Consider the following 72,089-nt stretch of genomic DNA (forward strand, 5'->3'; position numbering starts at 1 on the left):
GCAGGGACTTCCCTGGTGGTCCAGTGGGTAAGACTCTGCTCTCCCAATGCAGGGGGCCCAGGTTCAATCCCTGGTCGGGGAACTAGATCCCACATGCATGCTGCAACTAAAAGATCCCGTGTGCCCCAGTGACGATCCCACATGCTGCATCTAAGACCTGGCACAGCCAAAATAAACATATAAACAAATAAAAATCTTTTTAAAAAATAAATAAATAAAAATTTTTTTTAAAAAATGAATTTAGAACCGTTGCTCAGAGTGACAAGCTGTAGACTGAGTGGAGTGGGGAAGGAGAGGTCCGTGGGATTGTTGGGAGAACATGGTATTGGACTGCTCCAGATGGCACCTTCAGCATTAGAAGTGGGATGGTAGCTATAAAGATTAAAACGTTAATATCTTGGGACTATAAACCATCATGTAGGGTAAGCAATGAGGAGTTATCTCAGTGATTAAGCAAGTGATTCTGTGAAATAAGGTCAGGGACAACCTCTCCAAGCCTCAGTCTCCATACCTGTAAAACAGGCTGATAATGCTAATGAATGGAATAAAATAATCAAAAGGTGTTGGGAGATTAAAATGAGACATGAGGGCTTCCCTGGTGGCGCAGTGGTTGAGAGTCCGCCTGCCGATGCAGGGGACACGGGTTCGTGCCCCTGTCCGGGAAGATCCCACGTGCCGCTCCGGGAAGATCCCACGTGCCGCGGAGCGGCTAGGCCCGTGAGCCATGGCCGCTGAGCCTGCGCGTCCGGAGCCTGTGCTCCGCAATGGGAGAGGCCACAACAGTGAGAGGCCCGAAGCCCCTCAAAGGCAGAGCACTGTGTTATTCTTGGCCCCATTTTACAGATGAAAAAGCTGATAGGCAAACTCTGGGGCCCCAAAATTCAGGAGAACTAGTTCTCTAACCCAGAACTGTCAACTCCCAGCAAGCAACTCAACTCCCAGCATCACAGACCAGCAAAGCTAGAGAAGACCTTACGTGAGGCGGCGTGGTGCAGTGGGCGTCACCTCGGGCTCTTGTCTGCTTGCAGACAGCATGAGTGGACATCCCTCCGCTGGAAGGTAGAAGCTGTGTGGCCTTGGGCAAGCTACTGCGGCTCTTTACGCCTCTGTTTCCTCATCTGTAGAAGGGAAATAATAGTAGTACCTTCCCAGAGGGAAGTCTGATGAAATTAAACACGTAAAGTTCCTGGGTGATAGGAAGAACTCAAAAAATGTATATTGCTGTTGTTAGTATTAGTAATAGTATTAGTATTAGTATAAAACTGAGGCCCAAGTTCACACAAATTAGTTGATAGCAGATCCAGACTTAGCATCCAGATCTCCCAGCTCTCACACCAGTGTATTTTCACCAAGAGAGTCTCCTGCTACCTTCTCCCCACCAGAAATCTCAGAAACATTTCTTGAGCACTTTCTATATGCCAGACACGATCACAACACTTTCCACACATTTACTCATTTAATCCTTAAAACAACCCAGAGACGGAGGTTCCATTATCATCCCCATTTTATAGATGAAGAAACTGAGGCCAAGAGAGCATAAGAAACTTATTCGAGGTCACTCAGCTAGTAGACGGCAGGGCTGAGGTGCAAATGCAGGTAGCTGGCACCAAAGGCCACTTGGTAACCCCCACACACTCACCGTGTTTTCTGTTCAAACTCTTGCGGATTTACCTCAAATCATGGTTACTTTTCTTTGCCTTTCTCTATCTCTCTCTCTGTATCTCTTCCTCTATTGACTTTTGCTTACATAAGTAACACACGAACACATTCTTGGTGGAAAAAATTAGGAGTATTATTGATAAAACTAAAGTCTGCTTTGATGTTACCCCTCATTTCCACTGTTGACAATTTGGTGAAAAGTCTTCTGGACTTTTTCCTACACATTTACATACGTACTTGACTACTACCTTTCAGACCCTTCCCACTGGGCCTCTAGAAAACAGTAGTTGAGGCAGCAAACCTGAGATTGAAGGAGGACAGTGGGGGCTGGAGATGGTCTTACTTTCCATTCTCTGAAGATCAGTTACCTATAAATACTCTGAAAGCTTCCGGCAGATAGACTTGGCCAAGGTCCCAGAGATTTGGATGCATAATAACATTTCTTTGGCTCTACACATAGACAAAACCAGAGAAGGATGGCTTATCGCTTATGGCATTCACATGGCAGCCATTCCTAACATGTGGTTCTGAGACTTCGATATTGCTGGTCCAAACTGAGATGTGCTGTCAGTGTAAAATACACACTGGATTTTGTAGCCTTAATGCACTAAAAAAGAGTACAAAATATTTCATGAATACTTTATTTGATTACATATTGAAATGATAATATTTTAGATATATTGAGTTAAATCAAATATATAATTAAAATTAATTTCACTTGCTCTTTTTATTTTTTTAATGTGGCTACCGGAAAAATTTTAAACTCATATATGGCTAATATTTTACTTCCAATGGATAGTACCCTTGTAAACAGTATATCAAGGAGACACTCTATTTCTTTTCATTTTTATTTTAAATTAATTTATTTTATTTATTTATTTTGGCTGCATTGCGTCTTTGTTGCTGCACGTGGGCTTTCTCTAGTTGTGGCGAGCGGGGGCTACTCTTCATTTTGGCGCGCGGGCTTCTCATTGCAGTGGCTTCTCTTCTTGTGGAGTGTGGGCTCTAGGTGCACGGGCTTCAGTAGTTGTGGCACACAGGCTCAGTAGTTGCGGCTCACGGGCTCTAGAGCGCAGGCTCAGCAGTTGTGGCGCACGGGCTTCATTGCTCCGCGGCATGTGGGATCTTCCCAGACCAGGGCTTGAACCCATGTCCCCTGCATTGGCAGGCGGATTCTTAACCACTGTGCCACCAGGGTAGTCCCGAGACACTCTATTTTTAAAATTTCACTGAGAATGGTAATAATAGTGCAATTATATCAGGTGCTCTTGGGCCAGACTGAGCCCTTCCCATCTGTGATCTCATCCCTCCTCTCACAGTAGCTGTTCAAGGAAAGCACTGTTCTTAACTCCATTTCACAGAGGAGGAAATTGAAGTTCAGAGAGGTGAAGTCATTTGCCCAAGGTCACACAGCCAGGAAGCAGCAGAGCAGCGGTCTGAACACATCACTCATGGGGCTAACCCTGCGCAGTGACAGAACAAGAAAGCCATTCATGGGGACTCGCCTCAGAGATGAGTGTAATCAGAAGGAAGCCTTTGAAAAGTTTGGTGGCATTGGGTAAAGGGCAGAAGCCCCAAGAGATATGCAAGCCCATGTCATGCTAGTGTTCTAAGGAGGAGCTTTATTTTGTTAATCTGGGGGCCAGAGGAGAAACCAACCAGACCACTCCCACACTTCTTTCTCTGCCCTTCCCCTTGCAAAGACCAGCCCCTGCTATAAACTGCTCTAATATGTAGCACACATTTGAAGAGTAGTGGTTTTATTTATTTACTAGTCTGGGGTGCCAGTAGGCTTGGTGAGGCCCTCCCTAGAGACTTGTTCCACAATATCTGCTCCTTTTTTTGTTCAGTAATAAAACCAGATATGGCCATCCAGAATAGAGACTACACTTCACTGTAGTTCCATTGTAGCAAGATATGACCATATGATTACCTTCCAGCCTATGGGATGTAAACAGAAGTGGTATGTGTAAGTTCTAAGAAGTGTCCTTAAAAGGAGGAGACATGCCCTTCACTTCCGCTTAACAAGCTCTCCATGGTTCAAATGCAGACATGATGGCAGGCAGCCATCTTGTATCATGAGCTGGGAGGCACATGTTGAGGATAGAAGAAAAACAAGATGGAAGGAATCTGGACATCTAATGATTCTAGGGATGCCATATAGCCCCAGGCTCTGTATTTGTATCTTCATATGAAAGAGAATTGTTTCTATCTAATTTCAGTAACAACTAGTTGGTGTCTCTTTGTTAAAACAACTATACCTTTATTAAAATGAATGCAGGGACTTCCCTGGTGGTCCAGTGGGTAAGACTCTGCTCTCCCAATGCAGGGGGCCCAGGTTCAATCCCTGGTCGGGGAACTAGATCCCACATGCATGCTGCAACTAAAAGATCCCGTGTGCCCCAGTGACGATCCCACATGCTGCATCTAAGACCTGGCACAGCCAAAATAAACATATAAACAAATAAAAATCTTTTTAAAAAATAAATAAATAAAAATTTTTTTTAAAAAATGAATTTAGAACCGTTGCTCAGAGTGACAAGCTGTAGACTGAGTGGAGTGGGGAAGGAGAGGTCCGTGGGATTGTTGGGAGAACATGGTATTGGACTGCTCCAGATGGCACCTTCAGCATTAGAAGTGGGATGGTAGCTATAAAGATTAAAACGTTAATATCTTGGGACTATAAACCATCATGTAGGGTAAGCAATGAGGAGTTATCTCAGTGATTAAGCAAGTGATTCTGTGAAATAAGGTCAGGGACAACCTCTCCAAGCCTCAGTCTCCATACCTGTAAAACAGGCTGATAATGCTAATGAATGGAATAAAATAATCAAAAGGTGTTGGGAGATTAAAATGAGACATGAGGGCTTCCCTGGTGGCGCAGTGGTTGAGAGTCCGCCTGCCGATGCAGGGGACACGGGTTCGTGCCCCTGTCCGGGAAGATCCCACGTGCCGCTCCGGGAAGATCCCACGTGCCGCGGAGCGGCTAGGCCCGTGAGCCATGGCCGCTGAGCCTGCGCGTCCGGAGCCTGTGCTCCGCAATGGGAGAGGCCACAACAGTGAGAGGCCCGCGTATCGTAAAAAAAATATCAAAAAAAAAATCAAGGGGCTTCCCTGGTGGCGCAGCGGTTAAGAATCCGCCTGCCGATGCAGGGGACACGGGTTCGAGCCCTGGTCTGGGAAGATCCCACATGCCGCGGAGCAGCTAAGCCTGCGCGCCATAAATAAATAAATAAATAAATAAATAAATAAATAAATAAATAAATAAAATGAGACATGGTTCTCAACATGATACCTGGCCCATCAGAAGTACATAGTGCAGGGCTTCCCTGGTGGCGCAGTGGTTGAGAATCTGCCTGCCAATGCAGGGGACACGGGTTCGAGCCCTGGTCTGGGAAGATCCCACATGCCACGGAGCAACTAGGCCCGTGAGCCACAACTACTGAGCCTGGGCGTCTGGAGCCTGTGCTCCACAACAAGAGAGGCCGCAATAGTGACAGGCCCGTGCACCACGATGAAGAGTGGCCCCCGCTTGCTGCAACTAGAGAAAGCCCTCGCACAGAAACGAAGACCCAGCACAGCCAAAAATAAATAAATAAATAAACAAACAAATAAATAAAGCGTTTAAAAGAAAAAAAGAAGTACATAGTGTATATTAGCTGCTATTATTATTATTATTACTACTATCTCTTGCTATGACTGGCCTAGCTGGTCTTCTCACTCTCCTACAGGTTGCGGCCATGGGAGGCTGAATGAGCGACAACCTATTCTGTTCCTCCCAGATGGTACAAGGTGCTGCAGAAGAGGCTTTCAAAGGCAAAAATATCTTAGCAAATAAAGCAGAGACCGTCCCAAGACCTAGATTCCAAGCCTTCTGTCATGACTAGATGTGACTTTTTGAGGTGTCTTCCTGGGATTGGGAGGGTGTATTTTAAGTGCAGATGGGAGAGAAGTAAATATTTGTGACCAAGAGGGCAAACATGGTAGATTGTATTCTTGTTCTCAATTTTTCACTCCTTTCTCCTTTGCCTATAAAAGGATTATACAGGGCTTCCCTGGTGGCACAGTGGTTGAGAGTCCACCTGCCGATGCAGGGGACACGGGTTCGTGCCCTTGTCTGGGAGGATCCCACATGCCGCGGAACGGCTGGGCCCATGGGCCATGGCCGCTGGGCCTGTGCGTCTGGAGCCTGTGCTCCACAACGGGAGAGGCCACGGCAGTGAGAGGCCCGCGTACCCCAAAAAAAAAAAAAAAAAAAAGGATTATACATCTCTGTCCCCACAGAGTTGGCCAGTTGACACGCTTTGGGTAATTGGATGTGAGTAGGAGTAATGGACTTCACATCCAAGCAAGGGTTTCAGAGGCATTGCTAGAGTTTTCTCCTGCTTTCTTTCACTTCCCTTCCACCGCAAGAATGGGTATGTCCCATGGGGCTCAAAATGAGAAGACACATGGAGCAGAGCCCAACAGACCCACAGCTGTTGACAGTGACATTAACAAGAGCAAAAAATGCATGTGTTTTGTAAACCACTGAAATTTTAGGGTTGCTTGTTATGCAGCAAAGCTGACTTACACATCCACCCCCAGCTTCTGGGAAGGGCTGAGAGCTTTGGAGGAAAACAGACTTTGGCTCAAATCCCAGCTCTGCCAAACGTCTAATGCTGAGTGACCTTGAGCAAGTCACTTCACTCCTTGGGGGCCCATTTTCCTCATCTGTTAAATGGGATAACAACATTGCTTATGGGACTTCCCTGGCGGTCCAGTGTTTAAGACTCCATGCTTCCATTGCAGGGGGCATGGGTTCGATCCCTGGTTGGGGAACTAAGATCCCGCATGCTGCAAGGTGCAGCCAAAAAATTAAAAAATAAAATAAAATAAAAATAACAGTGCTTACATTTCATGGGGTTATGGTAAGGATTAGACGAGACAACATACATAAAGGGCTTGGTGTTGGGAAAGGGCTCGATTAAAAGGAGAGAGCAAAGTCTAAGGCACAGTCTTCTCTCTGAAGTGGAAGGACCATTTCAGCTGACATTTCAGATCCCAGGCCTGACCAAGGCCTGATCCTGGGCCTCAAACTGGGATTGTAACCTGGGTCAGGCTCTGACAAAGTACTGCTAAATAACCTGGTAAAAATATATGTAAAATGTAGGTTGACAAGAACACCACAGCAGCCTCCAATTTAAGCTGCATCAGTTTCCTTCCTCCAAGCTTCTCTTCCCAGCCTGGGCCTCTGAAAGAAGCCCTCCCCCACCAAAAACCCCAGAAGAACAGAATACCCACAGGTGGAGGTCCTCTGGCTTGAACTCTGAAAATTCACAGCAAATGGCAAATTCGTTTGTGCTGATCTTATCTATAACAGATGCCCTTCCTGTCAAACTGTTTGGAAAGAGAAATTGGTTCACCCTTCAAAGTTTGCCTCCTCTTGGCTGGACTGGATGACCTTGCGCTTTAAGGTAAGAAGCCCATCTGAGAGGTCTGTGCACACGCAACTTCACACCCACGCACACATACACACATGCATATACAGCAAGATATACACATGCACACAAAGATTGATTTAGCCAGTTCCCTGTTTAGGTGACCTCCAGGTATTTTCTAAGTTGCTAGTTTCGTTTGCACTTACAAATCACCTTGATATATGTAGGCAATCTGTGTAGTGGTTGGAACTTTAAGCTCTACTTAGTTTGAGTTCCCCCCAAAGACACTCAGAGGCAAGGATTCTACTGCAAATTGTTTATTGGAGAGATGACTCCAGGAAATATCAGGAAGGGAGTAAGGAAGGGAGACAGGGAAGGAAATGAAGTTAATAAAATGGTACAAATACCACTGTGGGCAGCTGGGGCTCTGGAGGAACACTGGGAACTGTGTAGAACATGATCCCACCCGAGGGGAGGGAGCTGGGGTATTTATCCTTCAACTCCGGTCAGTCATTGGTTGAGCAGTGCTCCCCAGGGGATGTTAATTCCCTGGCACTTCTGATCTGCCCCTATACTTGCCCAGCCAGCCCTGGAGGACAGAGCCCAAGTCCAGGTTCTGGCAGTTAGCAGGCCCAGGACTAGAGGGAGGTGAGTGAGGTGCCCAGGTTACAAAATTTAAGGCAGCACTCACGATTAGGGTTGTTCAAGTGCAGGGTGGGAAGTATGAACCATCAGATCGGCTTGCACAAGAAGGTGATTGCTGAAAGGATATGCGGGAGGCACGGACAGTATCTGCTACAGGCTTTGCAGTCAGGCTGCCTGTGTTTGAATCCTATCTCCGCCACTCAAGGACTACTTATTTAACTTCTCTGTGACTCAGCTTCCACATCTGTAAACTGGGATAATTATAGTACTTAGGATTGTGCATGAGGATTACGTGGGATGATTCACATAAAATGCTTAGAACACAGTTGGGCAAACAATAAGCCTCCCATAAGCGTGAGCTCTGAGGACTTTGCGGTGAATATTACAGTACTGACCTTTTTGGAGAACCAAGGAAGCAAGTGCACCTAATAGTTAAGAAAAGATCTTTTGGAGTCAGGCACATGAAGGTTCAAGCCTCCGATCCCTGTGTGACCTTGGGCCAGTCACTTAAGCTCTCTGGGCCTCAGATCCCTGATGTTTAAAATCATTATTAAATAATAAGATACTTCACAGCTAGAAAAAAAGATGCACGCGAGATGCTTCTCTAAGCAGTGTGCCTGACTTGCAAATGTGCGATAAATCTTAGCTGAGATTGCTGCGTGTTCAATTTCCATGCCAGCAGGAAGTTACTGCTGTGTTGGAGCAGCCCGGAAGATATAATTCACTTGGCAATATTTACTGCACACCCGCAAGTTGCAAGACACTTAGACGGGAAGGGAGGGCTCTTAAAAAGAAGTGTTAACACTCTGTCTTGGCCCTTTTGGGGGACTGGAGTTCTTTCATTCCTCCCGTAATGGAATCACACATTCATTGCCCTTGCTCTGCTCCTCCCTTGAGCGGGCAGAGTAAACTTTCCAGCGGCCTTGAGATCATAAGCCAATTCAAAAGAAAGCAGAGGGCAAAGTTAGAAAAACGGTCTTTGATGACTGTGGCAACACAACAAGCCCTGAGCTGCCCACCCATGAACTTGTTTTAAGTGAGAGAAAAACAAACTAATATGTACTGAGTTTCTGTTATAGGCAGCCAAAGTTAATTCTATGGTGTACATCCTTCTTTGTATTTTAGTATTTTTTATGCTCTGGGCATGGCAGAGGAGGAGAACTGCGTCATCTGGTGGTTGCCCAGGAAAGTTCTCGCGTCCTGCAAAGAGGAAACAATTTCCAGGTTGACTCCTGCAGACTTTTGCTGCCCTGTTCCCACTCTGGACTCCAGCCCTCCTCTTATCTCTGTCACATTGTTACCTGTCAAAGGGATACAACCAGGTGTCTCGTACTTTCTCTAAAGACTCGAAGGGGAAACAGCAGCAGCAGCAGCAGATCATGCCTGAGGGGGTGGAGCTGCCCTGAAACCGCATCAGCCTCCTTCCCCTCCCCCTTTGCCCCGACCTCACTGGGTGTTCATTCTACTCACAGTACACCTGTCCTCCTTCCTGCCAGGCCCATTAATTACGCAGCTAGGCCTTTATATCCTGACTGATACTTCTTTTTTGGCAGAACACACCAGAACTGCTGAAAAATTTTCAGAGATAATTTTCTGACTCAGCCAAGGATAGACAGGTTAGAACTTTGGAAAAAGGAAGCCAACTACTTCCTTCAAGTTTGGCTGCCATTTACTGATCACCTACTCTGTTTCTCTACCCACCCACCCCCATCTCTTCACCCTCTTCAAGGAACAACACCTCCATTTTCCTCAGGACATCCCCTCCCCCAACCAGTGGTTCTTTTGGTCTAAGTGATAGCAACTCCACTTCCGATGACCAGGAAGGTCATGTGACCCAGACCTGGCCAATCAGAGCCTCACATGCCTCTGGTTGCTGTGATTGCCAACTCAGTTTGGACCACTGAGACTCAGGCCAGGACTCTTGTTCTGTCTGTTAGGGAAAAGCTGGCTCTCTGCTCTGCTGGTCTTGGTGTTATGAGAGTGGGGGCTGCTGGCAGCCATCTTTCCACCCACAGGGCGGCATCTAATCGAGAGAGTGGAGTTAGCACAGAGGGAAACTGAATGGAGTGATGGGAGGAGAGAGACCAGCCCCGATATCATCATTTGAGCTCCTGGATCAAGCCACACCTGAATGTTTTTTAACTTATTCATGCATTTTTCATGCACATAAGCAATTAAATTTTCTGGTTAAGCCACTTGGAGTTTGGTTTTCTGATTCTTGCAAATAAAAGTCCCTATTTTCTATCCCTTTTCCCTCATTATATAATCATATAACATTCTCTGTAGTTTACTTGTTTATCTTGTCTATTGTATTCCCCCACCTCTTCCCAGTGCTTCTTTTTTGGGGGGAGCGGTGGTCTGTTTTGCTTACTGCCATAGCACTAGACCCTAGAATAGTTCTTGGCACATAGTAGATGCTCAATAAATTTTTTTAATAGAAAAATAAAGAGGCCTGAATAGTCCTGAATAGAGGCCATCACATATATATATAAAACCCATTTGGACCTTGCCCCCATTTTACAGATAAGGGAAACTGAAGCTGAGAAGTTTTATGTGTCCAGAGTGACTGGCCTAATTAATGGACAATCTAACATTTATACTGAATCATCCTGGCTCAAAGCCCACTGCTCTTACATTATATTGCACTGAAGTTCCCTTATCATTCTGAGGACAGTATAGTCACCATGACAACTACCATTTACTGAATTCTTGCTGCTGCCAGGGAAACTCTCAGCCCTTTACATGAATTGCCTGACTGAATCTAACTCCCCAGTCTCCCCCAAGTAGGTGCCATCATTATCCCAATTTACAGAGAAAAAACTGAGGTTCGTAAATGGGATTAGTGCTCTTATAAAAGAGACCCTACAGAGCTCCCTCGCCCCTTCTACCATGTGAGGACACAGTAAGAAGACAGCTGTCTATGGCTCAGGAAGTAGGCTCTCACCAGACACCCAATCTGAGGCACCTTAATCTTGGCCTTTCCAGCCTCCAGAACTGTGAGAAATACATGTTTGTTGTTTATAAGCCACCCAGTCTATGGTATGTTTGTCATAGCATCCCAAACAGACTGAGACATATGTATTATTACCTCATCAGAATATTAAATTAAAGGACAGAATTTAAAAGTGAAAAATAAAATTAAAAGTGCCAGGTATTCCAAAGGTCAGTGTTTTTCAAACTTCTTCACAATGTTTGCCATATCTTTATATCCTTTGTACCATTACGTATTTAACATGTTTAATCAACATGCAATTTTTGTATTTAAAATCTTTTTTTTTTTTTTTTCGGCCACACCGCACCGCTTGTGGGATCCTATTTTCCCTACCAGGGATAGAACCCCAGCCCCCTACAGTGGAAACACGGAGTCCTAACCACTGGACTGCCAGGGAATTCCCGTAAAATCAATTTTTTAATATATTTATTTATTTATTTGGCTGCACCGGGTCTTAGTTGCAGCATGTGGGATATTTAGTTGCGGCATGCAGGATCTAGTTCCCTGACCGGGGATCGAACCCAGGCCCCCTGCATTGGGAGCTCAGAGTCTTAACCACTGGACCACCATGGAAGTCCCGAAAATCTATTTTAAAAAGAAAATGTTCGTAAATGGAAAACAAGTGTCACTTGCCATAAATAGAAGATAACTGTAAATATATATAGTATTTAAAATCTAACAGGATCTTTTCACACCTAAAGGCTGGACCTGATGTCTAATCTCTCTTTATTAAAAAGAGATTATCGGGACTTCCCTGGTGGCGCAGTGGTTAAGAATCCGCCTGCCAATGCAGAGGGGACATGGGTTCAATTCCTGGTCCAGGAAGATCCCACATGCTGCCGAGCAACTAAGCCCGTGTGCCACAACTACTGAAGCCCACGCACCTAGAACCTGTGCTCCGCAACGAGAAGCCACTGCAATGAGAAGCCTGTGCACTGCAACAAAGAGTAGCCCCCGCTCACCGCAACTAGAGAAAGCCCACACGCAGCAACAAAGACCCAACGCGGCCATAAATAAATAAATACATTTATTTAAAAATATAAATAAATAAATATATAAATATATAAAAAGAGATTATCAAGGTTAGGACTTATTAGCAATAACTGAGACTTTCTCCTTAAGGTAATCATTGCTTCTAATTAAAATATTAAATTATATTCAAAAGTAAATAACTGCTCTAAACCAAGGGTTGTCAGACCAAACCATGGCCCTGTCACGTTTGTTTTTTTTTAATTTAGTTTTTAATTTATACTATTTATTTTTGGCTGTGTTGGGTCTTCGTTGCTGCACGTGGGCTTTCTCTAGTTGTGGTGAGTAGGGGCTACTCTTCATTGTGGTGCGTGGGCTTCTCATTGCGGTAGCTTCTCCTGTTGCAGAGCACCGGCCCTAGGCGTGCGGGCTTCAGTAGTTGTGGCACGCAGGCTCTGTAGTTGTGGTTCGCGGGCTCTAGAGCGCAGGCTCGGTAGTTGTGGCGGACAGGCTTAGTTGCTCTGTGGCATGTGGGATCTTCCCGGACCAGGGCTCGAACCCGTGTCCCCTACATTGGCAGGCGGATTCTTAATCACTGCGCCACCAGGGAAGTCCCCTGTCACATGTTTTTGTAAATAAAGTTTTATTGGCACATGGCCACACCCATTCATTTACATATTGTCTGGGATGCTTTCATATTACAGTGACAGAATTGAGTAACTGGGGCAGAGATCGTTTGGCCCATAGAGTCAAAAATATTTACTACCTAGCCCTTTATGGAAAAAGTTTGCTGACCCCTGCTCTAAATCATGTCACACTCAAATTCTTTGGTGTGGATTTTTATCACCGTAAAGGGAAGCATCTCTTTGTAATAAAAAGCCCACAGCAATCTGAAAAGGCCAAATGCCATCCAGTTTGTGTGAAGCAGGCTCTTTAGATGCAAAATTCTTCCCACCTTTCTGAAGGCAATAGCCAGGAATGCCTTCCCCAGAGGGAGAAGAGTGGTCAGAGCCCCTTGTTTCTCACTCTGAGCCAGAAGTGGCATCTTACTGTGGGTTTTGCTGGGTGGTAGAATTATGTATGATTTTATCCTTTCCACGTTTCTTCATTTCCCAAATATTTGATACATTGTATTAATTTGCTTGGGTTACCATAACAAAGTTGTGGTGGTTTAAACAACAGAAATTTATTTCTCACAGCTCTGGAGGCCAGAAGTCCAAGATCAAGATGTCAGCAGCGTTGGTTTCTTCTAAGATCTCTCCCCTTGACTTGTTGATGGCAGTCTTCTCCCTGTGTATTCTCCTAGTCTTTCCTCTGCATGTGTCTGTGTCCAAATTTCCTCTTCTTATAAGGACCCCGGTCATGTTAGATTAAGGCCCACCGTAATGACCTCATTTTACCTTAATTATCTCTAATGACCCTATTTCCAAATACAGCCACATTGAGGGACTGGGGGTTAGGACTTCAATGTATGGGTTTTGGGGAACACAGTTCAGCCCCTAGCACATGTATTAGATGCATTACTTAAAAATGAGCAGTAGAATGTTAAATATTTTAAAAGGTAGACTAACAATCGTGGCCAACATTTTAGCCTGAGACTTGTAGTATGAAAGTAATGTGTGTCCAATACTTTAAACATTCAAACAGTGCAGAGGGTGGCAAGGGAATGTAGACACCTACTCCCACTCAGTCTTACCCCACTGTTGACAGTTTCTTGCATATCCTTCCAAAAATGTCCTCTACCTTCATGCTTTTTATTTTGCACAGCAGGATGATGTTTTATTTACTGCTCTGCAACTTGCTTTTTACACCGAACAATAGATAAATCATTGTCTGTTTTCAAAGCAGTACATACATCTTGCATCCTCAACCTCCATCTCAATGCCTGCTTCCAAAGAACCCAACTTGCAAACAAGTTACTTGGAAGCAAATCTCAGACATCATGTCATTTCACCCATAAATATTTCAATAACTATTACCAAAGATCAGGACCTTGTTTTTATTTTTAAACATAACCACAAAACAAACGAACGAAAACCCGAATAAGAATAGAGGTGGTGGTTTGGGGAAGGGAGATGATAATTCTTTTAATTTTTATTTCTCTTGATGATACTGCAATGCTGATTTGGAACTTTGGAAAATAAAATCAATAAAGAGCCATTTGTTTTTCACCTCCATTCCTACCATCAAAATAAGCAAGGTTTTTCAAGCCCCAAGAATCCCTTTGGTGTTCTTCCATCCTTAGCCTATAAAGCAGTGAGGCCAGAGAGAGTGTCCTCGGCCCTAGGGACTGCTTTCTTACCCTGCAATGATGGACACTCTAGCGCGTGGCAGAGGCCTGCTCTGCCACGTGAAATGCACAGAGATAACCACTGTTCCTCACTGTCCCCAGGTACTGTCCCCTGGGCCTCAGACAGTCTTGTGATGTGAGGTAAATAACAACCTTACAACACACTCCTACTTAGAGTGCTGTGTTAAGCATTTACCTGCATCATTTCATTGAATTCTGCCCCCAACTATTATTATCCCCATTTTGCAGCTACATTATTATTTTTTTTAAGGGACCAGTTTATTTTATTTATTTATTTATTTGGGCTGCACCGGGTCTTAGTTGCGGCATGCGGACTTCTCAGCTGTAGCATGCGGGCTTCCTAGCTTTGGCATGCATGTGGGTCCTAGTTCTCCGACCAGGGATGGAACCTGGGCCCCCTGCATTGGGAGTGCGGAGTCTTACCCACTGCCACCAGGGAAGTCCTGCAGCTATATTATTAACAGTGTTACCAAATCCTAGCTTGCACTGCTCTCTGCAGGACATGCCAATACATCAAGAGATGAGTTGGGGCAAAGAATAGCAACTTTATTCGGAAAGCCAGCAGACGAAGAAGTTGGTGGACTAGTATCCCAGAGAACCATCTTGCCAGAGTTAGAATTCAGGCTTCTTTTATATTAAAAGGGGAGCGGCTGTGGCTAGTTTTTGCAAATTTCTTGGTGCTGGAATTTTTTGTTCTTATAGCTGTCCACATAGGTCTGGTCACGATGTTCCTTATAAACCTCCAACTAGACAAATGTTATTCTTAGTTCTGCCACTTTTATCTCTATATGCATGGGAAAGTGTTATAGCTTTAAAGGTCAGAGCCTTGAGAACTGGGCTATCCTATATATTTCAGTCTATAGGTAACATTCTTTTACAAAAGGTGCAGAGCCAGCATGACTCAGCACAAGCAACAAAGCACAAAGGTTAGAGCTAAAGGAATAGATTCAATATGGAGTCAGGTTTGTTCTTCTCTGTTTCAATAGCTTTGATGTATTTGTTTGTTTGACAGATTTTTACTGAGCATCTTGGATGTGCCAGGCACCCAGAATATAGCAGTGAACCAAGCATACAAAATCCCTGACCAGGCAGAGACAGAAAATAGATGGACAAAGACATAATACAATGGCAGATAACTAGGAGTGACATGGAGAAAAATAGAAGAAGGTGAGGGGAGAAAGGGTGACAGAAGGGTTGGGGAGAGAGGGCTATTTTAGGTATGGTGGTCAGGAAAGGCCTTCTAACAAGGTGACAGCTGAACAGAGACTTGAATGGAGAGAAGGAGCAAATACCTAGGGTGAAGCATTTCTATCCAAGGAACAGCTTCAGGATGGGACGGTGCTTGGAATGTTTGAGGCATACCAAGGAGGCCAGAGTGGTTGCCAGTGGCAAGGCGGAAGGTGGTAGATAGAGTCTGAGGCTGGAGTGTGAAGCAGGGCCTGGCAGCTGTCGTGTGTCATAGCCTTGTTCATATGGACTCTAAGAGCTGGCAAATGCTATAAATCAGGGCTTTTTTTTTGAGAGCAGACATACCACTTACCAGCACACCAGTGTTTGTAGGCAACAGTCAGGGTTTGGAGTTTTTATTCCAGGTGTGACAGGAAGCCACTGGAGGCTTCAGAGCAGAGAAAGGCATGATCATACTTTTGTTTCTAAGAGCTGGTTAGCAGGCTGGGTGGAGAAGAGACAACAGGAAGGCAAAGTAGTAACAGTTTACTTTTTTTTTTTTTTTTTTTTGCGGTACGCGGGCCTCTCACTGTTGTGACCTCTCCCGTTGCGGAGCACAGGCTCCGGACGCACAGGCTCAGCCGCCATGGCTCACGGGCCCATCCGCTCCGCGGCATGTGGGATCCTCCTGGACCGGGGCACGAACCCGTGTCCCCTGCATCGGCAGGTGGACTCTCAACCACTGCGCCACCAGGGAAGCCCAGAAACAGTTTACTTTAAGTCCTCCAGGCCAGAGGTGATGGTGGCTTGAACTTGAAAGGGTTGGATTTGGGATGTGTTTGGATTTGCTGTAAACGGGGAACACGGAGTATGAGCAAAAGACAGACAGCAGTAATGATACACCGATGTTTATTGTGGCCTTTCTGTGCTCTGGTTATCCATCACAGCACAACAAAACAGCCTGAAACTTGGTGGCTTAGAACAATAGCGATCATTTACTTAGCTTATCTTTGCCCGGAGTGGAGGGAAGGGACTGCTGTAAGGAAAGGGGCCTGGAAGGACTGATTGATGCTGGGATCTTCTGAAAACTCTTCACTTGCATGTCTGATGGTTGATGCTGGCTGTTAACTGGAACCTCACCTGGGGCTGCAGCCAGAACACCTGCCTGGACCCTCGGCATGTGGCCTTAGCCTCCTCACAGCACAGTGGCAGGGTTCCCAGAGCCAGTGTCCCCAGAGAGAGCTGGGGGAGTCATTCTACCTTTTCTCCCCAGCTTTATCCAGATGTTATTGACCTGTAACATATGCATGTTTAAGGTATACAATGTGATGATTAGATAGATACATGTGTATATTGTAAAATGATTACCACAATTAGGGTAACACTCCATTCCCTCACATAATTAACCATTTTGTATGTGTGTGGTGATAGCATTTAAGCTCTGCTCTCTTAACAGCTTGTGAGTATGCGATACAGCCTCGTTAATTATAGTCACCATGCTGTGCATTAGACCTCCAGATCTTATTCATCTCATCACTGGGAGTTTGTACCCTTTGACCAACATCTCCACAACCCTCCAGTCCCTGGCAACCATTTTACTCTCTTTTTCTATGAGTTAGGCTTTTTTAGACTCAGCAAATAAGTGAGAACATACAGGATGTGTCTTTCTCTGTCTGACTTATTTCAGGCCAGGAGAGAGTGGGATGGTGTACATTACCTTTTGAGACCCAGCCAGGTAAGCCACATAGCATCACTTCCACTGTAGAGACTCCCACCCAGACTCAAGGGGGAGGGAACCTAGATTCCATCTCTTCATAGGGGAGTGGTAAGGTTATAGAAGAGCAAATGGAACCGGAAATATCATCATGGCCAATTTTAGAAAATACAGTCTGCTACCTTATGTTTCAGGTACCACGCTAAGCAGCCCACATACATCATTTCATTCAATCCTGCACTAACCTCACTTCACAAAACTGAGGCTTAGCGATGTCACTTGCCCGAAGCTACTCAGCTACTAAGGGGAAAGAGCTGGAGTTTGATTCCAGGTAACAGGCAAGCACCCGGTGGAACAGATATGGGGGTGGCAGAGAATGGCCTTTGGAGGTGAACCCAGAGAGGGGGCAGCCAGCAGCACAGAACTGGCTGTTCGGAGCCCGCTCACAGCCCTCTGCCCTCCCCAGGCTTATCCTTGGTTTCCCGACTATGTCCAAGGCCACAGCTTTACTGTAATTTCAGGGCTGTGAAGAAGAGATGAAGTTTGAACACTCATGGGCAAAAAAGACAATTTGCTCTGAGTCAGGCCCTGGTAGCCTGATCTGGTTTGTCTCTGAAGGGCCTGGAAATCTGGATGGAGCTTCACTGCTGGGCTGGGTAGGGGCCAGTGTGTGGGCAGATGGAAGGGCTGGTGGAAAGCAGCCCTTATCCATTTAAGAAACCGTCAGTGTGTGGCTCAGAGCCTCAGCAAGAGAGCTGGAGGGCTGGGCATTCCAGACCTCCCAGATCCGAGGTCCCCAGAAGGCTTCTAAGCCGAGCCAGCAGCCCCTTTACTGTGATCGATATTTCCTAGGAGAAAAGGCCAGCCCAGAGCAAAAGCCAAGATGGGCTCTAGGGACCTCCGGTTTCTCTGCCCAGTGGCCCATCATTAACTTCCACTGCAGGCGGCCTACAGTGGTTTTCCAGACTGCTGGCGAGGAAGCGTTGACTCAGGGATGTGACACCAGAAAAACTGCCAGAATGACATGGCGGGTGCGGGGAGGGGGTGTTGTAGATTATATTTATTATTTTTTGTTTGTTTTTTGCGGTTCCCTTTTCTTTTCATTATTTTGGAACTATCTCAAATTGTATATTTATTTTTTGTTAAACCAACTTGGACATGAACATTATCAAAAAAATTTCCAAAAACTGGAAACCAACCAAATGACTGCCGACAGGTGAACAGAGAGACATATTGTTATCTATCCATATTATGAATATTATTCAGAAATAAAAAGGAATGGATCACTGACACACACCAATCTTAAAAACATTGTGCTGAGTGAAAGAAACAAGGCACAAAAAGAGCCCACTCTATATGATCCCATTTATCTAAAACTCTAGAAAAGATCACTATAGTCTATAATCGCAGACAGGAAATCAGTCATTGCCTGGGACCGGGGTTTGGGGGTGGAGAGAGGTTGACTACAAAAGGGCTTGGAGGAACTTTTGGGGGGTATTGGAAATGTTCTATATCTTATTGTGGAGGTGGTTACATGAGCGTATTCTTTGGTCAAAATTCATTAAACTGTACACTTAAAATGGTTGTCTTTATCGTATGCAAGGTGTACCTCAAATGAAGTTGATTTTTAAAAAGTAATATAACAAACTCCCACATACCCACCTTCCAATACAGGAAACAAAACATTAGAAAGAAAATTGCACCCCTGTGTACCCCTCCCCAATCTCCTCCTTTCTCCTTTCCTCCTAAATATGATGTGTTTCATGAATGTGTCTTTATGTTTTCACTACATGGAAACACTTTCCTGAATGTTGTATGTTTCTTTCTCATTTGTCTTTATACTTTTACTGCATGGGGTATATTCCTACACTGGTATTTTTCAAAATCAGTTTACACGGTCACAACCAGCATTTTAATAATAAGGATAGAATAGGATTAAAAAATAATCAGAGTGTATGACACATAGTAAGGTAAATATGTCTTGTGAAATTTTTGTTCAAATTTTACATCTGTATATATGTGTACTGGGTTGAGACATAAAATATCTTTTTTTAAAAATTAATTTATTTTTTATGCAGCAGGTTCTTATTAGTCATCAATTTTATACACATCAGTGTATACATGTCAATCCCAATCGCCCAATTCATCACACCACCACCACCACCCACCACCGCTTTCCCCGCTTAGTGTCCATACGTTTGTTCTCTACATCTGTGTCTCTATTTCTGCCCTGCAAACCAGTTCATCTGTACCATTTTTCTAGGTTCCACATATATGCGTTAATATACGATATTTGTTTTTCTCTTTCTGACTTACTTCACTCTGTATGACAGTCTCTAGATCCATCCACATCTTGACCTGTCTATTGTAAATAGTGCTCCAGTGAACATTGGTGTGCATGTGTCCTTTTGAATTATGGTTTTCTCTGGGTATAGGCCCAGTAGTGGGATTGCTGGGTCATATAGTAACTCTATTTTTAAAATATCATTCTTAACAGAGCACTGTGGCCCCAAAAAAGTTTAAAAAACACTGTCCTAATAGATAATATAATATATTTTGTCATTTTAACTTTTATGTAAATAGTATGGTACAGTCCTAATCCTTCCCCAGCTGGCTTTTGTTCACTTGACATTAGCTTCCAGATGTATCCATATTGAGACATGTAGCTTGGTTTCATTCATTTCCATCACTGCATAAACATGCCACAAGTTATTTTTCCATCCTCCCATTATAGGAGTTTTTTCTTTTGCCAAATGGAACATTTCAAAAAATAGCTGTCACTATCACCACCATTTCACTTTAGGAAGGACATTTTAATATAAATAAAATTGGAAAGCCCTACTCTCAGAGTCAAAGATGGTCTTTTCAATGGAATAAATCTGGCTTTATAAAAATGCATTTGAGGGACTTCCCTGGGGGTCCAGTGGTTATGATATGGTGCTTTCACTGCCGAGGACCTGCAAGCTATGCTGCGCAGCCGAAAAAAAGAGCATTCCATTTACCCCCCGGGAGGTGAGGTTGTTATCAGTTCCTTGCTGATTGTTAGTTTGTTCAGTATACTGCTAAGAACACAATCACCTACACCACATCTCAGGCAAGGTCTGCTGGGGAGGGGGGAGGAAGCGAGTAGAAGGGAGAAGGGGTTCAAAGGGAGTCTCAACTCTAATGCTTTATTTCTTTTGTTACCTAAAAAAAGTCCAAGTCAAATATGGCCAAATGTTAGCATTTGTTAACTCTGGATTGTGAACAGGGTAATCCAAGCTTTGCTCTAAGCTTTCAGTGGTTCATTAAAAATGTTTTCATCATCAACCAGTGTTAGGAAATTTCCAGTATAGATAAGACAGGTAAAAGACAGTTCGGTCTTCATAGTTTAAAATCCAGAGCCGCCAGCTTGTCAATTCCTCTGTGATGTTGGTGAAGTCATTTAACTTTGCTGGGTCTTGTGTCCCTCATCTGAAAAAAGGGCTGGGCCAACCCAAATGTCCATCAACGAATAAATGGATAAACAAAATGTGGTCACTCCATACAATGGAATATGATTCAGCCATAAAAGGGAAGTACTGACACGGGCTACAATGTCAATGAACGTCAAAAACATGATGCTAAGTAAAAGAAGCCAGCCAGGGCTTCCCTGGTGGCACAGTGGTGAAGAATCCGCCTGCCAATGTAGGGGACATGGGTTCGAGCCCTGGTCCGGGAAGAGCCTACATGCTGTGGAGCAAGTGCGCCACAACTACTGAGCCTGCACTCTAGAGCCCGTGAGCCACAACTACTGAGCCCGCATGCCACAGCTACTGAAGCCCCCGCACCTAGAGTCCGAGCTCAGCAACAAGAGAAGCCACCGCAATGAGAAGCCCGCGCACCGCAACCAAGAGTAGCCCCTGCTCGTCACAACTTGAGAAAGCCCGCGTGCAGAAATGAAGACCGAAAGCAGCCATAAATAAATAAATAAATTTATTTAAAAAAAAAAAAAAAGAAGCCAGGCACAGGAGGTCATGTATTGTATGATTCTGCTTAGATGAAATATCCAGGATAGGCAAAGACAGAGTTAGGAAACAGGTGGGTGGTGCCAGGAACTGGGAGGAAGGAGGAATGGGGAGTGGCTGCTAATAGGTACCGGGTTTCTTTTTGTGGTGATGAAAATGTTTCGGACCTAGATAGAGATGATGTTTGCACAACATTGTGAATGTACTAAATACCACTGAATTGTACACTGTAAAATGGTTTTATGTTATGTGAATTTCATCTCAATTCAAAAAGGGGGTGGAGGGAGGGCTTGTGCCTCCTAGAATTATTGTGGATGAAATTTAAAAGAACACATATGCAGGGGCTTCCCTGGTGGCGCAGTGGTTGCGCGTCCGCCTGCCGATGCAGGGGAACCGGGTTCGCGCCCCGGTCTGGGGGGATCCCGCATGCCGCGGAGCGGCTGGGCCCGTGGGCCCGTGGGCCATGGCCGCTGGGCCTGCGCGTCCGGGGCCTGTGCTCCGCAACGGGAGAGGCCACAGCAGAGGGAGGCCCGCATACCAAAAAAAAAAAAAAAAAAACACATATGCAAAGCTCCCCCAGCACTGTGCCTCCAGGATAACAACATTGTTCAAAGTGCCATCTCGCCCATAGTGGGAGAAGGCGGGGCTGGGCTTATTAAGTTTGTTTCACCTAGTAAGTCAAGTAAGTGGCTTGCTCAAGGCCACACAATGAGTCATGTGTGAACTCTGCACTAGAACTTGGCTTTTCCAACCTGAGAGTCCGGAACAAGTTCTCTCCATGCTGCTTCTCCTACTTGATACCAGAATGGCACTTTACTATTTATAAAATATTTTTCCCCACATGATTTTCTAATACCTCTGGCTTCAGAGGCTCAGAGTAGCAGAGTGGTTAAAGGGCATGGCCCCTGGAGTTGGATAAATCTGGGTTCAAATCCAGGCTCTGTCGTTTCTTAGCTGTGTGTCTTTCGGCAAGTCACCTCTCTGAACCTTGTTTTCTCCATCTGTATATGGAGAATAATGACTTATGCATTAAGTGGGAATAAAGCTGGAAGATAGATAGATAGATAGATAGATAGATAGATAGACAGATATATAAAGCAAGAGTTGGGTCAATGCCTAGCACATAGTAAACTCTGAATAAATGATGGCTATTATATTAGTATTAGTAGTTGAGGAGTTACTCTGGCAAAGCACTTACCACACAGGGTTAAGACTGACAGAAGAACAGAGCAACTTCAAAGCTGCTTTGCCACAGGCCCCAGATGCTGCAAAGTGGTGGTTCTCATCCAGGAGTGGGAGGGTGGTTTTTGGTGGCACCTGGAAACATTTTTGAATGTCATTATTGGGGAGAGGGGGTGTGCTTCCGGCATCTGGTGGGTAGAGGTCAGGGGTGCTGCTGAACATCCTAAATGCCCAGGACAGCCCCACAACAGACAATGATCTGCCCCCAGAGGTCAGCTGTGCCCAGGTTGAGAGGCCCTGCACCAAAATGAGCTTCCCTTTGCCAGACTTAGTTCCAAACAACAGTGTCATCCACCCTCTAGATACCAGGACGACTTGCTACTTTCCCGACCTGGAGTGAGTCATTCTGCGAAGCTAAGGAACACTTAGCAAGGCGATAATCATCCTAATTTCTCTGTTAGGTAAGTCCAGATGGAAATATATTTGGGGCCTTCTTAAACAGAGAAACACCCAACATCAACATGTACTCTATGAGGGCCAAGGATGGTTTGAAAGACCCATCTTAATCCCCCTTCTCCAAGGCTTCTGGGAACATCCCAGAGAATCTGCTCTCCTGATTCTGCATGAAGGGCCTGAAGCACAAAAACTGGCACACAGTAAGCACCCAGTAAATGCTAGCTATTACTATCATCATCATTATCATCATTGTCCTCATTATTACTTTTATCTCCCCAGGTACAGGGTAAGGTACATTCTCACAACAACCTTCTGAGTGGGTGATATATCATTCCCATTTTGCAGATGAGGAAACTGAGGCTCAGAGCAGTGATGCCACATTTTTCATCAGCCCCCTCCCTGATCTCAGAGCTTCCACTCCTGCCCACCTACAGTCCATTCTCCTCACAGACACCAAAGGAATCTCTTAAAAATGAAGTCCGATCTTATTTAAGAGAAGACGTTCTCTGGGTAATGATGTTATGTGATATTTTATGACCCAACATTTCTTTATGATTTAAATATCTTGAAAAATTAAGAGCAATGCCATGGCTGTGTAAAATGTTAACATTAAGGGGAAACTGAGTGAAAGGTATATGGAAAATCTTTGTACTATCTTGGCAACTTCGCAGTAAATCTAGAATTATTTTAAAATAAAAAACTTATTTAAAAAGTGAATCAGATCATATTACTCCTTGGCCTAAAACTGAGTGATTTCCCATTCGGCTTAGAATAAAATCCGAGTGCCTTCCTGTGACCTATAAGGCCCTGAGTGATCTGGCCTTTGCCCACTTCTTCAGCTTCCTCTCCTAACACTCTCCCTCTCACTCTGCACTCCAGCCACTCTGGTCTTCTTTCCACTGTTTCAACACTGGAAGACTTCCTGCCTCAGGGCCTTTGCACTTGCTGTTCTGTTGAGAATACTCTTTCCCCTGTGGTGTTCTTCCCATAACTTTCTCCTTCTTATTCTTCAGATTTTGACTCAAATGTCAAATCCTCAGAATCCCTTTCGTGTGGTCACATGACCCTTTCTAATTCTTTCACAAAACTCATGACTCTCTGAAATTATCTTCTTCACTGGGTTCTCTGTTCCTCTCCGTCTCCTCCACTAGACTGGTACTTCCATGAGGACAGAGACTGCTATATCCCCAGCTTCTCACACAGAGTAAGGCCTCAATAAACACTTGCCAAAAAACTCCCCCAGAAAAACTCAAAAAACAAAAACCAGTGTCTGCTGGTAATACCACAGGACATTGAAATAAAACGGTGAACTTTGTCAAAGGGCTTTCACCCATATTTTTTCCTGTGGTTCCCTACTCTGTACAAAACCTCCAGAATATCCAGGCAGGTCCAGATCTGCTGGCAAACCTCATCAACAACATTTCGTTTAATCATTTAACAATAATCCCAATGCTTATTAAGTTGGGGGAAGGGAAGGGGAAGAGTTCACCCCCAACCTTCTAGAACAGAATTCCAAACTGTTGGCCTAGGGTCAAATGTAGCCCATGGATGTGCTTTGTCAGCCTTACACAGTGTTTTAGAAGAATTTGAGTTCATGACCAAACTTTAAAAACTGGAACATTTCACATCAAACTTCAGATGCCCAAGTTCTCCAGAAAACTCGAGGATCTGGCCCCAGTGGGCCCCAGTTTCCCACAGGGTCCCAATGGACTAGAGCTGGGGTGTGTGCTCTTCAGTTTATCACAGTCACTATCCACCTGGCTTAATTCTTTCATGTTATCAGCCTGGTCCCTTTAGTCACTAAGATTCCCCCTCAAAGGCTAAAGTATCCTTAGGAATACTACTGGTTTTCAAATATTTCCACTACAGCCCCTGTCTTCAAACCTTACATGGAAGCTCAATGTCTAAAACAGATAATAGTGATAACAGTTCATTTTGATTGAGTGCTTACTGTGTGCCATGGTTCTGCTTTGGTTGACTCAAGGGTTTGGGGATCAGAACCCCATCAGGTCCCCATCATCTTCAGCAGACCCTTAAGAAAACTCTGTGCATCCAAGGAAGACAGTTGTTCAAAAAGTAAATTTTTCTCTTTTTTTTGGCCATGCCACGCAGCATGCAGGATCTTAGTTCCCTGACCAGGGATCAAACCCGTGTCCCCTGCAGTGGAAGCAGGGAGTCTTAACCACTGGACCACTAGGGAAGTCCCCCCAAAGTACTTTTTTTTTTTTTTTTTTTTTTTTGCAGTACACGGGCCTCTCACTGTTGTGGCCTCTCCCGTTGCGGAGCACAAGCTCCGGATGCGCAGGCTCAGCGGCCATGGCCCACGGGCCCAGCCGCTTCGCGGCATGTGGGATCTTCCCGGACCAGGGCACGAACCCGTGTGCCCTGCATCGGCAGGCGGACTCTCAACCACTGCGCCACCAGGGAAGCCCCCAAAGTACATTTTAATCCATTCTCCTCACTATAGGCAAACTAGAGGAGGGAAGAGACACTCCACCTGTTGGAACAGTAGCCTTTCTGGCAAATGTTTGTCTGCTAGTCCTTATTGTTGATAACAGCAGAAAAAAGTCAATAGGCGATACATTCTTTCCTCCTAGAGCTGTTTGCTATTTTCTGGGAGCCCTTCAGGCCTACCCTGTGAGCTCATGCCACTCTCAGGCTCAGAACCAGCTAATTCTCTTAGACACGTTTCAGCAAAACTGGACTCTGGAGGGGAGTTGCCTGGCAGAGAATGGCATGTGGACAGAGGACCTCCCCGTGTCCCAGTCCAGTCTGAAGCTCTCCTCCAGCCCTGATGACGTCAGCATAGGTTAACACACCTGCTACTTTGCGCATGGAAATTTATGGTACTCTTATTGTCCATAGAGATGTGTTTAGACCATTCCCACATTTGTTACGTGCTTAGTGTGTGCCAGAGTTGCGCTAGGTACTGGGGGTTTGCAGTGGGAATTTATTTAATATGAACAAGGGCTTTGGTTTCTGGCTGTCCTGACTTCCAGCTGTGGCTCTGAAACTTACTACCTGTGTGACCTTCAGCAAACAACCTAGCCTCTGTGTGTCTCACTTCATCTGTAAAATGGGTGTGCTAGGAATAGTACATAATTCCTAGGATTATCTTGGGGATTCAGTGAGATAATTTTTGACACATACAAAGAAAACAAGTGCAGTGTTTGTTTTTCTCCACTAGTATTTATCAGAAGCTTCTATTTTTATTTGCATCTTTGTTTTTTGTCTGTCTGGCTTACTAGATGTCTCTCCATGAGAGAAGGGCCTTGTCTTTCTTGCTCACCCCTGCTTCTCCGCCTAGAACAATGCTTGGCACAGAGTAGGTGCTCCATAAATATTTGCTGAATGAATCGCTGTCTTTGATATTCCTTCTCTAATTGCCATTGCCTTAATGCGCCTTGGAGGAGCCCAAAGTCTCGTGGACTCCAGGGAGAGCAACCCTGACCTTGACAGCCAGCTGTTCACAGCGGCGCTGGGCATCAACTCCGATGTCACCAACTGGGCTCTGTGCCCTGGGCTGACAAATGACACTTGTGTGTCTTCTGGTGAACAGAGTTACGGCGCAGGAGAGTGAGTTGGTGACTGGGGAAAGTGAAGTGAGCAGCTGAGCCAAGCAAGGGGAGCTCTGAACCCTAACTCCCCCAAGCTGGCAGCAGGGAGGCCATAGGTCCATGTGCAAGGAGCCTGGGCCCCACCACCGCTTGGGCCCCCGGTCGGGGCGGGGTGAACACCGATTTTGAGATTGGATGCCCGGGTGGTGCAATCACCTCGATGGCATTTCAGGATGGGAATTCGTGCATCCTGCGTGCCTTGAGAAACAAAATTAATTTCTCTAGGGGAGGGAAAAGGCTTTGCAAACTGTGAAGCGCTGCAGGAAAAAGCAGTTAAATGAAAAGGTCAGGATGCAAGAGAGCAGATGTGTTTGCTGAGTGTAAACTGCACTTCAAAACCAAGCTAGAAGCGACATATAGCCCCCGGAGGTGGCACATTTTGGAGGGGTCTCCTAGAGAGAGATGCACTTGGGGAGACTGGGAAGCCAAAGGAAATGGGCCAAATTTTCCCGGGGTGTCTGTAGAACCCGGGACCCGCCCGCAATGCCCGTGGGTGCACACTCGCTCTTCTCTTCCGGCCTCAAGCTCCGACGCGCGAAATCTGCAAATTCTCCCTTTATCTGCTGCACACGCTCGCTCATCTTCGTTCTGGCTGGAATCAGGGTAACCGTTCCGATGATTATATAACTTCCCGAGTTCAAGAAAGACAATCCAAAGATAGGGATGATAAAATTTTTTTGAGAGTGGATTAAAACAATTTTTCCCCAAATGTAAGTTACAGAGCGCACAAAAAACGTACATACAAACACCCATATTTCCACCACTCAGAAAGAATAACTGTTAACATTTTTATTTACCTGGGAGAGGAGTTTCTTTATTAGTCATCAAATAAACCTTTCCCTTTCCTCCAAATCCCAGCAAATCTGAAACCAAAGAAAGTCAACCTACCTCTCTTTATTATCCTCCCTGTTCACCTCCACCCCAGATTTAACTTAAGGGGAGATTCCAGGACTCCCGAATCCCCTCCGTGGGCTTTTCACATGGCCAGGTCTGCAAAACCTGGACCCAGTGAACAGCGTCCCGCGGAGCCCGCAATCCTCGGGTACACAGCTGCATCTTCTCCTCCAACCCCAAATCCCGCGTGCAACTTTGTAACTCATGCTCCCGCCAGGGGGCCTATTTGCTCGGCCCGTTTGGCGGAAGGATTCCGCGCGCTATAGCGGTTACGCTCAACTGTCTCCGCCCCCTTCCGCACTCTGGCCCCGCCCCCTCCCGGGTGCCCTATGGCCCATAAAGAAGTCCCGGCCGGGCCACTGCACTCCCCGCGCGCATCCGTGCGCCGCCCGAGGCTGGCTAAGGAGTCGGCGGCCATTTTGTTCTTCTCGTGGTTCCAGTGGGGAGAGAAGGAGGAAGCAGGGAGCGGGGCGGTTGGGGTGGACCCGCCGCGGCTTTTGCCACCGCCGCCACCACCATCTCTGTGCTCGTGGCGTGGGAAAGGAGGTGTAAATCCCGGGCGCGAGCCGGCGGCGGCGCCACTGCGGGAGGGTCGGCGGTGGGAAGGCGATGGCGGATATAGATAAACTCAACATCGACAGCATCATCCAACGGCTGCTGGAAGGTGAAGGGGGCGGCGGGCGGCTCCGGGCACTCGCGGGGGGAGGGGGATTTGGGAGGCCTTTTGGACTTGCAGCACCGAGAGGAGTGAGCCCCGCGAGTTCGCCCGCGGGCCGGGGGCTGCAGCGGGAGGGAGGCTGCCCGGGGTTCCGCACTTGGGCCAACCCGCGGACACTCCTGGCTCCACTCATTCATTGCACGAGGGTTCAGCCTTCCTACTGGCCTTGAAATTTGAAAACTCCGCTCCCCACCCCCACGTTTCCGGTACGTACCCCAGTGCGCCCCGCACAGCCGACCAATCTTTGGATGAAGGTTGGGGGCCCCAGTCCAACTTACAGGACGGCACGTTACGAACTTTCTGGTCCTCGTTCTCTTGGAAAGTATCATGATGGGGATATGGATTCCACCGGGCTTGGGGGCTTCTTTCCTATCCTGCTCATTTTTATTTTTTGTGAGGCTGAGGTCGAGGGGCCCATTACTTGTTATTTGGTGACGAACGTTCATATCTCAAGGGGATGTTGGAACTCATCTCCTCCTGCCCTTCCAAATACTCTTTTTAAGTTGTCCTTATCTTGAAGAGGTCTCCGCGCTCTTTTCTGAACGTGCCTCTGAACCGAGAAGCCAGCAGTGATGACAGTTTCGTTAGGATCTTTCCAATGTGCCAGGCTGTGGGTTAAGCGCTTTGTGTTCATCGGATAAATACAGTCATGATATTAGCCAGTGCTTCTAAAGCGCTTACTGTGTGTCAGGCATTTTTTGGAGCACTTTACACAGATTTCATGTAATACTCCCAACAGCCTTACGAGGTAGGTGCTATTATTTTTTACTGTTTTTCAGAGGAAAATAAGACTCAAAGAAGTGAAGTCACTTGACCAAGGTCACACAGTAACAGTCAAGTTTCAAACCCAGGCAGCCAGCAACTAGAAGTCATTCAAGTCACCCTATGTATGAAGGAAGGAGGTGTCCAGTGGTTGAGCAAAGGTTAAAACAAATCTTAAATATTGGCTGACCTAAGACTCGTGAGGTGCCTGGCGATTGATCTATATTGATGTGGGAGACGGATGAAGTTCGGATTTTAAGGAGGGACGCCGAAATGAAATCACCCCTCATCACCCCCCAAATTCCAGAGCACATCTATCAATACTAACGTCTAATTCCAAACTTTGAAAGAATTCAAATCCCTTACTTAATTTGAATGCTGGATAATGTAGATTTGGCTGAGTTTTAACTGCTTTTTGCCTTTTTACATTTCTACAATATTGTTGGACTATAAATGCTGTGAGAGATGGAGTCGAGAGTATAAACAGTTGGACAGTTCTGGTGTTAGAATTTGCAGATCTTTTGATTAAGTCATTAGAATGAAACTCCTAAAAATATCTCTTCTTAATCTCTGTAAGGTTTTTTCATTTTATAGTTTCTTAAAAGAAAAACCCATTAAATAGACCCCTGAAATGTTGCTGCCATTTGTGGGTGAAAACCTTATTTGTTCAGTACCTGGCATTTATTTAAGAAGCACACTTTTTTTTTTTTTTTTTTGCACCTTCATGAATGTATTTATTTTCTCTTTTTAATAATTATTATTATTTTTTTATACAGCAGGTTCTTATTAGTCATCAATTTTATACACATCATTGTATACATGTCAGTCCCAATCGCCCAGTTCAGCACACCACCATCCCCACTCCCTGGGGTTTTCCCCCCTTGGTGTCCATATGCTTGTTCTCTACATCTGTGTCTCAACTTCTGCTCTGCAAACCGAAGAACCACACTTTTAATACTAGTTACTACAGTTCTTTGATTTATGTGAGGCAGCAGTGGGTCAGAAACGGATTAAAACAGTTTGCAATAAGAAAAGAACTTAAAAAATTTTTTTTTCATTCAAAAATTGTAAATTCTGCATATCTATGCAGGGACACGTGTGACTAGTTAAGAGCTGGCTTTATTTCGTTGAGAAGGCAGGAAAAAATGGAATCTGGATTAGAAACATTAGAATTTTAAGATTAGGTAAGTCGTGTTAATTTCAGGGTTGCCCATAACTCTTGTATTCATATAACATTTTGTTAATTTTAATCTTGTTTTTTAAATTGTGCTAAGAAATTTGCCTTGATAAACTTGGATCATTTATAATGAGATCAATCTTTGTTTATTAATAATTTCTACACATGTTTTGTACTTGAAAACCAGATTTTTTTTAACGTTTCATTTTTTTCATTGAAATTAATAAAGCATTGTGTTTTAATTCCTCGGGAATAAGCTAGCGGCTCAACAGACGTAAATTTCCTTCTTTTCTAGTCAATGTTAAATTGGCAGAGAAACGGTTGAAAATGATCCATTGAGTATATATATAATCCAAGGTAGAAAAGGTTGTTAATAAGTTCTGTGATTCCTTTTTTTAATGCCCCACAAACTTTTTCCTCTAAAAACTTTAACTAAGATTTGAGTATATCTGAAAACGGAGGGAAATGTGAGTTTTGTGGCCTTGTTAGAATTGTTTACATGTTAGAGATTGTCTCCTTTTTTAAGGTGGAGGACTGTACAAGCTAAGTGAGAAGTAGCTTGGTAGTAGTACTAAAAAGACCATTCAAAAGTGAAGTCTTATTTAAGAGAATACCATGTTGGTATTAGATTTTAGTCACTACAGCTTTGCAGTTCTTTTCTACTCTAAACATTTTAGTGGATTTTCCTTAAGGAGGCATCACTTTTGCAACCCACCTCAGAAGATCTCTGCCTTGTAGGTGATAAAACCTTAAGGTTGTCACTCCTTCGTATCATTCATGTTCACTTATTTAAATGACTGCACAGTAAAACTTTGGATTTAGAGAATAAGCCAGCTGCTGATTTGTCTCATAGTCCTACTGTGTTGGAGAAAAGTGAGGTTTGAGGCAGAGTAACTTTGTATGTGATCTCGTTCAGGGAGCGCTGATGGCTAGCGATTTTCTTGCAAAGCAGGCAGTTGTAACTTATTTTCACATCCTGATTTGCCAGAAGCATCTTGGCTCTGAAGATGGCGGTTGTCAAACTGAAAGACTGTGCCAAGCTCTGCAATTGCTTGACTTGCTTTAGTGATTTAAATATGACCTCTGCCCTGGCCCTCAGACAGCGTTTACTAACTTAATCCCCTGACTTGTAAAAGTAACCCGTGTGTTTAGATTTTCGGTGTGAAATGAAATATGTTTATATTGTAATGTTTAAAAGACAGTGGTCCTGAAGATAATAAAGGACAAACGTAATGGCAAAAAGGAAAAAAAAATCTTAAAATGCTGACCAAAGAAAACAAAAATAATCTTTCCTAATGAGACCTCTGCAATTATTTTTTCTTTACACACCAGATAATTTTACCCATTAGAGGCTTTTTTTGGAATCAATGATCATAGGGCATTTTGTTGATAAAGACAGTAATATTAAAGTAGTGTGTTACTAATACTCTAAGTTACAAGAAGTCTGTGTTGTGAGCCCCCTGCTCTTCCCACCCCTCCCGCATGTCAGTTGTATGCCGCGTCCTCTCCTATAAGGTAAGGCAAGAAAGCTCTTTTAGAGGCATGATCAGCAGCTTGCACCAATCCTAAACCACGGCGTGGGAAGGATTACTCTCCTTGTGCCCAAGTGCCTCCTCGCCTGTCAGTAGCAGGAGGCAGCAGTGAAATTTGACGGGATGGTGTGTGTCATTCTGTTGTGCTTGAGGGAGGGAATGTTAGCCCCAGGAGCAGGAGGCCAGGCTTTCCTCCTCCAAGCTGGGGAAATGCATGCCATGCTGCGCCATGCATTGGTAGCCCGTCTGCGGTAGAGGTTGGTGAGATTGTTTTATATCTGGGAAACCGCAGTCCTATAGTAACCTATTCTGCAAAAGTATGTGCCATTGCTAGTCAGTCTGCTTGACTAGGGTGAGGATTACTGATCTTGAGGCAGGGAAGTCATTTCACTTATTTTACACTCACGGCTGTTAGTAGACCTTAAAGATTGAATTGTGAAGGAGATAATATTCTGATATGAATTGCTTTGTAAATGAGGAAACTGGAAAATCTTATTCAAGAAGAAAAAGGAAGGATTCAATCTCTTTGGAGTTTATAGAATTCTGGGACAAATGTTTATGTTTTAGGATCAGACCACTGTATCCAAAGCATGTAAAAATAGATGATTTACTTAATGGTCTTGATGTTTTTTCTGAAATCTCCAATTTCACCCCTACTCTGGGGTTTACTGGCATCCCTCATCTAGAGGAGAGTGTATGTCACTGATATTAAGGCTTATGAAAATGAAAACCACTCATTACAAACGTAGGTTCAGATGTGAAGTCTAATCAGTGGTAGTTTATCAGAATTGGTGGCTAGACTGTAGAGAGTTAAACATTTTTCGATAAATTGGCTTCACTCTAGGTGTAGAAAACTCAAGGTTCTTTATTGAGAGCAACAGACAGTGTTTCGCAGCTATATCCTGATTATCTGCCTTGAGAAAATTGTTGTCACCTTTAAATGCCCAAAGTATAACACCAGCAGTTAGGAAAGTCAGGATGGGGCAGGGGTGGTTTAGAAATTAAGATGGCCAGAAAGTGGATGTCTTCCTGCTGGTGACTTTGCAGAGAAACCAAGTGATTCTCGATTAACATTTTTGTGGCTTATATTTTTTGTAGAAAAGAACTCCATTGTTTGCAGGAAAGTTTTAATGTTACAAATATTCACTGTTTTTTGTTTGTTTTGGTTTGAGGTTTTATTTTACTAAATCTGTCAAATATTGTGAGGTTATTGATTGTCACTGAAATGAGGATGATGTGGCATATTGTTAAGATTGCCACCTACTTTAATAGGATTATCTTATTAGCAAAATCTCTTGTTGATTTATTTTTACACCGGTTGTGCCAGTTTTAGGTTTTAAAACTTGATTGTAGTTCAGCTGAGGCTTTTTGGTGGGTATGCTATTCCTTTTCTATGATCTTCTTTTAACAGTTAAGGTGCAAGAAGAATACTTGCTTATTCCTCGTAAATAATCCCGGAGTAGTCTTAAATTTCCCTCTGTGGTTTTTATCTCTGCTTTGTTACCAGGCTGTCAGAAAAGTTAATGTTTTGTGAGAAAGAGCTGGCATTGCAAATAATCACCAGTGACACTCTTTTATTGTATCAGGTTTTTATCAGTTTGTTTTCAGTAAAATTGCATGGGAGTTTCTATCATGTGCTCACGTTAGCGATTTGCCAGATAAATAAATGATCAGATAAGTTAGAACAGAGCAGTCCTTGCTGGTAACAGCCATAGTGCATTTTTTTCTGAATCTACCATTTTAACCAGATAAAGAAAAGTTTTCACTCAAAAATCACACGTTTGAGAATTCCCTGGCGGTCCAGTGGTTAGGACTTTGAGCTCTCACTGTCCAGGGCTCGGGTTCAATCCCTGGTCTGGGAACTAAGATCCCATAAGCTGTTCCCCCACAAGTCGCACGGTGCAGCAAAAAAAAAAGAGGGAGAGAGAGAGAAATCACACATTTAAGATCTAAGTTTAAGATCTAAGTTGACCGTTTTGATCTATCAATCACTAACCTACGTATGTTCCCTGTGCCTGCTGATTTTATTTCCATGCAGTGCCTGCCTCGCACCTGGACTTAGGAGAAACATTCCACCTGGAAAATGGAGTTCTTATTTGTTGGAATATTTTTGATTCTGTTGGCAATTGTTGAAATAATTTGATACATGCAGTTTGAACTACTACTTAGGAAGGTATCATGAGGAGACAGCCCTTGAGTTTCCCACCTAGGGTCTCCTTTTTGTGTAGGTTTCTCCCATCATGCACAGAGCACAGTGAGGGTTTTAAACCACGAAGTAGTGACTGATTTTATTGAGCAGAGCTGTACTGTTTGCATTTTTTCTTTGTAGCTAATAGCGATAAAGTAGATATTCAAGCCTTTGTGTTTTTAATGGTATTGAAGATGTCCCTGAGATAAACTTTTAGTTTTATAGTTTTTATGGATGGCTAGTTTTAGCTACGGCATTTATAATAATCTGCGGTTACCTAGTTTGTCTTATTTTGTGCATCCTCCACTAGAATGTAAACCGCTCAAGAAAAAGGACAGGGTTGTCTGTCCTGTTGCCCGGGTATCCCCAGCATCCAACACAAGGTCTGGCATGTAGTGGTGCCCAGCAACTATTTTGTTGAATATTTGAATGAAGCATGGTAAAAATGAATATTGAAAGTCTTAAACAGATTACATCATTTAGTTCTTATTTAATGCTTCCTATATGTAAGGATGCCTTATGATTTTATATCCCATATCAAATTTTTCTTAGGGAACAAGGACTGTATGTTGGAGTTTCACTAGTTTTTCCTATACTCCTTTGGTTCAGAAGTTTAATGAAGAACAAATTCCTTTTTTTTTCACTTTTTCATCTTTATTATTGCTTATGAATTTGTAAAATGACAAAACAGTTATGTGCTAGTTTACTTGCTTTCATTTGTTTTGTTTCTAAGTTAATACCGTATATTTTAAACTTATTTTCAAGATGAAGAACAAATTCTTAATTGGGAGGGTGGTCTGGTGGAAGCACTGCTTCAGACCTAGAGTCAGTCAGGGCCTGGTGTCCTCCTTACAAGCTCTGTGATCTTGGACCAAGTCACTGAGCCTCTTCCAGCCTGTAACCCAAAGAAGTGACAGTGCCTAACCTCCTGGGATTGTTGTGTTGAATGGCAGTATAAAGCCTGGGGAGTGCTCGGTTCGTGTTAGCTACAACTAATGCATGATTCTATTTGATGGACACTGACAACAGTGAAAGTAGATTTTTATGCTGTTAGCTAATAGGCCATTTTAAAGAAATGTCTACAGTGTTCACTCAGACTGCCAAAACCCATTTTGAAATCTTTATCTTCTGTTGCATAAATTATCTTCAACTTGAAATTTAAGAGTAATCCTAAATTTTCACAACTAGAAACTCCAGTAAAGCCTATGGGGAAATAACACTACTGCTTTGTAATATTAAGGCACAGACACAATTTTTGTTCTTGTTTTTTGCTAATCAAAAGTATATAGCTTGGAATGCACGCTAATTGTAATGCCACAAATTAACAGAGATTTATTCAGACTTCATTCGTGCAACAGATTTTGTGCACCTACCATGTACTGACCATGGGCATGTACACTGCAGAGCAAGTGGCGTGGTCCTGGCGTTTACATTCTACCAGGAGGTCCAGATGAATAGGTGGAAGCAGACTGGCAATTATAATACACAGTGTGTGCTGGGCAGTGACCAGGTGTTGTGAGAGCATTTCTGAAAGCGTAAAGCAGGCTTGTTGAGGGGAGAGGAGATGGCTAAGAGAGGTTTTCCAGAGTGAAGTGATATCTAAGCAGTCAGGAAAGATGAGCAGGTATTCGCCAGTTGATAGATGGTTTTGGCAGTTTCTATTTTTATAATTTTGTTTTTTGAGCTAATTGTAGGGAATTTAAGAAGCTTTGGGACTATGTTGTTTTTAATGAGTGCTGTTCATCAAATATAAAATATATCTTGATTTGTTCTGGAAAAACTGCATTTAATCCTCACTCCAGTGCATATATGTGGAATGTAGAAAAATGGTACAGATGAACCTGTTTGCAAGGCAGAAGAGGTAGAGAACAAACGTATGGACACCAAGGGGCAGGGGTGGATGAATTGAGAGATTGGTTTTAACACATACACACTAACTAATAGGTATAAAACAGGTAACTAATGAGAACCTGCTGTATAGCACAGGGATCCCTACTTTGTTGTACAGTAGAAACTAACACAACATTGTAAAACAGCAGTACCCCAATTAAAAAAAAATCCTCGCTCCACATTAGGAATACTTCTTAAATTGTTAGTATTGTTCTTTACTAATCTCTGTACACTCCCACTTGAGGGATAAACAGAATAAGAGAACTAAAATTACCATGAACTATGTCTAACGGTGGTAGTGGGAAGCCTCCAAAACCGGTAAAATTTATATTAGCAGCATTGATTTAATCTGATGGCATTGGTGTAATATGATAGCATTCATATTAAATGAATAGCCTGAGGCTTCCCTGGTGGCGCAGTGGTTGAGAGTCCACCTGCCGATGCAGGGGACGTGGGTTCGTGCCCCAGTCCGCCCACATGCCGCGGAGCGGCTGGGCCCGTGAGCCGTGGCCGCTGGGCCTGGGCGTCGCGAGCCTGTGCTCCGCAACGGGAGAGACCACGACAGTGAGAGGCCCGCGTACGGGGCGGGGAGAGAATAGCCTATGGTTGAAACCAGAAGCATCTAGGAGTCCCCTAGCCAAAAATAAAGTTTCCTGTTGGCTAGTCTGCCCAAGCTTCTGGCTAACTTGTGGTAAAATCACTAATGATTGGGGTTTTCTGGCCAGTGAAGCAGGGATCCCACTATCTTTCCATTGGGAGTATTTCTTGAGTTCTCTCCTTTGTGTGTCTAGAGAGAAAAAATTACTTTGGTTCTGAAAAAAAATCATTTTTCGTTATACAAATAGCTCAGTTGCTGTTGTAAATATTATATGTGTCTGTTTTGCGTAATTCCCTCAAAAGATTATCCTTACTATGCTTTCCCTTTAATTACTTCTTGTTTCTTAATATTTGATCAGAATGAGACTGGCAGTCATTTAGTTTAGTTACATATTTTGGAGTCCAAAGAGGTGATTTGCCCAAGCTATAAAATCAAGACAGAAACTTGGGGCTTCTGGCTCCCAGTTCAGCGCACTCAACATTTTCTTGTGTGCCCTTCAAGAGTTTGACTCTTCTCAAATGTCATCCTTTCTTATTTATTGTCTTTCATTGAAAAAAAAAACACCCTTCCATTTCTGCTCAAAACTTGTTTCTTCAGGGAATTCAGTTTCAGTGGCCATTCAGGCTGAAGGATGGCTTCCCCTAAGACAACATTTCTCAAACTTGGACACAGCCCTTTTTAATGGAAAAAAATTCTCAACAGACATCAGAGTTTTTTTACTTGTAGTTTTATTACTCTGTAATGTTACTTAGATATTTACAGAACAAAGCTAGATACAAACCAGTTAAACCTGTTGCTCTTGTTCAGCTATTACGCCAAATGATTTTGTGATTTTGAATACAAACAAAGCCTCCAAAACTGATAAAATTTAAATTAACAGCATTGATTTAATCTGCTCATCACTTTATATTGGGTTTAATGGTGGAAAGATGTAGCCTTAGTTCTGTATTTAGTCTGGTCCGGTGTTTTTGCTTCAATTCTAATTTGGAGAATGCTTGCTTTCATAAATCTTTTGTACAAAACAAGTATTAAGGCTTTGACTGCGAGTTTTTGGCAAGCAGGCCAGTTCATAACTGTGAAATTAAGGTAAATTTAGCAATTCAGTGCTATTTATTATGTATTTAATAACTGTCCAGTCTGTTACAACTGGAATCAAAACAGAATTTTATTTCCTACTACTGCTTACCTGCTAATAAATGAATTGTTATAAGGCCAGAAGATATCTTGTACTTCACTTTGATAGTACGTAGAACTCAGAGTGCTCTGATGCGGGCACTTGGGAGTTTAGGGAACTTGTTGCTGTGCCATGATTTCTTTTTGCCTTTTCTCAATTTTTATCTGTTCAAATTACTAGGAAACCTTTCTCACAGCACACACTGACATCCTTTGCCCTGTACAGGCATGATTGTATTCACAAATGCAGGCCCAGAAAGTTGCACAGCAAAATATGCACAGCAAGCGTACAGTGTGTTTTAATGAAATGAAAACAACACTTAAGTTTTTTCATAGATAAATCTGGGACCCTTGAGAGACCTGTGGACCTCTGAAAAACACTGATTGAGAGGGGAGATCTGAGCATTTCCAATCTCACATTTTAAAACGAGGAATTCTTAGAACCAACTCAGTAACATGACAATCTCTAAAATCTCCTGCTACACAAATACTAATTCATTTATAAGGCTGGAGAAGACAAGACAAGACGAGAGGCAAAAAGAGCTGGCCTGGTGGGCGGGTTATAGGTGAACCAGGCCAATTGTGTGTCTTGGATGCAGAACTGAGGCCTTGAGCTGTGCCCAGGGGGAGTCTGATTTCGCAAGCGATAAGACTTTTCTAACAGTATTCATACGCAGAGAGGATGACCCCTTGATCAGGATACTGTAAAGAAGTCTTACCTTGGTGTAGAAAATGCAACTAAATCTCTGAAATCCTGTCTTAAGATTTTAAGATTCTAATTAGGCATTAAAATCATGTTCTTTATAAGTGTCCTGAAAATAAAGCCTAGCCAGAAAGTAGTTAAACTATGTTTTTGCCTCCTCTTTATTTAAAACTTCTACCTTTTCCGATATTTTTAATTTTTACGTTAAATCCTATTTTGACTTCTCTTGACTGAATTGGGGTTTTTCTCCCCTACAGTGAGAGGGTCCAAGCCTGGTAAGAATGTCCAGCTACAGGAGAATGAAATCAGAGGACTGTGCTTAAAGTCCCGGGAGATCTTTCTCAGTCAGCCTATCCTACTAGAACTTGAAGCACCACTCAAAATATGTGGTAAGTTTTGGCACACTAACAGTTATCTTTGGTTACGTGATTGATTGACTGAGTCAAGTATATATAGATGACCTTGTGTTAGCCAACAAAATCATTTACTATTCATGAGTAACCTGGAACTACTTAAAATTAAATAATTGTAGCTTTAGAATAAATACCTCTAATGGACTTAATGTGCTTAGATGTGCTTCGCATTTTCTTAAAATTATTTCGCTAAACGAATATAAACATTGCAGAAGAAAGGAAAGAAATGAAACAGAATGGAGAGCTAAGAAAAGGCCTGAATTATGATTATATAGGGATTATATTTAAGCTTAAAGCAACACTGGTTATGCCTAAAAATATGCCGTTTTGTAGTTCTGTTTCTACATGATAGATGCAGATAACTGGTATAAAAACTAAACTCTATCTGAGAAATGCTATATTTATTCTTCTAACATATTTGACTGCATTGATGAATCTTGTGGTGTTTGTTTTTGTTTTTAAGTAAAATGCTCTGGCATTATCTAGCAGGGAGACACTGAAAGCCGGATGCATTGGTGGGTGTAGTGTGTGTACACCTTTGTTCACACCCGGCCAGGGCTTGTTAAGAGCGCAGCACTTCTGCTGACAAGATCCCTAGAGACTGAGCTGTCGGAGATCTGAAATTGATCAGCCAACCTGAAAGGAAAACCGTGTTACTTGGCAAGAAGGCCTGCCTAGGCATTAATAATCCTTTCCATAAAATAAATTCTCAATTAGTTGAGTTTTGTGTGAGAGTCTGGATACACACATACACTTTAAATTATCACTAAGCTCAGTTGAACTAAATATGATACAAGTTTGGAAATTAGTAATGTTAGTGGTTTGGACTATATTTATGAAGACACTATGTAACAAAATTCTTGCTTCTAGGTGATATCCATGGACAATACTATGATTTGCTTCGACTTTTTGAGTACGGTGGTTTCCCGCCAGAAAGCAACTACCTGTTTCTTGGGGACTATGTGGACCGGGGAAAGCAGTCATTGGAGACTATCTGCCTCTTATTGGCTTACAAAATCAAATATCCTGAGAATTTTTTTCTTCTCAGAGGAAACCACGAATGTGCCAGCATCAATAGAATTTATGGATTTTATGATGAATGTAAGTACTTTCTACGTCTAAGGAAGATTTACTCAAATTGAGATTCTTGGTCATAAACTGAACATATTTCTGTTAGGATTTGCGAGTTTAGATTAGTGTTGTAATTTCTCATGTTTACTATTTCATTAACTTGTTTTTATCCTGGTTTTTCTTTCTTGGGGTAAAAAATAGCACTCATTGCAGTATAATAATGCCCTGGATTCTTGTATGATGTGATGATTAGATTAGGAAGCAGCGATCACAGTGGTGATTTCTTTAAGATAATTGTTGTGATGAATAGTCACAGATAATTTAATTCTTAGTACAACTCAGAATCTGTCCACATAATTAGCTTCGTTTTTGACAACTTTGAGATAAAATCTCATTTTGTAAACTTCATCCATCTTAAGTGTACAATTCAGTGATTAAATAAATTCATAGTTATGCAACCATCACCACAGCCCTGTGTAAGCACTAATCTACTTTCTGTCTCTATAGGTTTGCCTTTTCTAGACATTTCATATAAATGGAAACTTGCAATATACAAATAATTACTTTTTGTAATTTGTAATGTAGTTTTTTTCCTTCTGGCACATCTGCACCCCAGGAAAAATAGCAGTTACTATCTGAAATTGTACTGAAAGGAGAAAACAAAACTTGCGGGGGGGAAGCTAATTAAAAATATTTGTATAATTCATACATTTTATGGCCCATTTTGGATTATTTAGTTGAGGTGCACTTTGAGTTGATAATTGACAGAAACAAGTTTTTGTTTCTTTTTTTTTTAATGAAGTAAGCCTTTTATTTATTTATTTATTTATTTATTTATTTTGTGGTATGCGGGCCTCTCACTGTTGTGGCCTCTCCTGCTGTGGAGCGCAGGCTCACCGGCCATGGCTCACGGGCCCAGCCGCTCCGCGGCACGTGGACTCCTCCCGGACCGGGACACAAACCCGCGTCCCCTGCATCGGCAGGCGGACTCCCAACCACTGCGCCACCAGGGAAGCCCAAGCCTTTTATTTATTTTATTATTATTTTTTAACAAGAGTCTTTTTTAAAAATTTATTTTATTTATTTATTTTTTATTGTTTATTTTTGGCTGAGTTGGGTCTTCGTTGTTGCTCAGAGGCTTTCCCTAGTTGCAGAGAGCAGGGCTACTCTTCGTTGCAGTGAACGGGCCTCTCATTGCAGTGGCTTCTCGTTGTAGAGCACGGGCTCTAGGCACACAGGCTTCAGTAGTTGTGGCTCACGGGCTCTAGAACGCAGGCTGAGTAGTTTTGGCACGCGGGCTTAGTTGCTCCGTGGCATGTGGGATCTTCCCGGATCAGGGCTCGAACCCATGTCCCCAGCATTGGCAGGTGGATTCTTAACCACTGCGCCACCAGGGAAGTCCCAGAAACAAGTTTCTTAAAGCCTTGAAAATAATCAGTTTTGGTGGAGAGTTTTTTTGTTGGTGCTATTTTTAAGTAACTATTAAAAAAAAATTTTTTTTTAATTATTTTTAATTTTAAAAAATCCTTACCTCCATCTTCCTTTTGTATTCGTCATTTCTGCCAGCGGGAGGGTTCAGGCTGGGAGGAAAAGGAATTTGAATTACTAGCACTTGCCAGTATAATTATAACAAGACTGGTAAAGCATTGTCACTGTGACCCTCCCCTAGACTGTAATAATAACCTATAGTCTCTCAGGGTATGGTGTTTTTCCATCTCAGTTTCACACAGATGTGTTCAGCTAGTGTATTTGTTAGAAGTACATTGCTAGAAAGGTTATGTTTATAGCCTTGGCCCTCGTACTCGCAGCCTCTTACATGACTATATATGTATGTCTCTGGCCCTGAGACCCAGCTCATAAGATGAGGCTGGAGGAAATTAACTATACCTCAGTAAAAAATTTAAAACAAAACAAAACAGGATGAGGCAGGAGGGATTACCCAGAAGAAAAATCCTGTGGGTTCTGAACTGACTGCGACACCTGAGTTGGGCAGGAAAGATACTTGATATTGACAATGAGTCTATTAGAGAAGTACTAGTAAGGGAGTTAGTTACTACTCCTTAGGTAATGAAATGAGAGGCAGATAATTTTATAACATTTTGTTTTAGGTATTTGTTACAGGTACTACTTTTTAGAACAGGTTCCTTTTTACACAGCTGTTAGCAAGTGTTTTGATGTTTTCATTAATGAAGTTCAAATCCATAAGATCTCTTCGTTGTGACATATATCCTAGTCTAAGGGTATTGGCTACATAATTTTTGTTTCTGTTTAATGTGAGACCCTATGATTTAGAAGGTCAGCACTGATTGGAATCAGTTTTGACTCTTGTTCATCCTCAAGACTGATGTAATGACCTTGTACTCCAGCTTTCCCCTCTCCCATCAGGCAGGTATAATTTGCCACCCAGTCTATTTGTGGGCCTAAAAGTGTTCTTGACTTAGGTGGCTTTCATTTGATGCTTTGCCAACTTTTTTTAAAAACCTTAATAATTTTGTTAAAATTTTATTGTACTGATAAATTTTATTCAAATGGAAATTTCCATGGAACAATTTAAAAACCACTGTTTTATGTGGTAGACTTACTTCCTAAGTGTAAGAAGCACTCTATGCTACAATTTCTCCCCACGCCCCCCGCAATTTTATGACTGTAGTCCTGGAAAAGCCGAAGTATCTATTGTTGGATAAAATGTGAATGTGTGTTATCCTTTTCTGATATCCGAGCTGTCTGGTCTGTAGTAATAGGAAACTGCATTAGGGGTTCTGGCTCAGAATCTGAGGATTTGGAAGCTTGAAGAGACCTTGGCAGTTATCCAGGAATCCTGGAGCCAGATGCTCCTAGTGGTCTGAAGTGGCCTTAGGGAGGAAGTGTAGAGAGGAGAAGAAGCAGGAGCCCAGGACTTAGTTAAGATGCTCAGAGACAACAGGAGGAAGAATCTTAAATTTTTTTTTAATTTATTTATTTTTGACTGCATTGGGTCTTTGTTGCTGTGCGCAGGCTTTCGCTAGTTACAGCGAGCGGGGGCTACTCTTCGTTGTGGTTCATGGGCTTCTCATTGCGGTGGCTTCTCTTGTTGCGGAGCACGGGCTCTAGGCGCGGGGGCTTCAGTAATTGTGGCACACAGGCTTAGTAGTTGTGGCTCGTGGGCTCTAGAGCGCAGGCTCAGTAGTTATGGGATACGGGCTTCGTTGCTCTGCGGCATGTGGGATCTTCCCGGACCAGGGCTGGAACCCGTGTCCCCTGCATTGGCAGGTGGATTCTTAACCACTGAGCCACCAGGGAAGCCCAAGGATCTTAATTTTTGATAGAGAAGCCAACAAAAACAGCAAAAGAATCTATAAGAGTAGCGGGAGTGCGTTGTGAAACTGAAGAATCAGGGAGTGAAGCAGACTTCAAGAAGGAAGAGAATCTGTTGGCACTGGCAAATGCAGCATCTGAGCAAAGGAAAAATCCAGGGGAGCCATTGGAATGTTGTTCAGAGACAGGCACATAGGGGTTAGGACAGCCCAGCCCTGTCCTTGTATTATTACCATTGTTGGAAATTGGAGGTGCACAGGTTCCCCTTCAGGCTTTTGTAGAGAGGAATTCTGTTAAGCTTCCAGAAAACTCCAGTGAAGGAAGATATGGGACGAAGGGAATTAGTGGCCTCCAAAGAAATACAAAACAGGGTGAACCATGGTGAGGGTTATACCCAGTCATAGAGAAACATAAACTATTAGGAGAAAAAACAAAAAATCCTCCTTTGCAAAGGGAGAAGTCAAATGTTTGTTGAATTTGCATTGCGTTTCAAACCTGTGCTAAACTTTCTCCCTGACTTGATTTGCAGTGGAGTGGAAGATGTGGTTCAGGAAGCCTGTTGCTTGGGCCCTTCTCGAACTCAAAAGAAAGGGTACATTGAAAGCTGTAAACCTTGCAGTGTCCACAGGATAAAAATGGAGAAGAGACTGAGGACAAACTCTTGGCTTAGGAGTAAAATTGTGCTTTGACCTTTGGTGTTTTTAGTATGGAGTGTACAGGAGACAAAGGCACCCTAACAATTGGGTCTTCCTCATCCAATTCAGAAGGATTTGTATTTCCAGGGTTTATGAGTTGGTTTTTTACTCAGAACATAGTTTTCCTGTGGAAACAGTGCCCGAAAGGTATGCTTCTGTTCAGAGCACACAGTGACTCCAGAATGCATGGAATATATGGCTTGGTGAGGTGGGAATATAACCAGCCTGTAACATTTTGGGGGGGGGGGGTGGCATTCTCAGTGTTTGTGCAGCATGTTAGGGCTGTCGTGGTGTGCCTGCAGTAAGCAATCTGTATTCCTCTGTAGTCGTTGTGCTTCCTACTAGAATATGTAGGGGGTCTGGGAATTAAATGGTTCTAGTAGCTTATTGGGGGGGGTGGTAGATGAGATGGGTGTTAACTCTCAGAGGCTTCCTCAGAAGGAAGATTATAATGGCACACGTGTGAGTTGTTCTTAGTTGCCTTTAGAAATAGGAACCTACTTGCAGGTTGAGAGTGGAGAAAACAGACTAGATTTCAAACAGAGTTGGTGTTATCAAATAATTGTTGAGGTTTAATGGTTATCCTTAATCATTTTATCTGGAATTCTGATTTCAGGCTTCCATGGAATTTTAAAATACTTCATATGAAACTGTAAGTTGTTGCTTATAAATCAGACATCTCCAAGCATTATATATATCTGATTCTCTCTTTTTTAATAAAAGCATAGTTTTTGTTTACTTAAGGTAGTCAGAACCTTGCCTTGGAGGACTTGTCCTGAGGGAATGTACCTACAGAACACCAGTCTCTTTTTAACCAACCCAAAATTTTTACAGGTAAAAGAAGATATAACATTAAACTATGGAAAACTTTCACAGACTGCTTTAACTGTTTACCGATAGCAGCCATCGTGGATGAGAAAATATTCTGCTGTCATGGAGGTATGCGGGCTGATTTTAACTCCACATAGATTTTGATCTCTTCTAAGGAGTGTGCACTTTGACATTTATCATCCCAATGAGCTCGTTGGGATGCCTTCCTCTTGTCAGGTAACTCCTGTATTGCTGTGTTACATCTTGGGTCCCCTCTGGCACATCCAGGATCATTTGGGTACAAGTCCAGGGTACCCATTTGATTTGTTATAGGGAATTAAGGGTTCTGTAACAGCTTTGAAAATAGAGCAAAAGGATTTTTGAATATAAAATAAACAATTAATATGCTGTGCCATAGATCCTCTAGGATACTGAAAATGTGTGAATAGACTTCCCCTTGGTCTGTTTTTGATCCTTTCCTTTCAGAAATTTTTCTGACTTAGATTTTAAAAGTTATTTTGCTTGGTGGTTGTGCTGTATATTATGTAATTAAAATAATAATTGCAAAGAGGATTTCTTTTCATCTATGGTCAGAAATTAGATAACCATCAAAGAGCCAACTCACTATATTTTAATAAATCCACTGTCCCTGCCTTCCTTATATACTTAAACTGGTTTTGGTAGAGTTGGGCATGTGATTTTAAACTCATATGAGAGTCAGCTACATCTGAGCTGGTCTGATAGATTTTATGGTCCTTGGACAGCGTCGGTTTCCTAGAAAGCTACATCACCTGAGTGTCTGCATCCTCTATGCCCAGTCACTACAAATGGTCACCAGGGTGCTCTGTATTTTGAGGTAACTTTCCATATGCTATTTAAGCACACTGTGCCTTGCAAATTAGTGCATGTAATAAGTTCCAGTGCCCCCTGCCTTTTTTAAACCAAAGCTAAATAAGAAAACGTAGCCAAAGATTTAATGTAAGCCTTTGTAAGAGTCACTGGGTGTCTCTGTAGACAAATGGAGCTGTTAAAGTGGTAACATCCTTTCTAATTTAATTTTTTTTTTAAGTAGTAAGGAGCATTGCTACATGAGCCTTTATTTTTATTATTATTTTTTTAATTTTTGAATTTTATTTTATTTTTTTATACAGCAGGTCTAACATTCTTTTTAAAGTTCTGTTTTCTTCAATTTTTTTAAAAATTTCATTTAATAGGTTTATCACCAGATCTTCAATCTATGGAGCAGATTCGGCGAATTATGCGACCAACTGACGTACCAGATCAAGGTCTTCTTTGTGATCTTTTGTGGTCTGACCCCGATAAAGATGTCTTAGGCTGGGGTGAAAATGACAGAGGAGTGTCCTTCACATTTGGTGCAGAAGTGGTTGCAAAATTTCTCCATAAGCATGATTTGGATCTTATATGTAGAGCCCATCAGGTATTGATTTTGAATTTTACATGTACACTTAAGAGCATGTGTGTGAGCACAGATTCTCCTTGTTGATTTTGGTGGGTAGGTATTGCTTATTTATACAAAACGTCTCTGGAAGTGTGAGCTACAGGATATCAGGCTCAACGGGAAACTGAAGAGTGGTTTTACCCACCTAAAATTTGCACCTCCTTATACTGAAAATGTTTTCTCTCCAAGGTGGTTGAAGATGGATATGAATTTTTTGCAAAGAGGCAGTTGGTCACTCTGTTTTCTGCACCCAATTATTGTGGAGAGTTTGACAATGCAGGTGCCATGATGAGTGTGGACGAAACACTAATGTGTTCTTTTCAGGTAGAGGTTGCTTTCAGCATTGTTTTCTTTTATTATGTCTGAATTTTACTGATTTTTTAAAAAGTGCTACTTTCTGCCTACTATTCATTTATGTTGAGTAGACTGAATTTTTATTTTCCCTTAACTGGCGTTTGTCCTAGTTCAGTAATGAGTGAATTCCTTTTAAAGGAAAAAAATTATCATAGAACCCTTCCTCCAGTTGTTGAATTTAACTGTTTTTACATTATTTAAATACATAAAAACCACACTATATTAGCTTCGTATGCTTATGGCTCCTTTACTATAAGTCGAAAACTACAGTGTCGGTGCAACTTTGAGCTAAAATTAAATCACCACTTGCACGTGAAAGTAATACTGACTGCCATGTGCCAGATGTGCTATGTAATTACTCACTTCTCCCACCACTTTTCTCTAGTCTAATTTCTATAAAACCTCTTATTGATTCACCATGACATCATTTGGCCTTCACTTGGCACAAAAGAATCATTTACACATAAAGTCTACCTCAATCTTTTTCTCATTCACTTGTTATGAATAAACTTGTATGACTTCAGGCTAGCCCAATCATAACAAAAATACAGCCACTGAAGTCATGTGGCAGTCAGTCATCAGTTAACTGAATTAAAGCAGGTGTTTTTTGTGTTTAACCAAGTATCAGGGAGGGCTTGCAGCTCCCAGAGATTGTGACACGATTCCCTAGGGCAGGGGTCCCCCAACCCCCGGGGTCAAGTTAGGAACCGGGCCGCACTGAGTGAGCGACTGAGGCTTCATTTGCCACTCCCCGTCGCTCCTCATCCATCGCTCGCCTTACCACCTGAACCATCGCCACCAGCCCCGCCCTGTGGAAAAATTGTCTTCCACAAAACCGGTCCCTGGTGCCAAAAAGGTTGGGAACTGCTGCCCTGGGGGTTTGAGGGACACTATTCTAAAGAACTTTCCCCCCCCCCATCAGAAGGGATACCTAAAAGTGTGACTTCCAAAAATTGTCATTTTATCCAGAGGCAAAATAATTTGTTTAGCTCATATATCTTAGCTGTTCATCAGAGCATTTATTACCAAAATGTTTGTCAGCTTGGTTTGTATTAATATGCCAGTGGGGCCTTCCAAGTTGTTGGGTCAGTTTTAAACAAAACACTTTCTGAACAAAAGATTTGAGTGAAATTTAAGATTTGAGGTTGAGTGTATTTCCTAAAATGCATGGTCTTTTGAATCTTTGCAGATTTTAAAACCTGCAGAAAAAAAGAAGCCGAATGCCACGAGGCCCGTAACACCTCCAAGGGGTATGATCACAAAGCAAGCAAAGAAATAGATGTCATTTTGACACTGCCTAGTTCGGACTTGTAACATACAGTGTATAACCTTCATTTTTAAAAGTGTAATGTGTATTGGTCAGCTTGCTCAAAAAGTGTTTGTGGGCCCCCCCCTTCCATTTTTGACTTAATGAATAGTATTTGCTGGTTATAACAGCAAATGAAAGACTCTCCACTCCCAAGGGAAAATGTTTTGTTTTGTTTAGTTCTCTGTTCCTTTTTGCAAACAACTTTAATGATGGTATTAAAGCTGTACACCCCAGGACATTTTATCCTTTCTAAGGGGTGAGTGTACAACTGATCTTTTTTTAAATTCAGTACAGCCCATGAATAATGTAAATGCTCACTTTCTTTAGGATATAAAGAGAGCCCTAGGGTGCTCAATCTGTACATGTTATTGTCATAAAATGCATATTGTTGGATACAAACCACTGTGAACTCTTTTTTTGTTTTTTGTTTTCAAAGGGATTGCTTTTTTTCTCATTGTCTTATCATGTACAAGCTAGTTTTTATAGCTATCAACATTAGGAGTAACTTTCAACCTTGCCAGCATCACTGGTATGTATATTTAATGAAAGCACACTTTCCCCTGCGATATACTTAAAATGATGATTAAAGCCATTATTTTAAATGTTTGTGACTCTTTCCTGAAGCCAAAGTTTCTGTTGAAATATATATTGACACTCCCTTAAGTACAAGGTGGCATGGTTGTGTACATCTGCCGCCTTTGTGGGGATTCAAAAGCAGGTTTTTGAGTTTGAATAGCAGTTAGTAACATAGTGCTGTTTAAGCTGTTAATGATTAAAGTTAATAACATTTTGTACGATTTCCATATAGCCTATTCATTAAGTAATCTTTTTACAGTTACATCAGGCCTGAACCCGTCCATTCAGAAAGCTTCAAATTATAGAAACAATACTGTTCTATACGAGTGACTGATTATGCTTTCTTTGGCCTGCATTCTTTATTCTGCGGTGAAGTTGAGGCTTATAAGTCAAAACAAAGGAACTAACTTAACTATCCAGCAGTTTATACAGAACTCACAGTATCTATGACTTTTTTAAACTAAGATCTGTTAAAAAGAAATCTGTTTCAACAGATGACCATGTACAATACCATGTGGTGAAAATAAATTCAGACTTATTAAATGATGAACTTGTTAAATTCTCTCAGTGTCAGTTTATCAGCACAATACATACAGGAGAACTGTTGATGGCATATTGAGTAGCCTTTAATGAATAAATTGCTCTGGAAACCACACAGTTTCAATTTGGATTTGTCTTCCTTCAAATAGTCTGTTTTCCAAGATGGATTATAATATGGATGCTCATATTCTTCGAGTTCTTACCTGGATATAACTAAGTATCTGAAGTCGAGCGATGAGATTGAGCTATCTTCCCCTACTGTTTAGGGAAGTGTGGGACTTCGTGAGTTGTGACATCATCTGTATCCATAGTTTTCTTTTTATCTGGGTTCATTTGAACTTGGCAGTAAAATTCAAGAGCTACTTTTTAAATTATTATAAATCAACCACCAGTGTTTTTATACACAGACCTTTGCTCTCTTCTCGGTTCCCTAATTCATATGGAACACAGTGTTGTGTCCTTTTACATTTGTCACAAGTGTGTCGAATGCGTATTAATCTCTCAAGTACACTAAAAGTGGGTGGAGAGAGTGTCATTTGAAAAGCACTTTCTTTTATCAAAAACTGGTGTCTCTTAGGGAGTTGGGAGAGGACCTCCTAGTGAGGGATTGTTTGAACCGACATTTGCTTGTGGAGAGAAGAGCAAAGTCTGCACTATAAGCTCTGGCCCTGAGGCATAGGCTGTGTCCTTACCCCCAGTGTGCTCCTGCCTTGAAGGAGGGTGACCTCGTGAGCTCTAGCTCCTTCCTGCTCCGTGTTTGTGACAAATTCAGTTTGCATTATTTTACTTATGATATTCTCCCAGATCTCTTTGACTACAAGAAGAAGATGATGAACAATAATTGGTGTCAGTTTCATAAATCTTTAACCTATGCCCTGGACATTATCGATTGTATCACTTGTAGGATTTCAAAATCCTATAAAGTTGTAAAATTGGGCCATTTATAACCCATTGGGCTTGGGTTATAAAGTGTGGAGTGTATTATCTAGCTTAAAATTCTTCCAAAAAGAACAGGCATAGTACTGGTTAAGTAGAGAACAAAATCGATCTTTGGTTTTAGGACATAAGATCTTAGGAGAGACTCAAGTAGTCTGAAACTAGTATGTGATGACAGAACTCGAGGCTTTGCCTTGTAAATCCCAATCTGCACTAACCTTACCTTCTCATTTGTCCTTTATCTCCGTGTGCAGTTGAGGTCACATCTGCCTTTATAAGCTAGTGGTTCTACTCAGTCCAGGTCCTGGCTCTTCCCCTAGCTGTGTGATTTGAGTGTGTGACTTAAATGCTGAGCCACGGTGTCCCTAGCTATAAAACAGGGACAGTATCTGCCTCTCATTGTGAATCACTGAATGAAGTAATGAGATATGTTCAGAAGAATGCCTGACTCAATAGTATTCAGTAAATATTTGCTATTTGTTGCTTTATAATTTATCCCAGTTGTTTCATGTGTATGAACATCTCAATTGGCTGAGTTCTAAGTAGCACCTGCCTTTTGTTTGTAGCCCTATTATGACCTGATACTGAGCCGTAACTAGCTACACATTTCTTTCTCCTTTTTTAAAAAAAATTTCTTTGGTTGTGCCGGATCTTAGTTGGGGCTCGCCGGCTCCTTAATTGCAGCACGCATGTGGGATCCTTTTACCCAGCCAGGGATCGAACCCGGGCCCCCTGCATTGGGAGCGTGGAGTCTTAACCACTGCGCTATCAGGGATGTCCCTAGCTAAGCATTTCTGAGCACTGACTGCATACAGAATACCTATAGATATTTTCAGCAGATACAAAAGAAATAACTAGGAAATGAATTTGTTGCAGTTATTAGTGTAATTTTTTCAATTCTAGTTTTTTAAGTGAGTATTTTATAAAGTATTTCAGTTCTCACGTTGACAGCACCATTACAAAACCAAAAGACAGGTATTGCCATCCTTATGTAGCTAAATAGTCAACATAATACGTTTAAACCCATTCACAGAAATTACTGGTTTGTACCTACTGGATTAGGCTTGCCCACATCTATCTGCAGTAAACAGCAGATTCTAACATAGCATCTTGTTCTTCAGGCACCTTGATTTAAGACTAGAGGCATTTCAAGTAACATACACATAAGTGGAATATGAGACATGGGAGCTGGGAACAAATGACTGCTGATCCGTGAAGAAGGCACAGGATTTAGACTGCTGGAAAGGAAGAGAACCTAAGTTTCCCAGTGTGGAGCCATGATGAATGGTTGAAAGAAAACTCAAGTTTATGGGGAAGTGAAGATGTAAGATCAACCAGTACAGCTAAGACAAGGTGGGCTTCTTGGTACTCAAGAAAGGCGAAAGCCATTGCAGGGAGGTGCTACATGAAAAAGGTTTATTTTGGCAGAAACACCCTCTAAGGTAAGGGTCTCATCCAAGTTATCATGAATGTAGTAGAAGAGGGGGCATAGAGTTCGTTATTGGCATGAGGGCAAAGAAGCAGTGTTTGTTCATGTCTGGTTACATAAAAATTAAAGAGCTCCTTCAAAAATAAGTTAAAGAGGGGACTTCCCTGGCGCTCCAGTGGTTAAGACTCCGCACTTCCAATGCAGCGGCATGGGTTCAATCCCTAGTCGGGGAAGTAGGATTACATGCAGCACAGCCAAAAAAAAGAGGTTTCAAGTTCTGTATGTCATTTCCTACCTCTTAAGAAAAGACAGACCCAAAGCTCACTCAGCCTTGCAGACCAGTTAGTTTGAATCTGCAAGGATGGTTCTTCACTTTTTTTTGTTCTGCAAATCAGATGTACACGTCAGCCTACACCAGAAGAATGTGACATCTGCTCCAGGCTTCGGTTTCCTCACCTGTAAAATGGTGGAATTGTGAAGATTAAACCCATAAGAAGTGCCTACAACTTGGCTTACGCATAATAAGCATTCACTGTAGAGTTATAAGACACCAAAGAATATTTCCAAGATTTACATCAATGGCAGCACAAAAGTTACATTAGGAAAAATTGATACAAGTGCAGGCAAAAGTCAATTTTCATTCATCTTTACTGGGTTATGTATGTGAACTTCAGATGAAGAGTGAAAATGAAGGACTGACCTCGTCGTGCAGTGGTTAAGAATCCGCCTGCCCATGCAGGGGACACGGGTTCGAGCCCTGGGCCGGGAAGGTTCCACATGCCGCGGAGCAGCTGAGCCCGTGCGCCACAACTACTGAGCCTGTGCTCTAGAGCCCTCAAGGCACAACTACTGAGCCCGCGTGCCACAGCTACTGAAGCCCACATGCCTAGAGCCCGTGCTCTGCAACAAGAGAAGCCACCACAATGAGAAGCCCATGCACCACAACAAAGAGTAGCCCCCGCTCGCCGCAACTAGAGAAGGCCCGCGTGCAGCAACGAAGACCCAGGGCAGTCAAAAATAAATTAATTAATTTTTTTAAAAAAAGTGAAAATGAAGATGTACTATCAGTGCCGTCAACCTCAGCCCAAGAGATAGAATGAATACTTAAAATTTCTGCATCCATGAATTAGTACGTGATTAATGATTGTGTGAACACAGAAGTGACTGCTGTCCATCTGATCAGCACAATAGCTTCAGTCATTCAGTCATGACATTTGGATTTATTGCAAATATCTGAAAAATTTCAAGTACAGGTAAGCATTTTAGTTGTGAGGATTATGGGTATGTATATTGTCAGTTATTTGACGTACATGTTATAGGATTAAGTAAAGCAGTTCAGATAATTACAAACACAGTTTTTTAACCAAGAAGTTAAAACTAAGAAAGTTAGAAATAATTAAGTGGGGAAATAGACTGTTACCTAGATAAGGATGCACTTTATATTCTTTGAGCTAACAGAAGTTTATAAGGCTTCAAAATATTGGAAATTAATCAGTGTGGCAACAATCTTTTAAGTGCTTTTAAAGTCATCATCTTACTGTTAGGACACAACACTCAATTTGGTTGTAGGGCCAGCCAAACGACAACTTCTTCCACCAGCTTCCGGTAACGGTGAGCATCTGCCTAGTATTACAGATGTGCAGATGCTGACCACACGGGGCAGTAAAGCAACTGATGGTGCTAAGAATCGTTCCTGCCTAGTGTCTACTTTGGAACATTCTGACAATTTTAATAATTTAAGACAGATTTTTTTTTTTGATAAATTTCAAATTCATTCTTGTGTCCCAAACAACCAGTTCTGTAGCAGTGATATTTGGCTGTAACCAGCTACTGAATTTTAATAATCATTCAGCCAAGATGTATATTTGATGTAACTGTAGAAAAAGTACTAAGGAACCACTTTAAAAGTGTGTATTCTTTTTTTCTCCTAGCCAGCCAATTAGCACAGTATCAAATACCATGTCTCCCAGAGATGACCAGCCCACACACCAGTTGTTCAGGGCTGGTGAACAAGAGAACAGTAACCAGTCATGTTCTGGGACAGACTGGCTGCTTGACCTTTCCAGCAAAACCCTGGCAAGTTAGGTAGGTGTGGCAGGAGAGCGGGTGGGACTAAGGATGTTCTTGCTGAGGTTGGCAGAAGTTCACATGCCGTCTGCTGGAAATGTTCACATTCGCCAACTCCACGAGCCTTTAGTGGAGGCAAATTCTCTACCTTTTATTTACCAAAATAAAGTCACTTTCCAAATTTTGATGACCCACTGACAAACACCAGTATCTTCCTTCTCATATTTAGGTTTAATCTTTCTGATTAAAGGATAGCTGGAGTTGACTTCAACAGATTGTAGACTTAATCCCCTGGTCGGGAGGCTGTACAGCATAAATAAGATGCACGGATCCAGTGTGGTGGATCAGGGGTTGGCTGGATTTTGCTTTGCTTAGATTGGTTTGAGATTTGCTTTGTGTTCCTTTTGCTGTTCTAGGGCCCTTGGGTATTTCTAATGATGATGGACTAAAGAGAGGAAAGAAAACCAGCAATCGTAAAGTTTGCTGCAGTGCAGATTGCTTATTGAGTGCACATTTTGGTCACCATGATGTGCTTTTATAAGATTATTTTTAAAATCCATAATCTTGCTCAGATTAACACAGTTTTCAGTTGTATTTATACTGAGACTTGAGAATGGTGATCTGCATTCCCTTCCAACTCCAGGAAGCTAGGATTCCTGCAGTGCTGTTCAAACTTTTTTTTTTTTTTGCCAGGTGGAGCCCTTCAAACAAAAACATATCAAAGGCATCATTTGTAAAATAAATAAAATCAGAAAGCCTCTGTTAGAAGCAGAGGCTTATCATTCTATATACTTACAGGCCTGTAAGCATCGGTAGGATGTCAGTATAACCTTCTACTATTAGAGCCTTTTCAAACTTTGGGATGCCATGTCTAAGATCTAACTAGCTAAGTACTCTTTGGGTAGAAAGTCAAACAAGTTAGCACTTTGAGAGTTATTTATCTGGCTTTCATTTCTTAGCATTGCATCATGGGACACAGTAGATCAGGAAAGCATCCTGCAGATCCTAACAAAACATCCTTTAGGAGACCAGGGTTTTTCACTGAGGGTGTTCCATGCCATTTAAGTTTCTTGAGTGTGTGGGGGTGTAATTAAATGTATTCCAATGTGTGTATATAATCATTTCCTTGCTTTTTCTTCATTGTATCCCTGAACAGTATGTTAAATTTTGCCAATTTTTGAACTTTATGTAATGAAAATTACACTGTATTCTTCTGTAAATGGTTTCTTTCAACATGTTTTTTTTTAGGGGTTTATCCATGTTGACATGCTTGATTCCCATTGTTGGGTTTTGTGGGCGTGTGGTGGGGGGTTCCCCTCCTTTTTGCTTTTCTTTTCCTCCACTTTTTTTCTATTTGAAGTTATGTTCTTTATAACTCACTGTTCTTTTAGTGGTTACTCTAACAAATTTAATTTAAATTATTAGTGTTAGAAGTTATTATCTTTGCTATTCTTCCCATTCTCCTTTGTCATTTACAGCGAGATATGTGTTAGACCTCATTTTTCCATTTCTCTTTAACCTCTCATTTTTTTCCGTCTCTGTCCTTATGATCTGCGTTCTCAAAAATAGCTTCAGCTCTGTCTTCTAGTTTATTAATTTTCTCCTCAGTCATGCCTAATCTATCTAATCCATCCACTGAATTTTTAATTTTAATCACTGTATTTTTATTTCAAGTTTTGTTTTGTTTAGATTTCAAAATCTGCCTGGCTATTCTTTGTTGTCATTTACTCCCTCCTAATTTTTTATTTATTTATTTATTATAAATTATTTATTTATTTTTGGCCGTGTTGGGTCTTGGTTCCTGCGTGTGGGCTTTCTCTAGTTGCGGTGAGCGGGGGCTACTCTTCGTTGCGGTGCATGGGCTTCTCATTGCGGTGTCTTCACTTTGTTGCGGAGCGCGGGCTCTAGGCACGCGGGCTTCAGCAGTTGTGGCACATGGGCTCAGTAGTTGTGGCTCGCGGGCTCTAAACTTAAGTGTTATTTCCCTGAATATGGTAAAATGGTTGTTGTCCCAATATCTGAAATCTTTGGGAGTTTCTTTGTTGTTCCTGCTGGTTCTCATTTCTGTGTGTTTTGTTATATTTTACTTGGAGTTGCCCGTTTTACTTGTCCTTTTATCTTTATCTGTGGGGAGTCTCTGCGGCCGGGATTGAAGTTAAGTTTCCCCAGAGAAGATAGGAGTTCGCCTTTCTGGGTAAACTGGGGCAGTAGCAACATAGGATCTTTAAATTCCTCACTTGATGTTTTTCACATCATACAGGTAATCATGAAATTAAGCCTCAAACGTTTAGGTCCTAGCAATGAATTCGTAGGAAGGAGCTTTTTACTCCCCTCTACCCAGTGCCAGGGTCAAGATAGGCAAGCTTCTTTGCCATCTCCTGCATGGCAGGGTTATTTCTTCTGTTTTTAATGCCATATACCCAGCTGTAATTGGGGTCTACTATAATTAGGTTGAACTATGGGGGAATGCCTACATAATTCAGCAATGTCATAAAGTTTAGGGCCTTAAAAAAGTGGCAGCTTTCTAACAGATTCCCTGCCTTGAGTAGGTTCTGGGCTTTAACCCCTTCCCCAGCACCACTAGAGAGTTATAAAAACTGAAGTGGAAGGTCTCCAGGGTTTTGAAGAAGCCTTTAAGACAAAGCCATCTTGGTGCTCATGTGCTTCCCAAAGTTCAAGGTTCCTATTTCCACTTTGTTTAGGCATCAGTCTGCTAATCTCTTTCCTGCCAGCCCTATAATTTATTTTTTAACATAGTTTTTACATTTCATTTAATATTTTAGTTATTTTAATCAAGAGAATCTTTCAGGGTCTTTCTCCATCCTTTGGTCTCTTCGAGTCTCTTTAGCTCATTTCTATTTCAGTAGTTGATCTAATTAAGTTGAATCCTTGGCATTGTTTTATGAATTCAAACATACCACCACTTAAACCCAGAGACTTTAGTATTCAGGTGCCTGTCAGATTTCTCTTTAATAGTTCCTTTCTTTGATCCTGGATGCCACTTCAAATGGGAATTATTTTTTACTTTATATTTAAATTGTTTGAAGTTACCACCTGCAAATCCTTTTAAGATCAGAGTTTGATGTAGGAAATAATTTACTGGGTGGGTGTATTTACTACTATTTTAAAGACCCATGTTGATTTGCTATGCAGTTTTCCTTTTATAAAAATTTATTATACACTTGGATTCCACACCAGGAAGTGAAGCGGCTGTGGTGGAAAGACAATCAGGATTTAGGTCAAAGGAATTGAGCAGTGAGACCAGGCAGCAGAGGTTCCTCACTCCATAATTCCACAGTTCAGCCTCTGGGGTTGTTGATCGGGGTCTGTGAGCTCCCTGAAATTCTATGCAGTATATTACCTGTGAATCTTTCTAAGGAAAGGATTTATAGCTTCATCAAGTTTGCATAGTTTAGAGGGGGTAAGTGCTGGTTTGAATGAGTGAGTGGGCCTGCGTCCTACCTCAGACTTCATTTGGTTTGAAGGTGGCCATTCTCATGATGACTACTTTAGTTCTAGAGAGGGTTTCTAAAATACAAAGAAAATTCCCAGGCCTAGAATTTAATTCTCCCTTTTTTTTTCTTTAAATCTCGTGTTTTAAAATGGTATTTATGCACTCTTTTTAGTAATTATCTCACTCATGGTTTCTTTGCCAAGAGTAACAGAAATCCCGTTGGTAATAACTTTAGTATTTATGTTGAGCAGATCTGTGTTCATTTTGATGAAAAAACAGTAGAATCATACATCTTACAGCCATAAGGGAACTTTCTGAATTGTTAGTACTTTCTTTACAATATAGATGGGTGAGATTCAATTTAAGCTTCCTGTTCCTTTAGGAGTCGTTTGTTACAAAGAAGTAGAAAAAGTAACTCAAAATTATAGGGTTTTCTGCAAAGTGCTGCTCAAGCTAGTTCTTACATACACAGAGGTACCCATTTCTATAATGAATTTATGGATATGTGTGGCCTTGAGCTAGTTACACTAGCTCCCGAGTCTGCAGAAGCCCACATATGCAGCAGCTCGCAGCTCTTCCCCTTCCTAAGGGCCGTACTGGGCAGTGGTTAGAGCATGGACTCTGCACCCTAGGGCCGAGGTGGGAATCCTCACTGCCACTGCTGATTGTGTGGCCTTGGGCAAGGCATTTAACCTCTTTGTGCCTCAGTGTTTCCCTTGGTTAAAAAATAGGGATGGAAACATTACATCAGTGATTGCTGTAAAGATTTTAAACATTAATACATGGAAAGAACTGAGACCCAGACCCATAATAGCTGTGTGGTAAATATGAGACATTACTATTATTGCTTGACTGCATCCTGCCACCAAACCATGTAGCATTAAATAAAAGGTATAAAACAGTTAAAACAGAAAACTCTAATCCCAGCCTTCTTACCGTCTTATAGTTGATAACCAAAAATGGAATTACTTAGCAAAATGCACTCTTGTGAAATTCTGTTCTACAAAGATCCACAAGCTTTCTACAAGTCACACCAAGCCAACCAGGAAACTGAAGGAAAAATATCAAGAGTTTCACACACAGTCTCAACAAATCAATTACAACTAATTAATTCTCTTTTTTAAGGCATGTTTTAACCTTTTAAATTAATTCACTTTTTGAAAAGGTGTAATGCATGTAAGTCATTTTCCAAAACACTCTAAAATGTTAAAGTAAATCTTCCATTCTCCCTGGCCCCTCGGCCACCCTCCCCAGATGAAGCTGTTCCTGTTTTTTTTTTGCACTTTTCATGGATATGGCTACTTATACCAGTGTGTATGAGTATATATCTTACTCCATCTTTTTTTTTCTTTTTAATGCCAGTGGTATTGGAACATTGTTTTTATTATGGTAGATTTTCCCGTATTAGTATATCATACAGCTACCTCATTCTTTGAACTCAACCCCTGGTTCTAATTTTTCAAAAAGCTTATTAAAAGAACATTCTTCCTCCCTTTGTGGAAAATAGAGAAGTGTGAAGTCAGGAATACAATAGTAAAATGTGGGGAGGAAAATCCTATCACAATCAGACACAGAAAGCTGTTTTATGCCAACAGAGCTGACAGTATTTACCTGTAAGCATTTGTTCTTTGTAACAAGCCACGTTCCCAGCCCTGGTTTCTCAAGTGCAGGTTGAGGAGTGCTTTCTGAATCAGTTCCAAAAGACGGAAATAAGCTCAGCGGGCCCCAGTACAGCTCTGTGATTGTGCCAGAAGGAAGCAGCAGGGACCGCACCCCCAAAACCAAGCAAGGGCTGGGCATAAGACAATGAGGGGGCCTGGGGCACCTGCCAGATGTGGCAGCTCACTCAAAATGATGGTTCATTAGCTGCTACCCCTGTGCCCATGTACCCTAGAGCATCTTGTTCAGATTTTCTCATTGGTTTTATGTAGTGGATAATGGCCATGCATGTGGTTAAAAAGGTTTTTTTTTCCTAAAGGTAAAAAAGGATAGACAGTGAAAGGTCTCCTAAGCTTCAGTTTTCCTCCTCAGAGACAGCGAATCTCAATCCTGTGTATTTGTTAAGTTGATCTTTTTTCCTTACACACTAATTTTTAACACACTTCTACATTTTGGTTTGTGTAAGTATATTAACCTATACTCAGTAATCTTGGAGATCATCTTATGTGTACATATTGCTGCCTTATTCTTTTTTAGAGCTATTTGTATATTTTTACCATAATTGATTTAACCAGCCCCCATTGGATGGACTTTTAGGTTGTTTGCCCTTGTTTGCTGCTATACTAATGCTGAATAAATATCTTTGTCCATAGTGAGGTGAACACATGTTCAACTCAAGTGCTATCTGTTGAATAGGCTCCATGAAGTCAAATTGTTAATCAGAAGGGGAGGTCAGATTTTTCAACTTCTCATTCTGAAAAAATTTCAAATATGTAAACAATTAGAAGAGTAGTGAACCCCCATGTGGGTGTCATTCAGCCTGCACAGTCAACTTGGAGCTGAGCTGTGTCATTTCTACTTAACTCCCCTAACATCATTTTGCAGTAAGTCCTAGATACCATATTTGTAAATATTTCAGTTTGTACCTCTAAAAGGTGATTTTTTAAAAACATAACTATGATACCATTATCACACCTAATACCCAGTCAGCATTCAAATACACTGAAAGACATAATGATACTAAAACATTAGGGATTGGAAATTGTCCATACTCTGACATTCTTTCTTCATTTGTTACCAAGAATATGTCTCTACAGAGAAACTATCCTTCCTCTGCTCTATGATTACCCTGAGTTATAATGTGTACAGGAAAGTCAGGATAAACGCTTGGCTCTTTCCCTTTATTTACCAATTAAAAAAATATTTTTTTGGCTACACCACGTGGCACATGGAATCTTAGTTCCCCAACTAGGGATGGAATCCACACCCCCTGCAGTGGCAGCACGGAGTCTTAACTAGTGGACTGCCAGGGAAGTCCCATATTTACCAGTTTTCGAAATAAATGTGTCACCATCCTTTCAGAGGTGACCAGAGAGTCAGGATTTGTTTTGTTTTGCTCTTTTAGTATCATTAGGAACTCGTGGGCTTCAATCCGTTGCAATTCATATTCTCAAAGTTTACCTTTTACCATCCTTAGCCAGTCAGAGCCTCTTTGAGTTTCCCTGCATCTTTTTTTTTTTTTTGTCTGTGTCCTTTTGACGTGACTCTACTATGGATTTCCATGCCTTCTGCTCTGACAAGGTGCTAGGTGCATTTTGAACTTTCCTCCATTTCTCCAGAGCCACAGTTCCCTTCAGTGGGAAATGGCTTTTGGTCATTTAGTGTCGGGGTTGGGGCTTGTTGCTACTGAGTTTGTTTCTAGGCCTTTTCAATGAACAAAGCTAGGAAGTACGTATTTTTAAGAGAAACTAGATCATTAATTCATGCTGATATTTCCAATCCAAATTTAAGATTGCGTAGTTTTCACTTCTTTGATTTTACATGTGTGTCTTAGTCTCTTATAACGAAAATACTAGTTCCCAGCAATAGTAACAATTATTTATTTGCTTCACCCTATGTTACATATAATTGTTTCAGAAAAATATGAATATTATTAATAACATGAGTACTGAATTTTTTTTAACATCTTTATTGGAGTATAATTGCTTTACGACGGTGTGTTACTTTCTGCTTTACAACAAAGTGAATCAGTTACACATATACATATGTTCCCATATCTCTTCCCTCTTGCGTCTCCCTCCCTCCCACCCTCCCTATCCCACCCCTCCAGGTGGTCACAAAGCACCAAGCTGAGCTCCCTGTGCCATGCGGCTGCTTCCCACTAGCTATCCACCCTACGTTTGGTAGTGTATATATGTCCATGCCACTCTCTCACTTCGTCATAGCTTACCCTTCCCCCTCCCCTGAATTTTTTAATAGTTCTTTTTGTCCTTAGAGTCCTTTTAAGTCCTACTGGATGCACAAATTACCATGTTTTACAGTCACCTGAGACAATTCCTCTCAGTGGGATTATGCCAGAATAAAACAAGATTGTTCATTTGTTTCATCTTGCTTCTCCTTTTTTTTTTTGGCTGTACCACGCAGCTTGTGGGTGGGATCTTAGTTCTCTGACCAGGGATCAGGGATCAAACCCAGGCCCTTGGCAGTGAAAGCACAGAGTCCTAACCATTGGACCGCCAGGGAGTTTTCTCATCTTCTTTAAATTTATTTTTATTTAAATTTTGCTTTTGTACCTAAGGATAAACTATTTACATGGTCCCAAAGTCAAATATACAAAGCAAGTTATATTCAGAGAAGTCTAACTTTTCTCCCTGCCCTCTCCACCCTGTCCTTACCTCACCCTGTTTGTTAATCCTCCTAAGTGTGTGCTTTTGTGTGAGTTTAATATAAGTAAATACATCTGTATATTCCCAGACCCCCTCTTTCTTGGAGAATGGAAGTATATCAGGCACACTTGCTCACATCTTACATTTTTCTTTAACAGTTTCTCTTGGAGGCCATTTCATAGCAGTATTTGAGTTCCTCTTGCACTTTTCCAGCTTCACGGTCCTCCAGGGTGGGAATGGAACAGTTTCTTCAACCAGTTCTCTATCAGTGACGCTGGGGCAGTTCCCAGCCCATGCTCCCTCAGTAGCGCTGTGGTGAGTAACTTGCACATACATCTTTCCATGTCACTGGCCCGGTGCCTTTGGGATAAGTTCGTAAGAGTCAAGGGGTAAATGTATATGCATTTTTAAAATAATTTGATATATTAACTTGCCTTTCAAAGAGAGCACTGCCTGCCTTCCACCAACATCCTTTGAGAGTAGACTGGTTTGAAATGCTTGTTTGCATGGCAGTGACATCCAACTCAGTGTCCCTGTGTGTTACAGGTGTCCTTGCTTCACCCCTTGAGCCCTGATGAGTCACCATGTCACAGGAGGTAGACCTGGGGCCACATAGACCAGGCACAGACAAGGAAGGGTGGCTGGGCTGTGCTGTGTTAAAACCAAAAACCAGGGCCATTTAGATGCCAAGTCTTCCATGGTCTTACATTGCCTTTGTGTTCTTCTAGATCATTTATTTTTATTTATGAGCACATGTGTACTTGTGAGTGGGTGCATGTCTGCATGTGTCAGACACCAAGTTTCAGTGATTTGTCAGTAAGTGCCTTCTGATTACAGGTCAACACATCCTTAGTTCTTTCCTTTAAAAAATATATTAATGGAGGGGGCTTCCCTGGTGGCGCAGTGGTTGAGAGTCCACCTGCCGATGCAGGGGACATGGGTTCGTGCCCCGGTCCGGGAGGATCCCACATGCCGCGGAGCGGCTGGGCCCGTGAGCCATGGCCGCTGAGCCTGCGCGTCCGGAGCCTGTGCTCCGCAACGGGAGAGGCCACAATAGTGAGAGGCCCGCGTACCGAAAAAAAAAAATATATATATATACATATATATATATATATATGTATATATATATATTAATTGAATGGCTGACATGTCCTCAGCATACATTAGAGGCCCCAGAACAGATTCTTCATCCTTCCTGGGGTTCAGGGTTATTTCTGTGAGGGTAAAATTCGACATGATTGGAAAACAACAGGGCCTTCCCCACAGGTGTTCTGGATGGGAATTTCAGGCTGAGGTAGTAGTGTTTGGTGCATCCCTGGGCTCAAGTATCCCTTCTCAGGTTTACTTTGGGAAACTCTGTTGCTCACCCTTAAACATTTTCCCAACTTTTGGACAGTACAGTTGCCTCCCAACTTGCGCCTCCCCCTCTCCTGTATATAGAGCCAAAAGTGGGACAGAATTAATCCCACTACTCATTGGCAGAAAAATTGGTCTAGTCATGGTCAGCCCAACCCAAGCCACCTAACACATGGTATTTCCCTGGCCAGAGTGTGTTGTTCAGGAATAGAAAGACAATCCAGATTGGTCTAATCAGAACAGAAGGAAGCCCAGGACCATTCTGTGTTGGGGGTGTGGGGCAAGAAGACCTCTAAGTTGTGGTATGCCAGTGTGAAGTCTAGAACTGCTACATTTTGCAACAAGGAGGGAAACTAGTCTGAGGACAAAAACCAACCCAAGGAGAATAGCAAGGCCAAGGAACAGCAGAGAAACAGAGGCAGAGCCTTGATCAGACCATACCTGAAGCCTGTCCTACCACTGGACTAGTTCAGTTAAGTGACACATTACCTGTTTGAATTGAGTTTTCTGTTATTTGCAGCCAAAATGGGCTTCTGGATTTTCCATCAACTTATTTCGTGCAATGATAGGAAACAAAGCAGCTTCTCAACAGAATGGTTTTAAAATGCTACCAAATATCAACAGCTGCATCATTCAAATACTTACATATTTGGGCTTCCCAAAAGAAACCTTCATAAATTTTTGCGCTCCGACCCAGTCCATACTTTCCGGTGGCAGACTGGATGGAATTGTATGAGAAGATTGTTTTAATGTGCTTGTTTCCCCCTCTACTTCCTTCTCCAACAGCTAGAATTAACAACCAGTGGAGGAGTGAATTCCCCCACATTGATAGAAAGACAGCACCTTCCAGAGAATTTGCTTTTGTAATCCTGCCAGATGAACAGCCAAGCCTAAAGTTGGGGAGCACAGAGAAGAAGTAGTGTTGCCAGCACAAACTGGTGCAGCTTAGGAAATGACATTCTATCCATGGCCCAGGAAAAGACCCGGCAAGTGTTGGGTGATGCCCATGTTTTGTTTGGTATAAAACCCAGTGCCTGTTCCGATATTGGCCCTCATAGCCCCTGCTACTGTGTGTGCCAGGCACCACGTTGAGCCCTGTCCCTGCATTAGCTCATTCTGTCTTTCCATGCCCAAGGTAGGTACTCAGATCCCCATATTATTAATGAATAAGGAAACTGAAGCACAGATTGTTATTAAGGCAAATGATGTGGGTTTTTTTTTTAATATTTATTTTATTTATTTTCCTTATTTATTTATTTATTTTGGCTGTGTCGGGTCTTAGTTGAGACATGCGGGATCTTTTCGTTACAGCGCGTGGCCTGCTTGGGTTTCTCTCCAGTTGTGGTGTGTGGGTTTTCCCTCTCTAGGTGTGGCACGCGAGCTCCAGGACTCGTGGGCTCTAGTTGTGGTGTGCGAGCTCAGTAGTTGTGGTATGCAGGCTTAGTTTCCCCACAGCACGTGGGATCTTAGTTCCCCGACCAGGGATTGAACCCGCGTACCCTGCATTGGAAGGCGGATTCTTTACCACTGGACCACCAGGTAAGTCCCTGGTTTTTTTTTTTTAATGAAATAAAGATCAACCAAATACATAGTAGGCACTCAGTAAATGTTTGTCAGGTGAGTACGTGTTGCATATTTTACTGGGGTTGCAAAAGGCTGACACTTCATTAGTACCTTTCTTCATCCAGGTACTATAGCAGTTACTCTGCAATAGGCCCTGCGAAGGCAGGAGTCCTGCCCTCACGGAACTCGGTCTGGTACAAGAGACAGGCATTAAGCTGAGAACTAAATAGTGTGGGTCAGTGTGAGCGGGGTGGGGGGGTGATCAGGGACGGCCTGCTGTGGGGGGTTGGGGGTGCGTTCCTGAGGAAGTGCCATTGCAACAGACTTGAGCGTGAGAAGGCACTGCCGGCTGCACCCACATGGCAGGCCGGCGTTTCTGCAGGAGGAGTAACTGGCGTGCCAGCCCTGAGTGAGGAGCCTGGTGCAGGAGAGGAAATCAAGGCAGGGCAGCAGGAGCAGAGTAGAGGGGTGCGGACGAAGCTCAGTGGAGCAGGGCCCGGGCCAGGCAGGGAAGGCCTCCTTGGCCACAGGATTTTAATCTCAAGAGCAAGGGAAAACCAGTGAAGGTTTCTGAGCTTTGTGACTCGATAAAAATACTTCATTCCTTAACCTGGTGGTGAGGACATGGCTGTTTTTATAGTATTCTGTATAATTTTTGAATGTCTGTGATATTTTTTAAGAGATATGATTTTGTGAAAGTCGCTCTCAGTACTGGGTGGGGAGCGCAGGTCTGAGGAAGACAAGAGTGAAAGTAGAAAGACTGCTGGAAGCAGCAGGTGGTGGTGACATGGCCCAGGATGGTTACAGTGAGGACAGAAAGAAGACAGACACCAGGGGAGGTGAAATGGGCTTTGGGGGAGTTAGGTTGGGGCGGGCGGGGGGTGGAGCAAGGAGGAATCAAGACTCCATTTCTTTTTTTTTTTTTTTTTTTTTTTTTGCGTTACGTGGGCCTCTCACTGTTGTGGCCTCTCCCGTTGTGGAGCACAGGCTCCGGACGTGCAGGCTCAGCGGCCATGGCTCACGGGCCCAGCCGCTCCGCAGCATGTGGGATCTTCCCGGACCGGGGCACGAACCCGTGTCCCCTGCATCGGCAGGCAGACTCTCAACCACTGCGCCACCAGGGAAGCCCCAAGACTCCTTTTCTAACATGAGTGAAAAGGCCACGTGCCCAGCATGTAAAAAGTTCTATTTTCATTCTAAAGACAGAGCAGGTAGTATTGGCAAGGTGCTTACTAGTGGGGATTTGGGGACAGACAGAAACTGGTTTTAAATTCACCAACAGAGCGACATTAGGCAAGTCAATAAGCCTCTCTGAGCCTCCATTCCTTTCCTTAAAAGGTTTTCAGTGGTTGTGAGGATTACATGGGGGGTGCACACATAAAGCATTTCCATAGCACTGTGCTGGGCACCCGTGAAACGAGTCAAGGGAAGGGCTCTGTTTGGCTGTTACTGGAAATCTAAAGAGACTTGTTGTAACGTCCAAGTTGGTGGCAGGATCTTTGTTGGATCCCAGGTCACCTGTTTCAGCCATTGCTTCTCAGATTGGGTGACGTGAGAACCTCCTGGAGTGCTTGACAAAATGCAGAGTCCTGGTCCTCACCTCCAGAGATTCTGATTTGGAAATTGGGACCCAGGAAAGTGCATTCATCAAGTTCAGTATCAGAGTGATGCAGATACTGGGGGTTCATGGACCACACTTGCAGAAACTCTGCTGTAAGCCCTACTACTTTCATAAAATACACAGATACTCCCCACCTCCTCCTAGGTGGTGATAAAAAGAGGGCTGACATTTCTACCTCTGTTAGTTGGCAGTGACAGGAATACCAATCAGACTGGCTATAGCAAAAAGGGAATTTGTTGGCTTGTACAACTGACATGACCAGGGCTCTGAGCACAGCTGGGTGCAGGGCCTCAAATGAGATCAGCAGGATGCAGCCTCCATTTTTCCATCAGATACCTCTGCTCTCCTCTGTGTTGGCCTAACTCCCAGGCAGGCCTTCTCCACATGATGCCCCACAGGTCCAGGCTTACCCATCCTTGCAAATAGCAGTCCCAGCAGAGGACTTCTCAGTGAAGAGTTCCAGCCAGAGTCCTCTATGGAACCCCACTGGCCTGGTTGGGTCAGCCTCTCTCAAACCACCTGGATTGAAATTAGGGGATGGCTGACATTACCAGAAGGAGGGGGACAATACAGAGCAGGGAAACACTAAAGATAGCCACCACGCTTTCTAAGGGAGAAGTCTGACTAGAAATACACCCAAATACAATGAGCTGTCTCATAGGTAATGAGCTCCCCATTGCTGGAGATAGCCCAGCTGTGACCAGGGTGCACTTCATAAGATGCTACCCCGAGAAATGATTTTCTTTCCTCTAGACCTCGGCTCTTAACAACGTCCTTCTTTCCCCTTTTCCCAACCGAGAAGACCCAGCTTAAATACCACTTCCCCTGAGAGGCCTCATCCCCGCAGCTGCCCTGTGGCTCTACTTTCCTCCGTGTGACTACAACCACAGCTCCCGTGGACACTGAGCTCACGTCCTGCCTTTGCCACTCCATGGCTGGGTGACCTTGGACAAGTGACTCCACCTCTCTGAGCCTTGTTTTTCTCATCTGCAGAATTACTGGCCGTTTCCCAAAGTACTCTCTCCACTTCTTCAACAACCATAGACTTCTTAGCTGGGCACAAGGTGCCCTGAATAAAGACTGCAGTTCCCATGTTCCCTTGCAGCTGGGTGTCCTGGGACCAAGGGCTCCCCATGGGGTGGGAGCAGTGCTGTGAAGCCACTCTGAAGAGATGGCTGGCATACACCCATCTAGTGTCCTTTTCTTGTTTATCCCCCATCCTCCTGCCCGAAGGGCAGGCGCTGCCATCTTTGACCGTGACGGTGAAGGCCCTAGGAAGTGGAGCGGCGAGCTGGAAGGTGCTCTGTGGAACGGAGGCACCTCCAGCCTTTGGCACAAGAAATAACTTCTGGCTTATTTAAGCCACTGGTACTTCGGACTTTCTCTGACAGCAGGACCTAACCCTAACTCATCAGAGTTCCTGCCTCACGGGGTCGTTGCAGAGACTCAACAAGGAGCTGTGTTGAATGTGCCCGCGCAGCGCCTGACATGCGGTAGGCGTGCACTCAGTGCAGGTGGCTGTTATTTTCTCCCATTTACCATGCCCCCTGCCCTTGCTCTGCCACACATTCCAGCGGGATGTTTACAGCTCCGCCTCCCACACCGAGGACACTGTACCTTAGCAGCAGGAACTTCCCCTATCTCTCTCTCCTGCAGCTCCCAGCCTGGGTTCCTTGGATGCAAATGAGAGAAACCAGCTCAGGCAGACAGAAACAAACAGGGAGTTTATTGGAAGGCAGCGAGACACCCTACAAGGTGGAAGGGAAGGCTGGAGACCCAGGCTTGGCACAGACAGGCACCAGCAACCCCAGAGCTTCTCCACTGCAGACCCCGCCCTGATGTGAGCTGTCTGTCTCTTTCCCGTTGGCTCCATTTGGGTCACGTGCCCACCTCTCAGCTAGAAGAGGGGGATGCCTTGAACAGTTCCCTCAGACTGGACCCAACAGGTGAGTCAGTTCCCTTAACAGGAATGGGTGCTATGCAGCAGCCAAAACCCTACAAGTGTCCAAGTGTGGCCAAGCGCTGGGTGTTCTTGGCAAGAAGTAACAGAAATCCTCACCCAAGCAACAGTGAAATGTGTCATCTCTCAAAAGCAGGATCATGCAAGTGGCTGCGGGCTGAGTAGATGGAGGACTCGGCAGCATCCTCAGGGGCCTGGGAGCTTTCCGCCCCTCGCTCTGCCCTCCTCAAGCGGGGAGCAGGAGTGCACTCCAGGCATTAGGTCCAGACCCGGACCCGAGGAGGGAGAGAGGCAGCAGGCTCCTGCGATGCTCCTGGAAAGAGCAAGCTTCCCCTCAGGCCTCACTGGCCAGAGCATGGGGTCATATGCCCTTTCCTGACACAGATACTGGCAAGGAGGGGTGGCATCACCCAGATTGGTCCGGACTGATCTCCTGGGTGGAGAGGAGTTGGGGAGTCAGTCTGCCTTTGCACTAACGCGGGACCCATCCATCTGGTTGGACCTTCTCCAGCTGGCCAGGGGGGCCGAACCACGTGGGCGAGAGTAGTTTCCATGAGTAACCAGCAGGTAGAACAAAGCGATGCTGCTAAACCCTTTAGTTTGAGGTTCTGCTCACCCGGTGAGAGTCAGAAAATATTTATAGTGCCTTCTGGCCTCTTCTCCCCAGTGTAAAAGTCTCACCCACTTTGACAGGGAAGATTCCAGAGAACTGGAAAACCTGACCCCTGCACGCTGGCACCCACTGCTCCTGGCACAGGTGGAGGAGAAGTCCACAGAGAATCCTATGTTTGGGGCACGGTTCGTGCTCCACCTCTGCCTCTTACCAGCTGTGTGGCCTTGTAACTCAGTCTTCTCCGTGCAGATGCTTAGCACATCTTCTCCTGACATACAGTAAGAGCTGAATAAATGCAGCTTCCTACGTTCCAGGTTCCGTGCTAGGCCAGGGGGACTCCGGCGTGGGCCCTACCGGCCCTCCCACTTCTGCCCTGTTTCTCTGCTCCTTTTCATGAGCGCTCATTCTTCCTTGAGTGGTTTCTGTGCCTTCCCTCCACTTCCCTCCCTCTCTGCACTCTTCAGCCCACTCCTATCAGCATCTGACACCATTCACTCCTCCATCCTCCACACGCTCTCCTCTTGGTCCCCAGGATCCTACATGCTCTGGGTTTTTCCTTCCACCTCCCGGTTACCCTGTCTCCCTTGCAGCCTCTTCCTCACCTGATCTATCTCTAGCTCAGTCCTGGGCCACTTTGTCTACACTCGGGAGGGGGAAATCTCAGCCTGGTCCATGGTTTTGAACACCAGCTGTGTGCCCATGACCCCCTAAAGGGAAAACTCCATGTTTTTCTCTCTGCTCAGTACTTCCATTTCAACAAATGTGTGGGGTTTGCACACCAAGCAATTCTGACACTAACTGCCTGGAGTTAGCACAGACCCCACAGGTTAAGGGCCCAGCCCCATACGCCTTCCCCTCTCTCGCCCTCCACCCTTCAGACAACAGTTGCAAGTCCAGGTTGTCACCTGTGCTTCTTACTGACCACCTATAAATCAGAGGTTCCTCTGATCCCCTCCTCAATCAATAATTTGCTAGAATGGCTCATAGGACTCTAGAAAATGGTTTACTCCAAATTAGGGTTTACCATAAATGGATACAACTCAGAAACAGCCAGATGGAAGAGATGCATAGGGCAAGGTATTGGATGATGGAACACACAGCTTCCATGCCCTCTCCAGGCACACCACCCTCCCAGCACCTCCACAGGTTCACCAACCTGGAAGCTCTTCGAACCCCTTCAGTTAGGATTTTTAATGGAGGCTTCATAATGTAGGGTGTAATTGACTAAATCATTGGTCTCCTTGCCAGTATCTAGACCAATCTGGGTGATGCCATCCTTCCTTGCCAGTGATTAACTCAGCCTCCAGCCCCTCTCCCCTCCCCCAAGAGAGGTGGGGGACTAAAAGTTCCAACCATCTAACCCCTTAGCTGGTTCCCCTGGCAACCAGCCCCCCATCCTTGGGGGCTTTCCAAGTCATTTCATTAATATAAACTCAGGTGTGGTTCAAAGGGGCTCGTTTTGAATAGCAAGAGATACTCCTTTAACCTTAATTACTAGAGCATCTCAGGAGCTGGGGACAAAACCAAATAAAAGATGCTCCTGGGACTTCCCTGGTGGTCCAGTGGTTGACTCCGCGCTTCCACTGCAGGGGGCACGGGTTGGATCCCTGGTCGGGGAAGTTCCATGTGCCACGCGGTGTGGCCAAGAAGAAAAAAAAAAAATTTTTTTTTTAAGAAAGAAAAGATGCTCCTATTACTCTTATCACTTAGGAAATTACAAGAGTTTTAGGAGCTCTGGCCAGGAGCCCAGGGACAAAAACCGGAATATATAGTTCTTCTATCACAAAATCACACCCTAAATCTCTGACTTAAATCCTGCTCTGCCCTCATGACACTGCCACTTCAACAAGTCAAACCAAACATTATCAAAACCAACTAGGACGTCCCTCTACCTGTTCCCCTCCCAGCCTTCTCCATCTCAGTGATGGCACCACTGTGCACTCAGGGGCTCCAGCCTCTTCCTCACCCTCCACGTCCAATCCCTCAGTTTCTCATCTGTTCAGTATATCCCAAATGGACCCCGAACCCATGCCCTTTTTCCTTCCCTCTTCTCAACATTCTAGTTCAAGCCATCATTATCTCTCACCTATACTTCCTTTTTTTGCCTTTTCTATAATCCAGTCCCCACCCAGAGAGCAGAGTTGCCTTTGTAAAATCAAACTATGTCAGTGGATGAAAGGGTAAACAAAATGTGGTCTGTCCATACAGTGGAATAGTCAGCCATAAAAGGAAGGAAGTAGTGGCACGTGCTACAACATGGATGAACCTCAAAAACATGCTGAGTGAAATAAGCCAGACACAAAAGACCACATATTATATGATTCCGTTTATATGAAATGTCTGAAATAGGCAAATCCATAGAGACAGAAAGCAGATCAGTGGGTACTTTAGGGCTGGAGGTAGGCAGGAATGGGGAGTAACTGCTTAATGGGTACAGGGTTTCTTTTTGAGATGATGAAAAAGTTCTTAAATCGAATAGTGGTGAAGCTTACACAACATTATAAATATACTAAATGCCACTGATTGTACACTTTCTAATGGTTAAAATGTTACATATATTTAACTACAATAAAAAAATACATATATCAAACTCTGACTCTCCCCCTGCTTAGAACTGGCATCGCTTCTTGTACTTTGAACTCCAGCCTTCCCTTTGGTCTCTGCCTTCCTCTCTGACCTGACTTCTCACCACTGTCTTTCCCTCCTACCATGTTTCAGTAATTCTGGCCACCTTTGGTTTCTCATTAGGCCAGGCTCATGCTCACCTCAGGCCCTTTGCACATACTGTTCCCTCCACTTAGAAGGTTTTCCCCTCTCTTTATGGTCAGCTCTATATCAGCTCTCAGTATTAATTTAAACGTCACAGAGAGGCCTTTCCAAACTGTCCTACCTTGGTGGGGCCTCATCTCTATCCCCACCACTATTATTCTTTGTGTCTTCCTCTAAGGAGTAAGTTCGATGAGAGGAGGTGGAACCTGTCTCATTCACCTCTGTGTTCTGTGTCTAGCACATAGCTGACACTCAGAAATTATTTACTAAATTAATGAAAGATCACCCAGCTGGCAAGGGAAGGGATGGAGGCAGGATTTAAACCCAAGTCTCTTGGATGCCAACTCCTATGTTCTTACTACCCTTTCATGTGATTCTGAACTATGAAGCAGAAGTTCAAGCCAAGTATCAGAGAAGGGGGTCAGAGATAGTCATGACCTTTTAATGTAGCTACATTATCTTATGTAGGGACCCACACCTATCATACATAGGTATCCTTGTGTGGCCGTCACTGGTATAGATGAATCCTACCTGCTGGAAAAGGAATCTCTTGACCCAGGCGGTAGATGTAACTCTGGGAAATCCAAAGAGAGCCCTTGCCCCCGGCCCTGGCTGAGATTGCATCGACTTCTCTCTCCTCCTTTCCATTTTCATACATTCTCCTAGAGCCTGGCTTTTCCCCGAGGAAGGGAAGTGGTCAATTGCAACAGCTGAAACACTGTCCTGAAGGAACCAAAACCAGCAGAGATAGCCCTCTCTCTTCCTACTGGGTAAAGCCAGAACTGTCACTGTCTTGGCTCTTCAGGGGCACAAGCAGCCTAGACCAAAAGCTTAGAGCGTCCCAAAATGCCCATGAACATCAAAAGGCAGGACACCCAGAAAGCTCCTGGGACAATGACTGACACATACTTGAGCAAGCTGGGCTTACTGCTTGATAAGAAATGTGAAGGATGTGGCCTGCGGCAGGGACTCCCTTGTGAAAGAGAACTGTGTCAGCATCGCCCAAACCAGAAAACACGGCCTTCATTTAAAGCAGGAGTTTCTAATCTCTTTTGTAACGTGGGTCCTCCTCTCAGGGTAATGTTTTCAAATGGATAAAAGAAAACACTTCATTTTTCAAAGGACCCCAGTTATCTTGAAATGCCGTTATTTTTCTAACTGTGATAAAGTAATATATGAAATTCTTTGTTAACACATTAAACTATAAGAACTAAGAACTAGTTTAATTACTGTAATTTTGAAGTCGTGAGTGTAAGTTATATTTTGAGATATCTACAAATACTATATTGTAACGTGGAAACATCTGTGATTTTGCCTGACTACAAAATCATGGGTGCTGCTAATACAACTGTGGTTTGTTACCTACATTCATAACTGAAGGAAGTACTAAATTTAAGTTAGAGGTTAATGCAAATTAAGATGTAATTTTTTTCCCATCCAAGTTTATGGACCTCTTGGATTCTTTCTGTGGACCGCAGGTGAGTCTGCCTTAAGGACTGTTCGCCTCACCTCCTCAACTACTTAAATAGGAGCTCTCAGAACAGAGGTGCCCCTTCATCTTATATTAAGTATCTAGAAAAGGCCTGCCACACAGTTGGTATCCAGTGCCAGTCTGTTGAGTCTCTTGGATTTTCTAGGTAGACAATCATATTGATTGCAAATATTAGCTTTTCTCTTTTCAATCTTTGTACCTCATGTTTCTTGTCCTATTGCATTAGCTGG

At 43.2% G+C, this 72,089-nt stretch overlaps 1 protein-coding gene across 1 annotated transcript; it reads left to right on the forward strand.

The window, feature by feature from the left end:
- Positions 1-27,388: 27,388 nt before the first annotated feature.
- Positions 27,389-48,389, forward strand: PPP1CC (protein phosphatase 1 catalytic subunit gamma). Its single transcript, XM_028480231.2, has 8 exons — positions 27,389-27,676; positions 38,011-38,142; positions 39,037-39,267; positions 44,061-44,165; positions 45,251-45,474; positions 45,685-45,819; positions 47,039-47,099; positions 47,994-48,389. The coding sequence occupies exons 1-8, from the start codon at positions 27,622-27,624 to the stop codon at positions 48,062-48,064; spliced, it is 1,014 nt and encodes a 337-aa protein (XP_028336032.1). The 5' UTR covers positions 27,389-27,621; the 3' UTR covers positions 48,065-48,389.
- The last annotated feature ends 23,700 nt before the right edge of the window (positions 48,390-72,089 follow it).

The sequence above is a fragment of the Physeter macrocephalus genome, chromosome 19, assembly GCF_002837175.3.
Source record: "Physeter macrocephalus isolate SW-GA chromosome 19, ASM283717v5, whole genome shotgun sequence".
Lineage (NCBI taxonomy): Eukaryota > Metazoa > Chordata > Mammalia > Artiodactyla > Physeteridae > Physeter > Physeter macrocephalus.

What these genes read in the sequence shown, in the direction of transcription:
- PPP1CC (XM_028480231.2), top strand. Translation starts at nt 27,622, where the DNA reads ATGGCGGATATAGATAAACTCAACATCGACAGCATCATCCAACGGCTG. An exon ending in AATATTCTGCTGTCATGGAG is followed by an intron (nt 44,166 to 45,250) that starts GTATGCGGGCTG and finishes TTCATTTAATAG; the next exon opens with GTTTATCACCAGATCTTCAA. An exon ending in CACTAATGTGTTCTTTTCAG is followed by an intron (nt 45,820 to 47,038) that starts GTAGAGGTTGCT and finishes GAATCTTTGCAG; the next exon opens with ATTTTAAAACCTGCAGAAAA.